Source organism: Pinus tabuliformis, chromosome 6, assembly GCF_031772625.1.
Source record: "Pinus tabuliformis cultivar Carrire ecotype Pingquan chromosome 6, CPIR1, whole genome shotgun sequence".
Classification (NCBI taxonomy): Eukaryota; Viridiplantae; Streptophyta; class Pinopsida; order Pinales; family Pinaceae; genus Pinus; species Pinus tabuliformis.
This window is the reverse complement of record NC_142292.1, coordinates 1,586,490,621-1,586,562,709: the sequence shown is the minus strand read 5'-3', so window position 1 is coordinate 1,586,562,709 and position 72,089 is coordinate 1,586,490,621. Positions and strand designations below refer to the sequence as shown.

The window sequence follows — 72,089 nt, the reverse complement described above, 5'->3', positions numbered from 1 at the left end:
TAAAAGCTAAACAATACCAACTCGTAAATGATGTCTTATTTAAAAGAAACTATGAGTCTGTGCTTCTTAGATGTCTTGAGAAAACTGAAGCCGAAAAGGTTTTGCAGGAACTCCACGATGGACCAGCAGGTGGACACTATGCTGGAGAAGCCACCGCACACAAGATCTTACGTGCAGGATACTACTGGCCCACGCTGTTCGAAGACTCGTACAATCACGTGAGAAAATGCCAAGTCTGCCAAACTGCTGCAGGAAAACAAAAGAAGTCATCCATGTCACTGCAGCCGGTTAACATCGAACAACCATTCAGCCAATGGGGCCTGGACATAATAGGTGAGATCGTTCCTCACTCCTCTAAACAGCATAGGTATATCCTCACCGCAACCGACTATTTTACTAAATGGGTAGAGGCAGTTCCGCTCAAGACAACTAATTCTGAAAACATTGTTGAATTCATAGATCAGTTTATCATTACTAGGTTTGGATTGCCGACGGCCTTAATATTTGATAATGCTTTCATATTTTTCTGGAAATACCATGACTGAGTTCGCGCTCAAAAGAGGGTTCAAACTGAAGTATTCTGCCAACTACTATCCGCAAGGCAATGGGTTGGCTGAATCAACAAACAAGAACCTAATCAGGATTATCAAAAAGACAGTTGACCAAAACCAAAAGAATTGGCACAAATCGCTGGTAAACGCCTTATGGGCAGACAAAATTACCAAGAAAGCCTCTATCGGGACTTCTCCCTTTAATTTGGTTTACGGAGAGAAGCAGTTCTTCCTACCCACTTACTCATTCCCTCTTTGTCCTTAGTACAACACATTGATGAAGTATCTACTTCTCCCTTACAACTAAGGCAAATGGAGATAATCAAGTTAGAAGAACGACGAGAACAGGCCAAGAAAACCCATGCTCACCACCAAGCGTTGATAAAATCCTCTTTTGACTCGAACATAAAACTTCCAGATGGGTGATCTAGTTTTGAAGTGGGATAAGGCTCGCGAAGAAAAGGGCAAACAACACACGAAATTCCAGAAGCTTTGGCTTGGTCCTTTTCAAATCGTAGAAGTCATAGGCCCGTCGACTTTTGTGTTGCAGGACTTGACAGGCAGAAGAGATTCTCTGCCTGTAAATGGACAAATCCTCAAAATGTATTTCCCATAGAAGGTCGTCCTTCTGTTTTTGTAGGATAGTTTTAAATTTTCATGTTAGTTTTCATTTTTCATAGATAGGGCTGGTTGTAAATGATCATAAATAGTATTCATGAAGAAACATACCATTTTTGTATCAGATTTTGATTTCACTTGTATAAATAGCAAAACTTTTCGAAAAATCTGACTTTTATTATTGACAAATAGAGTCAGCTTTAACCTGAATATGATGTTAGTTTCAAACTTCACCAAGAAACCTGGGATGAGAGTAACTTTTGGAAAAAATTGTTTTATGCCAATGCTATGAAAGGTATCGTCAATAGCAAAATAGGTATTCTCTGCAAAACTGCTGTTCTTAAAACTCTATTATTGTCGTCCAGAGCTTTCTTAAGGAAAAACAATGACTTCCTCCCTGCTAAGGAAAATCGCAGCATCCAGAGAGACAATCCAAGGAAACACTATATCTCAAAGAATAAGAGGTCTCATCACGAGCCGGCTTATCATGATCACAGATATTATAACTTGCTGACTTTGCCACTACTGTCTACCAAAACAGGGCAACGACTCAAGATTGTGCAATCGAAAGACAAGGGGTCTCATCACGAGCCAGCTTGTTCAGCAAAAAGTGTAAATCAAGTGAATGACTGTGTCATAATTTGGCCACCAAACCAAGACATTGTTCTTTAGAGAATAAAAAATCAAAAAAAAAAAAAAAAAAAAGTGTCAAAAGGATTTTTCTCTGGAATGTTGTAAATGACCTCAAGCAGGAAAAAGGATCATTGCTGGATAACATGGTAACCCTGTCGAGGCTATGGACGCCTGCGGGCAGCAGAGGCTCTACCTGCGACAAATGAGCATACTTTACAAAGCCAGTACGCAGAGAAGACCTTATTTTGTCTTTGAGGAGACTGAGTAATGACTAGGTATGAATACAAAAAAATAACCCAGGGGAAACAAACAATCAGAATCAAATAAGAAGTTGTGACGAAGCATTATTGACAGGATAAAAGGTAATACTCTATCTGTCCATAACAAAATTTAGGCATAAGAAAACTTTTCTGTTTTGGAAGTGAAAATGCAATAGAACAAGCAGAGATAACTGGTTCTTCACAGTGAATCGCCATTGTTGTGGTCACCAACAACCCCCCTTTTTTCTCACTTGACATTAGCAATAACGTCAAGTGAAGAGGGGACCCTGAACGAAAATCCCAAAAATATATTTTTTCTAAAGTTTTTGTATTTCTCTCCCTAAGGCTCAAATCGCATCACAAGGAAAATCCAAAGCATAACTCGAGCGCGAAAAACAAATGCTGCGAAATTGCGATGCGAAGTTCATCGCATCGCATACTTCACACGCGCCCCTTAAAAGAAAAACCTTCGAGCAATGCGATCGCCGATATGCGATATCGCAAATCGCAAGCATTACGCTATACGACGTAACCATTAAACGAGAACTTGCGATATTTGCGATTTGCGATCTGCGATGGCAGCGATCTGCGATCTGCGACCTGCGATCTGAAAAGACTTACCACACGATAGACCCATGCATTAAGCGCGCGCCTTGAAAGAATTTAATGACCGCATGCTTAAGTATCTAGGAATGATTGCGTTACATTTATCGAAGAGTCAAGTGATGATGGATATCAGAATTATGCATTCATTAGAGATTAATGCTTTCACGTCAAGTCTTTTCATTTCACTTCTCCTTTGCGTAGGCTGCAAGACACGCAACTGATATAAGTTTATATGCAGGAAACATCTGAAGGAAAGGGGAAAGCGCCAATCAGCAAAGAGAGAATGCTTTCGCAAAATGGATGCCGCATGCAGCAGAACCGCGGATTCCAGGCTATCAGCCAACCGGCACTGATGAAATTAGACTATCCGGGACTCAGAGTCAAAGGCGCACAAAAGCAGCATATTCAGAAAAGATCCTGAAGCTCAGACTTAGTGAAGCAGAGAAAGAAGCGCATGAGAAGGAGAACGCTTCAGGGAAACCTGGAACAAAGAACGGAAGAAATTCTCGAAACAGGGAGTTGCCCATGCAGCACGACTCTTAACCCACTCAATCCACCGCACGACCGAAAACCGAAAACGGAAACAGCAAAATCAGTTCGAGAAGAAACTGGGACACGCTAAGTATACACGCGGCGAATACACCCAGCTAGAGAAAGGTTTTCGAAAATATCTTCTGGTCTGCCGAAAGGAAGTGCCAGCTCCTGCTATTTCCACTTTTATCTCCCGAGCGAAACAAGAAGGCGGCTAGCCGACACTTCCCAGGAAAACATTACACTGTTGACAGCACTAAAGAGAATATACAGAAACGGTCAGAAATTAGATTTTAAGTTTAGAAATAAAGTTGCTTTTAGTAAAAGGGCGGTCATTTGAGGTCGATTCCCTAATTTCATGTAATTAATATTGATTAGTTAGTAGTATTTAACCCTTCTCATGGTTTTTGGAGAAGGGTCCGGAAATCTGTCAAAAAACTTATCCTCAGAACATGCACTTCTGCACCCTCAGAGGAGGTTTTTGATGAATGGATGGATCGAGATTTATTTATGTTTGCATTTTAATATCTGTTACTGATGTTGCACTTCTGTACTCTTAGCAGATGTTAGAACAAGTAGAAATAAATCATTGTTACTTGAAGTTTATTAGTGAACTTAGTCATAAATGGTACTTTTATCTCTTGGCTAGATTCTGCTAGTATTCCTAAAGTGATATGTGGCTGAGTTCTTTGTATGTTATTGCATGAATGTCTGTATTACCATTTGGCACTTCTGTACGGTGGGGTCATTTATTTATGTTTAACATATAGAAAACTGATTATGCGATATGCTGTTCACAAACTACTCTGCCTAAATTCTTATGCAGAATGGTTCATCTTTATCGATTTATATTCTGATATCAGTTGAATGATCTTTATTACCGGCTGCTGTTAGAAATCTTTCTAGATCGCATAACAAAAGAAAAACACCCCGGGTTAGCGTAGATTAGATGTATTTTTCTTCATTAGATTACATTAGCATAGAGTTAATTTAGCAGTTAGAATTAAGACTAGATTAGAAGAATCCTTCCTCCCTTCCTTAGATTAATACCATCAGACTCTACGCACACACACACACACCCATCACATTGGGAAACTGGTCCCATTACCCCCAGTCGGACCCGCTACTCCAAACGGGCAAGGAGCCGCCAACCACGTTCCGGACCGGGTGGGTATCCCCCTTGTTGTTGACCCGACCTCGGGGCCCTCAACAAGTTCACAAAAAATACAAAGAACCCTCCATCTGTTACCACTGTACGAGATTGAATATATATGTGAAGTTTATTTGCTTAGATAAAAGCTCTATCTCCTTATTTTTTTACTATGGTTTCTCTCTTTCAACTTTCATTGTAATCCTAGCGATTGGGACTGAGATAGGCAGACATATTTAGCTACTTTTCCACCAACCCCATCCCTTTTTTCTTAATAAATATCTACCCTCTTTCACCAAACATTGCTTACAATATTTCCATTCTTTTTAACTAGTCCAAAGTTAGATATTAGTTTAAATAATAACCGAGTAATATTATCTTTCTACACAACTAATAATTTTTGTTCTTAAGTATAAAATTAAAGTAGGATATGTATTTTCGATGCATAGAGTTCTCATATTTTCTATTTTCTTGTAAAATTACTTAGATAAATTCTCATATTTATACAAAAGAATATTAGTTTTCCTCTTCACCTTTTTAACACTTTGTGCATAGTGGCACTTTTCTTCCATATTGGAATCCTTGCACCTGCAACCTACATTCTTGATAGTACATATATACCTTACATGTTTTTCTCTACAAAAAAGCTATAACCTACATCACCAATCAATATGATAGATAAGGAATTTAAGTTCTAGACACTTATCTTGGAATATGTTCAAAGACATACCTAGACCTTCTAAGGCCTCCCGACCATTAGCTAGTTGGGAAACTACCTACCCTCGAGCCATGGTCTCTTTGGCCATTTTCACAGTTTCTCTCATGGACAAGAGATTTTTAGTTCTCCTCAACAGATAATTATACCTTGCTTAGGACTTTACCAGACTTATCTCTGTTAGTCTTAGGTCGTTACTACACTTTTGTTCCATAGTAACCTTTTTATCCCAAGCCCTTCGATTAACAATACTTTTTCTCCCATCGTTAACCCTCGTCTTGGCATTTTTCTCCAACTAATTTTCTTTCAGTTACATTTCCCTTTTTCTTGGGATAACTGATCTTACCCATAACTATTTTCCTTTTCTTGGCTCCAAGAGACTCCAACTCTTCTTGATTGGCCTTAGTTATTTCCCAACAATTATATTACTTATAACACAAAAATAGTATTCATTCATCATCATCAATTCTTTTATTTTAGATCTAATGATGCATACCATACACATAATTTTATAAATATTCCCTAACTGTTTTCACATATAATTTCTCTTAACATAATTTACATCTATCCAAGTCCTCGATAGTCTTTAATTTTTTAACTACCCCCTTAAAAAAATAGAGAGAATAAATAAAAACAAAATAGAGTCTTCTCTGACATTATATTATACAATATAATTTTTTTATTTTTATGAATTAATGAATTTAATAAGGTTGTATACAAATTCTTATAATAATATCTTTATTTTTATGTGTTTGATTAGTATTACACATTTAGTTTTTTTGTTTAACTGACTATTATTTGCGTTTGACCAAAAACAATTTATAAGTTGTCCATAGTTTAACATCACAAATTAAATTCAAATTATTTTAATAATAACATTATTTTCATGTGTTTGTTTAATTTTTTTGTTTGATTATCTATTATTCGTGTTTGACCAAAAAAACTACTATTTGTCTCCTAGTTCACTCCTCGATGATTGATATTCAAATTTGTTTTGGGATGATTGCCAACATCTATGCTTCAATCCTACTACTCTATTCAACTTATAGTTTCCATGCGAAATGTGCTCTATGCTATAACTTGTTGGAGTCCAGAGATTTGGCAAGAAAACCTCCTCATGTTTGCAATTGCAAAGATGTGGGTGCTTCCTGATTGGTTTGATGGGTTCAATATCTTTCAAAATTTGAAATATATTAGTGGTCAATTGACTAAGGTAAGTTTATATCCAACCTCTATGCTTCTCATACAGGTTTCTTTAACTATATAATGGATCCTTGAGTAGAGATATTTTGTGTTGCTTGCTCGATTGGTTTGAATGTCTTCCTTTTTCAAAATATTGCATAGATAGGTAATCATAAATCAAAATCATTAATATGTTTTGTAAAACCAACCGTTAATATAATTAAACTCTGGTCATCTCCATGACTAGAGGTCCCCTATTATTTACGCATGCGTTCCCATTTTCCTTGAATTTCCATCTTGTTGAAGTCGTTTTTGTTATAAATGTTCTTACAATGAATACAAATTTGAATTCATAAATTTCCATAAGATGATAGTGTTAGAAACCAAGAAAATACTGAGAAGGGTGGGTGAATAATTATTGTAGGAATTTTAAAACTTTCCTTCACTTGTACAAGGATACCAAGACACCATGAAATACTTCAACGATTAATTTGTATGAGCATGACAAGAAGTAACACAAAGGAACACACAAATTATTCAAACTTTTCTTCAATTCGTTCACAAGGCAAACTACTTGCTATTACAAATTTTTCTGGCTACAACCAATAGGAAGTTACTACTCCCTGATTTATCAGCTAAAACTAAAAAGAGCCACAACCCCTAAGTTTTATCATCTACTACTAAAAGGAGCTTCAACTCCTACCTTAAAAGATACAACTTGCTTGACCTCAATATTGGTTCATCTTTCAAACAAATTTCTTATTCTTATCAAAGGCCAAATCCTCACATAAAAATTAAAATTTTCACTTAAAACACTCACTGCAAACACCTTCAACAATATCTTATTAATGCTAAATTCACCATCCACACACAACAACATTAATCCAACTCAACTAGCACAATACAAAATTATCTTAATCTTGCTCAATTGATTCTTCTTATAAATAACTTTGATTGATAATTTTTGGGTCTTTCCTTTTTAGTTAACTTTCACTTTATTCTTTGCATGAATCTCTTATTTTTTATTTTTCTAGTCTCTTTCACGTCATCTGAATATGTTCTTCAAGTCTTCAAGAACTTCTCACATGTTTCTGCCGGAAAAATTTAGCTCAACTATCAAATTTTGTTATTCTAGAATAAATTAGGGTTTAGGTGGACTTCTAAGTCAGTTCCAAATTTGGTTGTGTTCTAAATTTGACCCAACTTCCAAATAAGCCACCAAAATTGTTCATGCCTATAATGTCACACTTTCCAACTTTAGCTCACTATTGGTTATGGAAAAATTTACCAAATATGGCACAATAGTGCCAAATTTATCCATTTTGTCGAATCACCCAGGCACCTTATATGTTGGACCCTTAGCCCATACAACCACGGGCCATGACCTCGGCCTTAATCCCTGATGCTCATTATCCTATGCCTTATCTAAATGACTTCATTTTGACATCATATGGGTCACGTGGCCACTTGAGAGTGGTCCATGAGCCACCTGGAAATGGCCCATTTGGACACCTAAAAAGTTTGAAAATGGCTACCACATGTCCTTGTGTATGAGCGCCATATCACCTTGCTAGGTCATGATTTCCTACCACTTGTCTAATTTTGTTTCATTCCATATCATCATTGGGACCCTGTCACCTATCACACAATCACTTTTCATCTCGTCATATGACTTTCATGTGTCGGAGAAAACCATCCATGGATTGCAGAAACACCCTGAATAGTTTGGTGGTGAAAGAAGGAGGAGTTCTGCTATTAATCACAATTGTCGATATCAAGATTGGTGGTATGGAATTTCCTCTAGTGGCGGACCCCCCTTTCTATTATCCCTTGGCTGCACTTGAGATTGTGAATTTTTATCAATGAGTTTGTGGGGATGCATGGCACTAGATCTGCCACAAAAAATTCCCAACATTTAACTTTAGTCCTTCTTCTAACTATCCTACCAAGTTTGGCCAAATGCAAAATCTAACTACAGCTAAGTCCATCACCATATCTTTTAGCTGCATCCTTTGACTTTAGGGCTTCTCACCTTTAACTGACAATATCTTCTAATCCAAGAGGGAATTTATAAACTTGCATATACCCTTGGAAATCTTTTTCAAAGCTATATCCATTTGAGTAGTTTCTAAGAGCACTTGAGGTGTTTTTCTATACTAGAAATGTCTTGAAAATCACTGCACCTTATCCACCCATACTTTGTCAATATTCATTATTCTTGCCATTTTCTGTTATCTTCATCACCTTTTCCATAAATGACAACATATTTCTAACATTAACCCCCTTTGGCATTGATGCTTACACCAAGATAAATAAAAAATAAAAAATAAAAAATAAAATAAAAATAAAAATTAATTAAAAATTAAAAAAAAACAAACAAACAAACAAAAAACAAAAAAAAAATAAAAACAAAACAAAACAAAACAAAACAAAAAAACAAAACAAAAGCAAAGGGAACTTCTTATTTCTTCTACTCCTCTAGGTGTTGCTCCCCTATGGTGCACTTTATTCTAATGTACAATTATATACTTCTACTGGTGGAATTTTCTCTAAGTTCTATCCATCTGAATGGGTTCCAAGAGAATTTGAGGTGTTATGCTATACTATAAATGTCTTAAAGTCACTACACCTTATCCATTCATACTTTGCTAGTCTTCATTCTTCTTTCTCTTTTCCATTATCTTCATCACATTTTCCATCAATGAAAACATATTTCTAACAATCTCCCCCTTTTGCATTAACGATAATGCCAAGATAAGAAAAATAAAAGTAAAGGGTACTTATTATTTCTTCTCCTCCTTTGGGTTCTCCTCCCCTATGATGTACTTTCTTATACTATACAACTACTCTAATATACTTCTATTGGTGGAATTTTCTCTTAGCTTCTCAACTTCTTTTCTTTGTTCACCAATACTTCTCCCCCTTTTACATATTTTTATTTGATGTTATTATCCCCCTTTGACATAATTGTAAAAGACATTAATGGGATCCCCTTGCAACCTTACTTCCCTTTCTTTTTGATCATATGGACTTGGCAACTCTATCTGATATGCTAAATGTGCTAGCTAGCTAGTTTCCTTTCTTCCTCGTTAAGGAATATCTAGTGTAGAGAATTAAGAGGAACTACTCCCAATATCTTCCTTAAACTCAAACTGATCTCTTGGGAGAGGTTTGGTGATTATATTAGCTACCTGCTCTTTTGTAGGTACATACCCTAACTTGACAATCTAATTTGCAACTTTCTCTCTCAATAAATGGTACTTTATTGAAATATGATTTATTTTTTAGTGGAAAAATAGGATTCTTTAACATGATGATGGCACTTGTATTGTTATATACCTAGGGGGGATAATATGGAGTACCAAGGGAGGTACCCAAGGTAATAATGTAATAATGGGATGGGCCATAGTAATAAATAAGGTGGTTAACCCATGTCATGTAAGGGACCACAAGTAGTTAATAATAATGTAATGGGCCCATGGTATTAGTTGATGGTATGAGGGAACCATGGTAATGACCCATGGTATTGTATGTATGAGTCCTATATAGAGGCTAGAGACTCCACAGGAAGAATAGTGAAGGATTATTGTATGAACAGGCATATGGCTTGTGGAGTGTTCTCCTTCCTTAAGGAGTGAATGTATGGTGTTGCCCTACCTTAAGGGTTTGATAATAAAGAAGAATTTATATCTATTTTTATCTTGTTATTCTTGGGTTATTTCTATTATCATAATATCTTTGGGTTAGATCTATAACAAGTGGTATCAGAGCACTTTCTTGGGCACAAAAGTGGAGAATTTTTTTTATTTTTTGCAGGATTTCGGGGGCGGCGAGTTTGCAGATCAGATCTGTATGTTTTGGTGAAAAATCTACAAAATATAATTGTAGATCTGTATTCTTTGTGAAAAAATAGCTGATTTCAAAAAAAAAATCGGTTGAATCGGAGTTCGGATGAAGGAGATATCGCTGATCTAAAAATCAGTGGGGTTGCAGACAATTTTTCAGGGCAGCGAGTTTGCAGCGCAGATATGGACGTCTTGGTGCAATATCTACAAAATATAATTGTATATCTGGATTCTTTGTGAAAAAATACCCAATTTTAAAAAAAAATCAGTCGAATCGGAGTCCGGATGAGGGAGATATCGCTGATTTAAAATCAGCTCTTTTTTGCAGAAATTTTGGTGACGGCGGGAGAGTTGCAGCACAGATCTGAAATTATAGTGTCTGGATCAAGATTTCTATCACATGGGAAGATGCAGAATGATTGTTCCATTTCTGGAAATAGGTTATAATAGGGATTCTGAGCAATATTGACGGAATTGTGACCATTTCAAATTTTCGCCAATTTTTTGTGATGGCGCGCCTAGATCTGAATTTGAGGGACTTGTATCCATTTGATGGCTCTCATCCAGCCAAATGGATAGCAAAAATGGAGAAATTTTTTAGATTGAATTACATCATGGATGATGAGACTCAGCTGAGTGTGGGAACAATGTACTTGGACATTGAAAGATTGCAATGGTGGCAAGGGCATCAACGTTGCTGTCGAAGGCCCTTGACTTGGGACAAATTCACAAAAGCTCTTATGGACCACTTTGACCATAAAGCTAATCTTGTGGATAAGCTCACACAGACAGACACACAACCTAGCAAAGATTTTATTTTTACAGGAAAGAAGGAAACCAAGGAACCTAAAGGGTTATTTTCTGCTGGTATCTCCTTATTGCAGGTTCATGGATTCATTCAAAAGGAGAAGATCGTTGTGTCTGTAAATCCTAGTTGTAAGCATAATTTTATCAATGTTAATTTGGCAAAAAAATTACAAGTTCCAACAAAACACATTGAAAACATACAGGTTGATAATGAGGATGTTCAAGTTTATAAAGATTTGAAGCTTTCTATGGATAAGTATGTGTTGCATTGTGACTTTTATACTTCAGATATGGATAACATGGATGTTGTTTTGGGATATCCTTGGATGGAATCTGTGAGTACGGTCAATATTAATGTGAAAAAGAAATTCCTAAAGCTCTGGTATAAAAAGAAGAAAATTACATTCCAAGATATTTCCATCAATAAACAGGTAGAGTCCACGGAGGTTGACGCAGAAGATGTTCCAGGGACTGACATATCAGATGATGAGCATATGATGGTCGACAATCAAACACAAACAGAGGCTGAAGCTAAAAAGGTAACAAGTGCTGACACATCTGATGAGGATTCAGTGGTTGAAGTCATATTGGAAAAGAAGACACCACAACAGGCACCACAACAGGGTGAATTAACGAAAAAGACATCGTGGGTTAAAACTTCAACATATCATCACCCACATCACCCCGCAAGACAACCATCAAGATGGAAACCAAGTAGTCACAAGGACAACAACCCCCGTATGACGGATAACGAGGAGAGAAGATCCACCTACTACACATCGACACAGAAGAGTTGCCACAGTCAACTTCCATCCCAAGCGAGTGAGGCACCAGCGAGATTGAGGGTTCACCTTTCTCTTGGATGGCTAGATGCACATGCATGGTATCAGTGGACTACTCTTTTGAGTAGATCTTATTATTTGTGTTCTTCACATGTTTCGGGGACGAAACATGCTTAGGGGGGTGGAATGTTATATACCTAGGGGAGATAATATGGGGTACCAAGGGAGGTACCCAAGGTAATAATGTAATAATGGGATGGGCCATAGTAATAAATAAAGTGGTTAACCCATGTCATGTAAGAGACCACAAGTAGTTAATAATAATGTAATGGTCTCATGGTATTAGTTGATGATATGAGGGAACCATGGTAATGACCCATGGTATTGTATGTATGAGGCCTATATAGAGGCTAGAGACTCCACAAGAAGAATAGTGAAGGATTATTGTATGAACAGGCATATGGCTTGTGGAGTGTTCTCCTTCCTTAAGGAGTGAATGTATGGTGTTGCCCTACCTTAAGGGTTTGATATCAATAAAGAAGCATTTCTATCTAATTCTATCTTGTTATTCTTGGGTTATTACTATTATCATAATATCTTTGGGTTAGATCTATAGCATGTATTGTCATAGATAATAGGCATAGATAATAGGAATAGGATGATCATAAAAAAATTGTAGATCCTGTAAATTCTACTTCATCCATAAGAGTTGAGTGAAACAAAAAGCGACTATTATATATTTTTCTTCAATAATGGAGAGAGGTTGAAGTTTTCTTCTTGCTTAACCACAAAACTAGACACTCTCTAAAAAAGAAAGCACCCCCACTAGTGCTCTTTGGATCATCTGCATTACTCGCCCAAAAAAAATATTAGTGAAAAATCTTTACCTCTGGGTAATATATTGTATAATATATATAATGTTAATATCTCATTTCAATTTAATTATTTAAAATAATTTTAATATTAATATGAATTGCGATGCGATGTTATAAAATATTCTTTTATTTGAAAAGTTATATGCAATTTTTAAATATTTAATAAAATTGTAATTATTCGATATAAATATTTAATTTATATGAATTAATGAATTCAATATAAAATCTTTTAATTTTTTAATTTCAAGTCAATACATGTATTTAAATTTTTGTTTAACCGGTTATTATTTGTGTAAGACAGGGTATTAAGCATTTAATATGATATTATACATTTAGTTTTTTGTTTGACTTATTATTATTTGTATTTGATTGTTTGACTAATTATTATTTGTATTTGACTTTAAAAAATGACAAGTTGTCTATAATTTAATGCTATAAATTAAATTTTAATTTATTTAATATTATTTTAATTTATTTATTTTAGTTTTGATTTACTACACTCTTATTTGTAATCATTATTTATGTAGTTTTCTGTATAGATAACAATATACTTATGGTAAGTTTCTATTTAAATAACAATTCACTCATTATTCTAAACAGTGAGAGAAAATGACAGAATTTGTCTTTTAATTACTTTTCAATATAGTGGCAACTTTCTATAATCTACAACTACAAATAGATCATTCACATTTAGAAACTTGAAATTTACAAAACAAAAATTATATTTTAATATTGTATTCTAAATATTTTATATAATATATAGATATTCATTTTATTTTTATAATTTTTTATTTTATAAAATTATATACCATTTTTAAACATTTATTTAAGTGGTCTTTCTTTTCGAAAAAAAAAAATTCAATAAACAATTTTTTCTAGCCAAATAAATCACTATCTTACAATATATCTCTCATTCAATATTAAAATTCATGCAAAAAACATATATACACTAATTCAGTAAATTTAAGTAGGTAAGTCATACTATAACTGCTTTCTATGTTGGAAAAGAAATAAGCAACAAAATGTTAAAAAATGCACGAGTCGAATTATTTGCCTTTGGATTCTCTTTAATAAAAATATGTTATTTCTTTAATACAGTGAGAATTTAACTATCACCATACTAGTGTTATATGTTTCCAATTGTCACTACTATAATTCGACTTGTAGCACTCTGGTTCCAACAGGGGTGTCTTATGTGACCATTCAAAAGCAGATGTCAGCAACTCGACCTATCACACTATAGTGTAGATTAATATTGGTAATGACATGATTATAGAGTGGATGCATATACTAAAGACCTTGAGAGTTCGATTGTGAATATCAATTTTCTTATAGTCCAACTATAATATAGCTTTGTAAGTTTGTTGTTTAGATTCATAAAACAGTGCCCACAACGTTAATGGGTTTTATCACACATATGGAACGACTGTTCTACCTATGATCTAAGGTATATATGTCTTAACTCCACTTCATGCTGAGAGAATTATTCAATGAAACGGAGCATTTCAGAAAATGGACCTACTTGCTCCAACGCTGAGGAGACCAGTTGTCCAACCTTACACTTGTCTCTATCTGGATCTGACGATTGAGAGACATTGGTACCATTCCAAGGTAACCAGCTCGTCTCGACTAGCTCTGCAACAATCATTCATTCGGAGGTTCAGGGTGGTGACGAGCTCTGCTCCGACGCCTCCTAGGGTTTCCCTGTAGGGTTTCATATAGTAATAGCTAGCTCAAACTTTCCCGTGCTAAGTTGGCTCTGAAACTACTAAGTTATTGATGGTAAGAAAACTTAACATTCTCTTGCAACGTTTTTTGGTTCATCTAAAATCTTCCTCACGTGCGATATCTAGCTTAGGATTGGCAAATTTAGCTATCATTAATAGGGTTACTTGATGTCTTTCTGCTGGTCACCCTCTTCCTTAGATTTTACGACTCTCAACACTGTCGAAATCACCGGTGAGGTTTTTATCCTGAGTGATTGCTTCCCATTAGGGTTCAGTTTCTAGACACAATTTATTCTGGTTTTCTTTTTCCCTAGTCCCCAGGACTCTCGTACTCACAGCGACATAGAAGAACGAAAACAGAACTCCACCCACTTATTCGAAGATTTGTCATTCTTCTCTTTTTAATTGATTTTTTGTATGCTCTTCAGGTTTTGCATCTAAGTTTTATTTTTATTTTTATTTGTTCTCTTTTTACCATGACTACTGATAGTCTCCCTTCCCGCTATGAATACTTGGTGCAGGAAGGGTCCTAACATTGTTCATCCTCCTTCTTGTTTTTTGGAAAAGTTACGCATGGCAGTCAGGTTTTTCTCTCAGACATCCCTCTTATCGTTTAATTTGCGTTCTTCTATCTCCAGGTTCATTTTTGTTCGACCCGGTCCAATCATTTGACTTTGATGGTCTTAATTTGTGGGTATTTTTGCACGATTCCAGTTGTTTAACAAGAAGTGGTCAAGAGGGTTTTCCTTTTATTTATTTTTTAATTTCCCTCAGAATAGTTGTTTTAGATTTATCGCTCAGAGTCCTTAGAGGAGGAGGTCCTACATTCATAGAATATCTACCTCAGTTTTTGTAGCTAGTTACTAAACTCATGACTTCTATATTTTTTCTCTGTACATACTATCTTCCAACTTCTCTGTGGAAAGTACTTATAGGACTATAATATTTTGGTGATGGTTTATATATATATTATGGCATAAAGCACTATACTATTTGCATAGCGACTTATATAAACATAATCGACGTGTCGAACTAAGGTTTATTGGTAATACTTCTCTGTTATAGTGGTAAGTGGTAAGCTTTACGCGACGTTTTGTTATTTTCAAACATAAATTTACTTAGCAAAAATAACTATGTTTTCTTCGATTTCTTCCTATAGTTACCAAAAAATAAAAAGAACCCTTCATCTGTTACCACTGTACTAGCATAAATCTAAATATCTCTTCTTCTTTTTTACTATGGTTTCTCTCTTCAACTTTTATTGTAATCCTAACGATTGGCATTGAGCTAGGTGGACGGGTTTAACTAGCTGTCCACCAGCCCTAACCCTTTTTTTTTAAAGAACTATCCACCTTCTACCACCAAACAATGTTTACTACTTGTATTCTTTTTAACTAGTCCACAGTAATTGTTTTCAGAAGTACGGTAAGCAGTGTATTCCCTAACTGTTTTCACATATAATTTCTCTCAACAAAATTTACATCTATTTAAGTCCTGGATAGTCTTTAACTTTTTAACTATCCCTTTCAAAAGAAAAAACAAAAGCAAAGAATAAATAAAAATAAAATAGAGTCATTCGTGACATTACATTTCTCCCCCATTAAGAGGGACATTGTCCTCAGTGATTTGGTTCTTCTTTGGGGCAGTAATGGAAAAGATTCTTTCATTTTTTCTTCTAATTCTCAAGTGGCTTCCTCAAGCCCAAAATGGTCCCATTGAACCTTTACTTGAGGAATATTTTTTTCTGAAGAGATATCTCTCTTCTATCCACAATTCACACAGGCTCAACTAGGAACTCTCCTTCAAGTTTGACCTGTATCACATCCCAATGTACCACATGATTATGATTAGGTATACAATTTTTCAATAACGAAACATGAAACACATTGTGTGCTCTAATGTGAGCAGGTAAATCTAAAAGATATGCAACTAGGCCAACTCTGGCTAAGATTTCAAAGGGCCCACAATATCATGGAGCCAATTTAGGGCAATTCCCTAGTTTTAGGGAACTTTTTTTTGTTGTAATTTTAAGTACACTCACTCTCCTACTTCAAATTCCCTCGGAGTTATTTTCCTATCAACATAACTTTTTTGTCTACCCTATGCCAACTTCAAATTTTGTCTAATCTGTTTAACCCCCTATTCCATTTCTTAGAGCATATCAAGTCCTAACACCAATCAGTCTTCCATATGATTTCTTAGGGTCCTATAATATAGGTAATCTAAGTCTGTTTTTTCAGTTATTTATTTTGGGAATCTGCTTGTAAAATTTAGCCTATAAATTCATTATGTATTATAGTCTAAATTATTTTGTACTAAGGGCTCAAAATTGCTCAATTCATTGTAAATATGTGTGTCAAAAGGGGTCCATTAGTCTTGATTTGAATTGTAAGGTCCCTAAGGGGTCGTTAGTGAGTTTTCATGGGTGCCTTGTCATGAGTGAATGTTGGCACTGATGTTAACCAGACTAGCAATAATGTGTGTTGCAGTGCATGGTTAAGAAGGATTCCTATAGTAGTTGCAGGTTCCATGTAAAATATCATCATGGTGGTGTATTTTCAGCTACCCAAATAGAAAATGAGCAAATAGGTTTGCATCCATTTTCCAAGTAGCAGAAGGATTTGAAGTCTACATCGAACCCTCTCCATGGAAAAGCGCTCTGAAGCAGCATTCCAACGATATATCCAGTTCTTCAAACTGACTTCCAGATCAAAGAGCCAGTTGAAATTTTCTCATCAAAGCCAGAGAACAAAGGAAAAATGCGCAAGTGTAAAATCTTTGATCCCGCGTATCAGAGTGTTTTGGAGAAGTAGCAGAGGAGAAAAGCATATTAGCGATCAACGATTACTGATATTGCATATTGGCAATCAGAGGTCCAATAAACAGCACAAACAGAACAACAGATCGATGAAGTGGCATATTGGCGGGATCCAATCGACGTATCGACGGGGTCCAATGTGCAGGGCCCTATGCGTGAAATCGACAGTCGGCAACCAGACCATATTGCATATCAGTGATCGACATTTTCAAAGTGTCAATCCTAATGAAATTGTGATATGCGATGAGTGACATACAAAGGGGCCGATAGTGTTAAAATGTCAGGAAAAGGGGTCAAGAGTGTTAAACCATCAGAAAAGCACAAAAATAGTTAACAAAGAAATTCATTACAAAACTAAAGCAAGACGACCCTTTTCTCTCTCCTCCAGAGAGAATGTGGAGAGCAACGATTGGTTCCGATATGCCACATGGCATATGACGTAAACAATTATGTGGCAGTATTGTGGACATGTGGCACACATATTCGGCATTTTCAGGGGTCATATGGGTGAAAAATAGGGTGACACATGTCACCATTCACTAGGTGACACGTGGCAAAGGATTAAATCAGATTGTAAATCGACAATCGGAGGTTGGGGAGTATCGTTGCATCAAACTAAATCTTTTGATTAAAAATATTCAATGTGGGGGCTGGCCCACAGTTATAAAGACTCAAAGGAACCAAGAGCTATTGGCACAAGGAAGGCGACGACAGAAATATATGTGTTTTATGGATTAAAACCAATGGTTGGGTGGAAAGGTTGATAAAGCTTTATTATAAAGTGAAGAAATATTAATAGAGGTTTTATATGTTAAAACATGGTGCGGGCCCTCCCCTATTCCCTCTCCACGTGGGCTAGGACATGTCATATATCGAAAATCACAAGTTTTGGGACTGCAACCAAATGCTACATTGTGAAATCACCGATTGTAAAGTTCTGATATTATAAAAGGCTCAGGTGCATATGTATTGTGGTCCCATGTCTTATGCAGCGGGATCATTTATAATGCAATGTTTCAAAGAATCATCCCCCATCCCAGCTAAATGGTTTTAGCCCCTAAAAAGGCTTTGGCCCTGAGTCTCCAGGCCCCAGTCATACAAATTCCACCTAAGCCTTGGGGGCTAGGCGTATTGAATGTTTTACACCCCTGTGTAATTCAAAGTGGATATACACAGAAAACTCTGATTTAGTTAAAGCTCCAATGTATTAGCTTGCAGTTTCACTTCTGGTCACCAAAATAAGAAAATCTAAAGAAACAAAACAAGCATGAATGTCATACTCACGTGAATCTGTTGAAGCTCCAAAGGAAGAACCTGAAATGGTTGATCCAATCGAGATGCCTGAAGAAGAGGAGCCACCTCATCAAGAAGAAGAAGAAATTCGAATAGCAGCAGATGAATCACCCGAGGAACCTCTAGCAGAAATTGAAAAACCCGAGGAGCCTGCTCTACGCAAACCTGAACCTCATGTTGAAGAAATAGTAGAAACCCCAACTGTTGAAGAAATTGAAAAGCTCGAGGAGTCGGTTCCAAGCACAACCGAGCCTCTTGTTAAAGAAGAAGTGGAAACCCCGATTGTTGAAGAAGTTTAAAAGCCAGAGGAGCACAGAGTAAGTTGATAACTGCCGGAAATACAAGCAGTCAATGGTGGTGGATCCAACGGTCAACATTTTTTCAATCATCTAACACTCCATCTAATGTTGCACACTAGTACAGAGTGACAACTGGGGGAGTTCTTCTCAAAGGGAAATGCCTTATGACGAAATGATTTCTATGTCATAATGCACATGTACATCAGTCATTAGGACTATATTTTTACAGTAAAATATTATTGTAAGTTATATTTCTGTTATGAAAGAATGTGTTGTTGGAGCTTTTAAATAGTTTTTTTTGTTTTTCTTTCTTTCAATTAGACATTGCAGTGATATCCATAAAATAATACTATATTTTGATTGCTTTTAAAAATTTCACTGCAATTGTTTAAATGATTTGACTAATTACCCTGTAAGAAAGAAGAACAATTTCATTGCATTTGAGGAATGGTGTTCAAAAGATGAAAAATTAAATGAATTTATTTGAACCCCTCTATATAATTCCTAGAAAAGGTAATTAAATGATCCAATTAAATTCTCTCCATATAATTCCTATAAAAATTATGGGTAAATGATCTTATTAAAATTCCCTTTATATGATTCCTATATAAATTGTAATATTGGTAAACTAATACACTCTATATATACTTTTTCAAATATATATAAACATTTTCTTTGTAGATATAAATTTTCATTTAATATCTACACAATTTGATGTGGTAAAAAATGTAATGTATAAAATATAGCTGAAATCCTTTTTTTCACTTTTATATTAAAAAATGATTTTAACTCATCAATATTGAAAATCTAAAGTAAAATTTATTTGAACTAATCCATATTAAAAAACTAAAACAAATTAAACCCTTCCTTTCCAATCTAATTTCTATGCAGAATACACCCGCAGTTAACTGAATTGAATTACATCGAGGAACATCCAAAACTCAACCACCTGATGCGGTCGAAAGAGACTATGGAGACTATGTTCATGGAAAGCGCTAAGGAGTTGGGAACTTTTTGGTAAAATGGACAGCATTCTTGGAACAAATCATATATAACTATAAACACTGATACCGACTGACTGGGTAGCTTTCTTTGCTTTGCTAGGCGTTAGATGAGTAATTTCATATCAACTTTATATGTTTGTGGTTAGCCTTACGTGATGCTCATCAAATAATCAACAGTATATGTCTCTCATTAGTCTCATATGTGAATTAATTATTATTAATATTTTTGTTTATTTGTGGGATAATAGATCTAGTTATTTTATTTGATATTCATCAAATATGAGGTATAATTAATTAAATTTATTATTATTTAATTTTAAGATTAAACCCACTTAAACTATAATTAATTATGTGACTTTTCTCTTTATCTATTAAATTTCTAAAATATTTTTATATTTCCTTTTCCTATAGCTTCTCCATTTGTGTTTATTGATTGTTAACTGTTTACCAGATATATTCCTACAACATTAATAATAACAACAACCAATATATCATTTCAACAAAATATTCATTTAAAAAAATTATAAAATTTTATAATTTTTAATTATAACAAACAAATAACAAAAGTTCAAGATGCTCAGAGATGACACAAAAGTGGCCACTTGATATTTGGAATATTTTTTTAAAATATGTTTAATTATATATATATATATATATATATATATATATATATATATATATAGATAGATATATATATATATATATATATATATATATATATATATATATATATATATATATATTTAATTGTATTCATTTTATTATTATTATTATAATATATATATAGATATATTATTGAATAAGTAATTTTTATTTTTATTTTAAATATTAAAATTTATTTATATTTAAAAAAAAATATAAAATCAAAATTTTATTGTTGCTTTAATAATTTGCAATTAAATTAGTGTTTCAAATTCCTTTTTCATAGTCATTCATATCCATGATATATTTTGTATATGGGAAGGAAAATTCAGTCATGATTCTGAATTCTTAAAAATATATATGGCCTACACAAATACATAAAGCTAAAAAAAAAAATTATATAAGATGTGTAGATAATTGAATTTTAATGTGATTATTGCCAAAAACTTATTTCAAAAATTAGATATAGATGAAAAAAATATATATCTATATTAAATTTAATAATAATCTAGGTTATTCAGCCACACATAGAATAAATACATTTTTCCAATGGTACCTTCTCATCCCACTATGCATCATAATAGCAGGCAACAAAATGATAATTTCAAAGGACCAGTTACGTTAAACATGACAACCAAACAATCCAGTTTAGGCTTGCAATTTTCATTATTGCAGAATAGCAGGCAACAAAATGATAATTTCAAAGGACCAGTTACGTTAAACATGACAACCAAACAATCCAGTTTAGGCTTGCAATTTTCATTATTGCAGCGAATACATTTTGGATCGACCGGATCTGCATATTGCATGAGTACAAAGGAATTATTAAATCATGATCACTCTAACTATTTACTTACATGAGCTGATCTTAATTACATCATTATATATTCTATGATATTCGAATGGAGTGTCAGCCATAGAAAAGCTTGATCACTAATCCCAACAAGCACATCTTCATTAAGCACTGCCCAGACTGCCCAAATTCCTCCGTTTAGAAACATGAAAAAGGGCATGAATTCCACCCTCTTAATTGATATGACTGCTCTCTGTTACCATACACATGCAGGAAAACTCAAAACTGCACGACTTTTGTCTAGTTTATCCTAAATGTAATTAGGAAAGATTAATCTGAAGGAAGAGTCCACCATGTGTGCAATGAGGAAGGGAAACGCAGAGGATCAGCTAGTGCAAAATAGGAAGAAACTCTGTGTGCAATGAGGAAGGGAAACTCTCCCTTCTGGTGTGCAATGAGGAAGTGAAACTCTCCCTTCTGGTGTGCAATGAGGAAGCGAAACTCTCTCTTCTGCAGAGGATCAGCTAGTGCAAAATAGGAAGAAACTCTCCCCTCTACAAAGGATCAGCTAGTGCAAAATAGGAAGAAAAATTTTCCCCTCAGCAGAAGATTAACAGTGTAAAATCTAACTAAAAATGTAAGGATTACATAATAAAAAATATAACCCATTAAAAATAAAATAAATTAAAAAATAATAAAATATATTCTAAATATAATAATTACGTAATAAGAAATCAATTAAAATTAAAATAAATTAATTAAAAAAAAAACATTTATAATGTTAAACTATAGGGTCAAATAAAAAAAAGGGCGGAACCTGGATGGAAGGAAGTATTTCGATGGTTCAATCCTCTCCGGCACAGTATGTCCACCGATGGATGGCAACCTAACCCTTATATACATAATATGAATATAGTGGCATTGGAGATTCGCTCCTTGACTTTTTATCCGCCCCTGGTTTTTGTTGAAGTGAGAACATTGTATCCATTATTTGGTTTAGGTTTAAAAAGAGTTTAAAATGATTATTATTTATTATATTTTATTTAAGATTATTAAAACTTATTAAAAATTAATATAAATTTATTTTAATTATAAATTTAATGAGTATAGAGATCATATATATATGATTAAATAAATGTTTAAACCGTAAAAAAATTAATTTTTTATAAACTTAAACATTTTACTCACACATTTTTTATCTTTATTTTAATTATTTTACAACATATTCAATTTTTTTAATAGCAGAACATAGTTTTTATCTTTTATTTTTATTTTAAAAGTGAACTGATGGACAAACAAACTTACACATCCTTTCATAATTGACCATACAGAGAAATTTACACATCCCTTCATACTAGGCTATAAACTAAACCTACACATCCCTTCATACTAGGCTATAAACTAAACCTATCAACTCAATAAAAATTATTTAAAATATTTATTAATTATCAGATGTTTCCTAGATATATTCTTATAACAATAATAATAATAACAACCAATAGATACAGTGATGTGTAGTGTGGCTGCTGAGTTCGTTGGGTGAAACCACAAAGTTAGGGATCAAATCACATTGAGTATATTTTCCTGCTATAGTGTCTGGCTCAAGGAGTAGACTCCCCTTATCAATGAGTCTCGTCTCTTGCCAAAATCATAAGAAATTAGTATATCTGCTTGCAAGTTGTTAGATGTACTCTTGGTGTTATAGTGGCAGCTACGAGAATTGATCCTTCTTCCTTAGATTAGATCTGGCAGTTACGGATTCACACTATGCCTAAAAAAAAGCCAACCATATTTCGACAAAATATCCATTTAAAAAAGAAAAATTATACGATTTTTATACGATTTTATTATTTTCAATATATAAGAAACAAATAACGATGGAAAGAGGAGCGTATTATGGGCCATGGATGTGAAGTATTATTTCTTATTTGCAGATAAGAGATCATGGTTGGTGTTGGCCTTGAATTAAATTAATGTGAAGTTTACGGGATAGACAGGGAGTTTAGTGTCGGGGTAAAACAGTCCGAAATGTTGCTCTGTAATGGGTCCAGGCTTCTGATCTTCATTAAACATAGCGAAAACGAATGACTCAATGCTCTGGCCTGGCCTCTTCGGCGTTCCCGCCGTAGAGAGCACATGCTGGATCAAATTGTTATTGTAAGTCTCTGCATTGCTTACTATCGCATCATCGGTACCGTTGGAAGGCCAACCGCTTTCAGTAACAACGATAGTGACGTTAGGATAGCCGAACGCTCCCATGGCGGAAAAAACGGCGTCCACCATGGCATCAAATAGATTGTGATAAGTCAGATTTCCATCCACAATAGGGCTTGTGGGTAAGAACAAAGCGTAGTCAATAAGAATGTCGTTAGGGTCTGACGAGTAACTGAAATAAGGGTACACATTGATCATGAAAGGAGAACCTGTAACGGAAAGGAAGCCTACAATTGATTTTATAGTGTCTGCAACTTGAGCACTGAAGGCGCCGGCAGAGGGAGGGTAAGAAGAGCAGAGGATACCCATACGGCAAGAGCTAACCAGCCTGCCATAGGGCATTAAATGCCCGTATGTCAGGCTGGTCAGAGTATGGATGCCGAATGGGTCCATCTTCCATGCATCCTCATTCCGGCGAACGCATACCAGCCTTTCCGGGAACGCTGGCCCACGATCGACATGCTGGCACGACGCGTTGGCACTGGGACCCGGCCTCAAACAACCACCTCGTCTCCCGCCCAAAATTCAACTTTCATTTTCGAGGGCCGATTCCCGGTTCGCACCTGCTCTGCTAATCCTCTGCTCCCGTGTGCGCCTGCTCTGTGCACCCTCTGCAACAGCGATCGCGTTCCCAAACATCCCCTGCGACCGTGGGACCCTCTGCACAACCTCTACACAAAAATATTGTGCTGTCCACCTTTTCGTGTAAGATTTCATTCCGTCGTTGAAGAGAATCCTCTTTTACTATGTACTCATCAATTAAATCTAAGCGTTGTCTGGCTCGTCTATAACAGTTGTAAAAGTTTCGAACTGTAAAAGTTCTTGTTGCAGTTATGGCAATTGTTTAGATTGGATAAACTTGTTTTACTGATAGCAGAAATGCAAAATGCAATGAAAACTCTTTTAAGAGCCTAACTCCACAACCTTATCTACTTCTACTGATGTATATCCAAACTAACTCACGGGAATTTATTGAAAACAAGGATCATTAACATGGAACTGGATGTGTAAAAATCTCCACAAAAGCAAAAGACACAAGGTCGGTCATCAAGCTTAAAAGGAAGCAATTCATTAGGTGGATGAACACCGGCATAGTACATATGTTTTCCCCCTAAATAAAAACCAGTCAAATCCATAACTAATTCAGTTCAGATACAGAGAACCAGGATAACCCATATGTACATACGTTTTTTCCCTAAAAACAAAAACCAGTTAAATCCATAAGTAACTAATTCATTCAATCACAGAGCACTAAAACCACCCATATGTAATCTTGCTGCCTTGTCGCAATCATTCCAATGAGGAATGCATCGTTTAAGCAGTAACTAAATTTTGAAACGTAAAATGATGCCCAAGAACAATGAAAGAAATATTGCTCATCGGATAGGATGAGCCATGTGGACCAGGGGATATAAAAAACCCTCTTTGTTTTCATCTTCTCATCACAGAGGAGATGTTGCTTGCTTGCGGATGCTACTAGATCTTCTTACCGGGGTGACCACCTTGTGCTCCTCATCTCGACCACCCTGCTCATCCAACGAGATTACATCAAGAAGTTGTAGAATCACATTTAAAATATATATACATAGAAAGAGATATATTCAGCAGAAATTCTCTGTTCATTTCCTTGATCTGCAAAAAATATAGCATTGAGGATAAGGGAAACTAAAAAATTTGATGTTTTTTAGTTTACGCTGAGTCAACCAGTCTCGGGGTTCAGAAACATAGCCTGCCCTTTAAGGGAAAAGATCTTAGTGTCAGGGCATGATTCTGAATCATGAGACTTAGGGTAGACTTAGGGTATGGTTCTGAATGCTGAGACTAATTGACTATTGCATTCTTTTGAAAGAATGCCAATTAAACAAAGTATAACAATTTGACCTGGAAGAATAACTACTCTAGATATGAAAATTTGCATAACAAGACTGCCAGCACTAGTACTTGTAGAGCAGCATTAGTCCATTAGTTCCTCACAGTAGTAACATATTATTTAAGCATGGCATGGGTAGGAAATATTGTTTTGTGCATTAGTCCATTAGTTCCTCACAGTTCCTGAAAGTCTATAATATTGTTTTGTGCATGGGTAGGAAATATTGAAGGGGAGATAGGGAATTATGCTCTAAATGTGTTTATATCTGGTGGGGACTTGAGTGTAAATTGTACACACAACAAAAAATTGCATTTCAAGTGGTGTTCAATATTTATAGTATGAACTGTTGCTCATATGTTTAGTCAATAATCATGTTCCCTCATTTGTATAGGGATTTGAAGAATGAAGAAGTGGGACTTGATCAATGAGTTGGAGGTTGAGGACCCAGAAGGAATGATAGAGTTTTCAGCAGAAGATTTGACATGGACAGAAGTAGCAGGAGACCAAGTCACAATTATTCCATATTGTCGACTTGAGGATTTTATAAGTGGAGAGCAAATGAGGGAAATTGCACCTACTCAATTTGTTGCTAAAACTCGACGAATTAAAGAGGTGAAGGATATCAAGAGGACAAATTCTTCAACATATCTAGAATATGTTGTGTGAGTCTCTCTCTTTCTCTCTCTCTATCTATATTAAGTTCACTATGTCAAACATGCATAAATATTTTATTTAATTTTTGGTAAATTCTTGATAACAGATATTGGTGTGCCTATGGTCCAAATCATGTACAATCCAGCAATGTAGCTGAACCTGGATCCACAACTATAAGACGTCTTCCACGTCACAACATCAAATTTGGTTGTCAGTGTCACTTTATTATGCGACGACTTGCTCTTAGACCAAATGATGCCGTTCTAATATATACAGCATGCAGACATATTGATGAAAAAAATGTGGTTTGTCATGGAAATGAGGCAAATGACATGCCCAAGAAATTCAATTTTGCGCCGCATTTAACAGAGCATATATGAACTATTGTTGAAGATTTGGTTCGTGATGGTTTTAATGCTACGATGATCTGGGAAAAATTTATTTATGATTTAAGGTATGGATCTGGTGAGTTGTTCACAGGGGAACCTCGAGATTCTTTCATGACAAGAAAGGATGTGTCAAACATGTACAATAGTATCAAGAGGCTAGAGTATGTGAAGCATGAAAGTGATCCAATGAGTGTGGATTGTTGGGTTAGTGAGTGCCCAGAGAGCTTTTTCTTCTACCAACAACAAGATGTTGTTAAAAACATCCCTTTCATTATAGGCATACAAACTAAGTGGATGCTTTCAATGATGGTGAGATACTCACACAACAACATGTTATCAATGGACTCCACTTTTAGCACTAACAAATATGGGGTAAACATATTTACCAAAACTTCATTTATTCTACTTTATTTCAATGTCGTCCTCTTATATGCTTATAATATTGTTTTCTTATTGTAATGCAGTATCAACTGTACACCATAATGGCTTTTGATGATCATCACAATGGGATTCCAGTGGCATGGGTAATATCATCACGGAATGGTACTCCTGATATTTGTAAATGGATGTCACAATTATTTGCAAATGGGAAAAAGGAAAACCCAGATTGGCATGTCCGAGCTGTCATCACAGATGATGCAGCAGTGGAAATCGAAGCATTAAGGTGAACCAGTTTTTTATTTTTAGAAGAGATAAAAAGCAATAATGTTCAAGGATATTCTCTTATAATGTTATAATGTTTCAGGACTTGCACAAACTGTACACTATTGTTGTGTGTATGGCATGTCCGTAGAGCGTGGCTGAAAAATGTTGGAACGAAAGTCAGGGGAAAGGAAAATAAAGTCTGTATCTTCCGTGCTCTGGGATTAATCATGCATTCGTGTGAAGATGATGCATCTGTGCAACATGAAATTCAAAGTTTCTTTGATGAATTCAAAGAAGAAACAATGCTTTTGGATTATTTTGCAACCAACTGGTTAAACAACAACAAGTTATGTAAGTATCCTAAGGTTGCATTTTATCAGTTTATTTTGTAATTGACCATTTTCTATTGTTTTTTCGCATCTAATATATGTTTTTTTTCCAGATATGTGGGCAAAAACATATAGGGACTTCCCACATTCCAATTAGGACACTAATAATGCTATCGAATCTTATCACCAGTATCTAAAGCAAAGGTACCTCTGTGAGAAGAATAATGCGTCCCATAGAAGGGTGGATTGGTTGTTGCACCTATTATTAAACAAGGTTGAGTTGTATTACATTCACATGCAACGTCTAAAAAATGCTGGTTTTGTCCGAGCTTCAAAAATTGAGCAACAAATAAATTTAAGTAAGTGCAAAGCAAAGAATATCCCAGATGAAGATTGTATGGCTGATGGAAACAAGGAAAGTGAGTACTTGGTTCGTAGCCAAACTACAACAACTCGTGATACATGGTATCATGTCGTCTATAAAGGGTTGAACCTAAACTTTTGTAATTGCAAATGGGCCCTAAATGGCAATATTTGTAAGCATATTATAAAAGTTGAGATGGTAGTGAATAGCAATGTTTCAAGGGGCAATGAATTGCCTAATGTCTGTAGGTCTATTACAGAAAGACCTGGATATTTACTTGATTTAAATGAATCATTTGTAATGAGCCCAGAAATTGAAATGAACCTTCCAGCTTCGCCTTCCACTGATTCAACCATTGTAAGGCAAGATAGCGCCCTAACAATCGATGAGGAAATTAAACTTGTGATGTCATCAACTCATAAGATATTGAGGGGTTTATTACAAATAACACCCACAAATTTGGAGGAGGCATATGCACTAAATCAATTGGTAAAAAATGTAAGTCAAGAGTATAATAATAAGAAATTTGATGTTGTAACTCCATCCAAGGTCACTACCAAGAGGCGACATAGTTTCTTGAGCCCAACAAAAAAAGGGGGACAAAGTGTTCCTGCGTTGAAATCAAGAAAATATGGACCACAGTTTCTAAAGGTTGGACGGTGTCGTGGAAGGAAAAGAAGCATGAATGAACAATTGGAGATTTCTTCTACAAAAGAAATCAATCTGGACCACACATGTTGGGTCCCTATAATACTAGTAATTACCCCATTATTATTGTAGTTATACCCCTTATTTATATTTTTTTGCCCCTATTACCCCCATATTGTTATTTCTGTGCCCCATAGAATCCCTCTGTTGTTATTTTTGTGGCTTTATATTATTATTGTTAGGTCGGCTGGATTATATTGTGACTCCTTAGACTCCTATATATAGAAAGGAGGTTTTGTCATTTGTATCATCCAAGAATTGTTCATTTATGTAATGTAAAGGAGGTTTCCCCCTCGAAGAGGCTGAATTCTAAGGCGTTGATCTCTCTTTTCTATCTTTTCTTGAGCTGGTTTCATAACATTTGGTATCGGAGCTTTGGATTCTAGGGTTTTGCTGATCCAAACAGGTCATTGTGGCATTTTCGCTATAACTTTTTTTTTGTGATGTTTCAGAAGTCGCAAAAAAAACCCATTTGAGAAGAAATCGCGCTGAACCTTGGGTCCGAATTTCATAGCTTTTCGCGTGATATTTTCGGAGATATGATCTGAGGAAGTTGGTCTTTTTGCAGACTCCTGAATTACACTCAAACCAGGTGACCTGGGGAAAATCGTCATAACTTGCTTTCTGAGCATCGGATTGAAATTTCGTAAGAAGTTACAGAAATAGGACGGACTTTAGTTTTCGTTTATATATTTTTCAGAGTCAAAGGTTGAAACAGTGACACGTGGCACTTCATACAAGTTCGCTCTACTGAACTAGTCTATAATCAGGTCACTGCGGGAGATTGTGCATAACTCTTTCTTGGAGAATCCAATTTGGATCAGACTAGTAGCATTGGAAAGAGGACATAGAAGGCTACTACAGGTCACAATTTTAGAACTAGATGATTCAAAATTACAGAGATACATCAGATTCAATATCAGGCTTCTACAAAGTAAAAAAAAGGTGTGTAGTTTTTTTTTAATTTTTGCATAAGCTTGGTTTGAAGGAATTCAAAGGGCATAGTAAAACATTATTATCGGTAACTGATGCCCCGAGGAAAGAAAATGCAAACACCTAGTAAGGAACCTAAAAGCTCTAGCATGACTCATGAAGAAGAGGAAGAAATGCTACATGATATATCAAAATTACAAGAACAAGTGCAACAAATGTCACGCTCACAAAAGCTAACAGATGCTAAGATAAATGGCATGGAATCTAAGATAAAGGGCATGGAAGCTCAGGTGAATGGCATGGACGCTAAAATTGATGGCATGGATGATAAGATGGAAGAATTGAAGATAAATATGAATAAGTTGCTACAAGAAATGGTCACTGAGGGTGAAAGAGTACTAAAGGAAACTCATGATGAGAACAAAAGAAATGTTAATCATGATTCCATAGACTCTAATGTTGGATCGAAGACTCACCATGTTCCAAAAATCGATATGAGGAAGTTTGATGGCAAGGATCCCGCCACATGGATATTACAGATGGAGCAATTCTTCGATCTCAATAATGTGCAAAACACACAAAAGGTACGTATGGCAACTTTATATTTGGAACCAAATCAGTTTGTATGGTATCAATGGCTTTGTTCTCGTAAACAATTTATCACTTGGGCGATTTTTACAGAAGAATTGATAGTACATTATGAGGATACAAAAAACAACACTTTTTTTAGCCAATTGATAAGTCTCAAACAAAAGGGTTCAATAATGGAGCACATTGAGGAGTTCCAAAAATTGAACATAAGGGTAAAAGATATTCCAGAGGAGCATAGGATTGATGTGTTCATAGGGTCTTTAAAGGATAATATCCAACATGATGTGCGCCTTTGGGAACCTGATTCATTAGAGAAGGCATTCAGGTTAGCAAGAAAAATGGAAAGCAAAATTATGGCAACTAGGAAGCATACCATTCACAACTATAAAGACGGAAGTGTTGTTGCCCATAGTCTTCCACAACCTACAAGGTTGACACCACAACAATTGGAAGAAAAAAGAGCAAAAGGGCTTTGTTACAATTGTGATAGCAAATACACAAAGGGTCATAAGTGTGGTGAGAAGAAATTATTCTACATAGATTGTGAAGAGGAAGAAGAAAAGGAGCAAGAAAGGTCAAAAGAAGAGGATATATTCCAGGAAAAAGCCTAGATGAAGAACAAATAAATCCGACCATATCTTGTAATGCATTGGCGGGAATTACCACTCCTCAAACCATCAAGATAGAAGGACAAATCAAGAAGAAAAAGGTAATAGTGTTGATTGATTCAGGAAGCACCCACAATTTTATTCATTGTAGGGTAGCAAAAGAATTGAATTGCTTCCTATATCCAGCACCAGAGTGTCAAGTGATGATTGCAAATGGAGGAACAATAAATTGTTCTGGAAAGTGCCATAATATCAAGCTATCCATGGGAGAATATGTATTGACTAGCCCAATGCTTTCCATTCCAATGGGAGGTGCTATGTTGTACTAGGAGTCCAATGGCTACAATCCTTGGGTACAATAGCTTTTAATTTTCAAGAACTTTTCATGAAATTTTCTGTGGAAGGAAAGGAAGTTGAATTAAGGGGTATTGCAGGGAAACCAAGAAAGATAATCAGCTCTAATGGCATGAAAAAGCTTCTAAAAAAGGAGAAAAGAGGTGTAATTGCACAATTATGTTCGCTAGATGTTTCCACATTGGAATCATCTATTTCTCCAGATCTCCAAAAAGTCCTGGACAATCATTCCAAGGTATTTGAGACTCCCAAAGGTCTCCCACCTATGCGTGATCATGATCATGCTATTCATCTGATTCCAGGAAGTGTTCCTCCAAACATCAGGCCGTACAGATATCCATATGTCCAAAAAAGTGAAATTGAACGTATGGTTGCAGAAATGCTAGAGGCTGGTATAATTCAACCGAGTCAAAGTTCTTTCTCAGCTCCAGTAGTATTGGTGCACAAGAAGGATGGATCATGGCGCATGTGTCCATATTATAGGGAGCTCAACAAGCTCACTATTAAAGATAAGTTCCCCATTCCTGTCATTGATGAATTAATGGATGAATTGCATGGATCAATTTACTTCACCAAGTTGGATCTTCATTCGGGATATCATCAAATCAGAATGAAGATTGAAGACATTCCGAAAATGGAATTTAGAACTCATGAGGGTCATTATGAATTTTTGGTCATGCCTTTTGGCCTTACCAATGCACCTTCAACATTTCAAGGTTTGATGAATTCAATTTTCAAACCATTCCTTAGAAAATTTGTGTTGGTATTTTTTGATGATATACTAATCTACAGCAAGTCTTGGAAGGATCATGTTGAACATGTTGACAAGGTGTTACAACTATTGGAGGAGAAACAATTATATGCAAAAAGATCCAAATGTTTCTTTGGAGTCCAGGAGGTGGAATATTTGGGTCATATTGTATCTCATGAAGGAGTTAAGGTAGACCCTAGCAAAATTAAAGCCATTAAGGAATGGAAAATCCCCACATCCATAAAGCATCTGTGAGGATTTCTTGGGTTGACAGGGTATTATCGCAAGTTCGTTAAGAATTATGGGAGAATAGCAGCACCTCTAACAACATTATTGAAGAAAGATTCATTTTCATGGACTCCGGAAGCAACAAAGGCCTTTAAACATCTTAAAGAGGCAATGTGCCAAGCATCGGTCTTAGCTACACCGGACTTCACAAAAACCTTTATTGTGGAATGTGATGCTTCAGGAAATGGAATTGGTGTTGTTCTAATGCAAGATGAAAGACCCATTGCTTTTGAAAGTCGTCCAATCAAGGGAAAGTTTTTAAGCAAAGCTATTTATGAGAAGGAAATGTTGGCAATACTCCATGCACTTAAGAAATGGCGACCCTACCTAATGGGAAGACACTTCAAGGTAAAAACGGATCATGATAGCCTTAAATACTTTTTAGAACAAAGATTATCCTCTGAAGAGCAACAAAAGTGGGTCACAAAGATGTTGGGTTATGAATTTGAAATCATCTACAAAAAAGGGAAGCAAAATGTGGTGGCAGATGCACTCTCAAGAAAGGATGAGGATATGGAAGCATTGTTGTGTGCCATTTCCATTATCCAACCAGATTGGATAAACGAAGCAAAGGAGGAATGGAAGAATGACGAAGAAGTGTGGGCACTTATTCGAAAGCTACAACAAGATTCCAGTACTTCTGATACATTTAGCTGGAAAAATGATTTGTTATGGTACAAAGATCGCTTATACCTCTGTAAGAATTCCCAACTAAAACAAAAGATTCTTATGGAATTGCACACTTCTCCCTTAGGAGGGCACTCAGGATTTTTAAAAACTTACCACAGGGTTAAGAAGGAATTTTTTTGGGATGGCCTTAAATCAGATATTCAAAAGTTTGTGGCAGAATGTTTGGTTTTCCAACAAAATAAAGTTGAAACAATTAAGACACCGGGTCTATTACAACCTTTATCCATTCCAAGCCAACGTTGGGAGGAGGTTTCAATGGATTTTATCACAGGTTTACCCAAGTCTAAGGGAAAAAGTGTCATCATGGTTGTAGTTGACAGACTTACCAAGTATGCACACTTTTGTGCATTATCACATCCATTTAAAGCCAGTACAGTTTCTACTGCATTTATGGAAACAGTTCAAAAGCTACATGGAAACCCAAAGATTATTGTAAGTGACAGAGATCCCATTTTCACTGGAAATTTTTGGACAGAATTATTTTCATGTCTTGGTACTCAGTTAGCTCATAGCTCATCTTATCATCCTCAATCTGATGGGAAAACTGAGATAGTAAACAAATGTTTGGAAGGATATCTTCGTTGCTTTGTATCTGATAAACAGACACAATGGGTCAAATGGTTGCCTCTGGATGAATGGTGGTATAACACTTCATTCCATACAGCAACAAAAATGACCCCATTTATGGCACTTTACGGTTACCAACCACCATCAATCACATCATATTTAAGAGAAAATTCTAAGGTTTAGGCAGTGGAACATCACATCGAACATCAACAACAAGTCCTCCAACTCTTAAAGGATAACCTCGTGTTGGCACAAAATAGAATGAAACAACAGGCAGATCAACATCGCAGTGAAAGAAGTTTTGATGTAGGTGATTGGGTATTCCTACGGCTACAACCATATAAGCAAATGTCCCTAAAGCAAGCTAAGAAGGATAATAAATTATCACCAAAGTATTATGGTCCGTACAAGGTGTTGGAAAAGATTGGTACTATGGCATACAAATTGGAGCTTCCTGCAGCTTCTCAATTACACCCAGTTTTCCATGTTTCATGTTTAAAGAAGGTCATAGGCAACAAGCTCCCAGTTCAAACAATATTGCCAGAACTTGACGAGGAAGGAAAAATTATATTGGAACCGGAAGCAGTCACAGAAACAAGAACTCGACAGCTACGAAATCGATCAATTTCAAAGTATCTTATCAAGTGGAAGAACTTATCCGCTGAAGATTCCACATGGGAGGATGAGAATTTTATGCAGAAGTACCCAGAACTGCTCAAGCGTTGAGGACAACACTTTTTTGAAGGAGAGGGGCATGTTGGGTCCCTATAATACTAGTAATTACCCCATTACTATTGTAGTTATACCCCTTATTTATATTGTTGTTCCCCTATTACCCCCATATTGTTATTCATGTGCCCCATAGAATCCCTCTATTGTTATTTTTGTGGCTTTATATTATTATTGTTAGGTCGGCTGGAATATATTGTGACTCCTTAGACTCCTATATATAGAAAGGAGGTTTTGTCATTTGTATCATCCAAGAATTTTTCATTTATGTAATGTAAAGGAGGTTTCCCCCTGTTATAGCTCCAAATCTCACTCTTATGGTTTGTGATGCTGCACTCATGGCCTAGGGCAACCCCTCCTTCCAGACCTGGTCCAAAAATTTAAAAAACAGTGTTTTATTCCCTATACGCGACATTGCCCTGAGTTAAACGCGTGTACACGCGGGTCTGTCATACCCAACCCGCGTGTATCTATTAAAACACTTAAAAAAATATAATTTCCTCTTTTTCGGGCGGTGATCGCGGGTTTACCTGCTGGATCACCTGTTAGTGCCCGTGGCCCAACTGTTCCCAACCAACTCCTAACTAAAAAACTACTTTGGAGAGGGTATAAAAAGACATCAATGGGAGGGCCAAGGGGAGAGAGAAAGGAGAGCAAGATTATTATTCTGAGATTTTCCCCTTAGACCAGGTCTGAAGTCCTTGGTGCTTTCTGCACTTCCCCCATCTTGCATAGGAAACCCTTGTTTCCATGTGTATTGGTGATAATTCATCCTTGATACCATCATTGGAGTAGGACTTGGAAGGAGCTCTTGTCGGAGGCTTGAGGCTGGAACGAATCCGGGAGGAAGCTTGCTTGGAGCCTGCTGAAGGTGTTTAGGTGATATCTTTCCGATATGTGTAATTTATTTGCCTTTATTTATAAAGAAACACGTCTTTGTTCCCGAATAATCTTTCTTTATGCTTATGAAATTCTTGTGTTGAATTCTTATGAAAGTGGTTACTTAAAGATCTTTTATAACTAACTTTATAGCATGAAGATGATTTATACATAAGTATTTGTACAGGTACTGTTGTGTTCTTTGATTTGTTTGTCTTGCAGGTCAAAGAAAGAAGAAGGGAACTCCAAGAAGGGTTTGCACCCTAACGGTCTTCTCGAACGTAGGACCTTAGGTATGTGCCCTAAACATTAGAATTTGCTTAAAAGTAAAAATGATGGCTGTGTGTGTGTGTTTCTTTGAATAAGCAATTTTCAGTCTGGTGGAGTCTTAGCCCAAAGGACCCTAGGGGTACTTTCCCTTCAACCACCCCCTCGAAGAGGCTGAATTCTAAGGTGTTGATCTCTCTTTTCTATCTTTTCTTGAGTTGGTTTCATAACAACACATCTAGAAGGGTACAAGGTTCTATTTTGCAAAATACTGGTATGGAAAATATCAATTGATGTATCATTTTATGTGAAATTCAAAATATCATTATCTTCAATGCAATTGCATAACAATGTGTTTTTTTTTGTTACAGCTGAAGAATCCACATCTCATCATACTTCAAGTTGCCAAGTTCGTTTATTTCATGAGAATAATGTGGATCCAAATATGGGGGGTTCATTGATTCATTTTCCATTTGATTCACCACATCCACCTCTCCCGTTTGATCATCGAACCCCCTGGTTGTTTCCACCAATTGCACCAAATTCATTCATTGGGCAGCCTACTTCAACCCATAACATTTTGGTTCCACACCCTAGGGTGATGCCCCCTATTGTACAACCAGTCGGATTGTATCGCCGCTTGCACTCTATACAGGAAATAGCGGGTGAAGAGAACAATCAAAGTGCCAGCAATCAATGGCGAGATGACAAATATTCGAGCTGATGAGTATTCATGGATATAATATGGGCATAACCCTATAAAGGGATCTCCTAATCCAAGAACATGTTGTGTGCATGATGGGTTGAAAATGTTTTTGGATATGTACAACATTATCTAATTTCAATTTTGTATGGTTATTGTATTGAGCTATTGAAATCTTTTTGTTGAACTCAAAGCATATAAAATCTCAGTGTAAATGTTGGCTGAACTCTAACAAACTCAAGGAAAATGTTTTTTGCCTTTTTGCTACTATAAGCTTGATACATCCTTTTTGGACAACAGTATAGTGTATTGTACATAAAGGCGGAATTGGAACTCTTATATATCAGGCTAGCTCATTATTGTAGATGTTATTTTGGCATGTTGCTTCAATTCAAAATGAATTTCAATGTAAATTGGTGAAAATTGGTGAACTAGCATCCTAATACAGCCATTGAGATCTTATTTATGAACGTCTAAAATAGACAGAACTGCTGACCCTATCCACATCAATGAACTAGCGAGAATAAAGATGCACTGCACCTTGTAGTCCCTGTTCTCAGAGCTCCTCTGTGGTAGATCGTTGTGAAACGCCAGCTTTTTCAGAAGCTTGGCTATTTGCATGCCATCCAAGAAGGACATATGTGCTAGCTTAGTTCCTGTATTATCATTGCTTTTAATTAGCTGATGACAAACTTGACCATTCACCTGTCATTAATCTTCTTGCCTCTTCACATGTTAGAACTAGCCAATTGATATTCATCCTTTTCCCTCATTTATTTGTAACTATATGAACTTAGTCACTTCTTACAAGTAACCGCTTCACATGTTCCAAGTAGCTCTTTGATATTTATCTTATTTTCTGATTGAATCACGAGGATTTTAACTTCAAATTTCGTGGTTGTTTATATAATACTGCATATCATGGCGATCACCATTTGAGCTGCTGCACACGGTAGGCTTTATTTCCTGATCTATTTATAATTATAATTATATGTATATAAAAAAATTTGAATTCATATTGATTACAGATTCCATGCCTACAATAAAAATGGAACGACACTGTTTATGTGGTGTTTATTGATGAAATTCAAAGTATTAACTTGAGAGAAATTGCAGAAGAGGGATTGGGAGGGGCCTGGAAAATGTGTTTTGCAGATTCTATGCATCCATTGAAAATGGAGAAAAGCTGTTTATGTGGGGTTTATTCATGAAAAAAGTATTAACTTGGGATAAATTGCAGAATAGGGATTGAGAAGGCATATAAAATGAGTTTTTCACAAATTCATTGAGAAGACAAATGGTCATTTGATTGTGGATTTTGATTATTCAAAACAGGTGTGGCTAGAAGTGGAGGTCCTAAGAGAATTGAAAAATGTCTAGTTAGAAGATTCCACTAAAGTAGCTTTGAGGAATTGGACACGGAATCCATAAAGAAAAGCGTTTAAAACTCTTCCATTCATAGTGACATGAGCATATGGTTGGCTAGGGAGATTTCAAATCTTGAATAAAAACACATTCCTCCATAAGTCTGCAGTCAATGGGACATATTGAGTTATTTTCCATAAGACAAGGAAGAAAACTCAGTGAGGGTGGTGAACATAGAAGAAATTGATAGGAGCTTTCCTTGGGCTTTATTTGATGGGATGTCAAAAGGGAATCTTGATCTCTGTGAGGCAGAGAGATCCTAATTTCTAAATATAATCATTCCAATAACTTTAGGGCAGAATTGAGGGAGGAGTCACAAAATTATGTAGAATTAATGGCACTAAAACTAGTATTAGTGTTTGCAAATGATAAAGAAATTAATAATTTATAGGCGTTTGGTGATTTTCAAGTTGTTATTAGATGGATAAAAGATGAAAAAATATGTCACAATGTGTTTCAAATTGTGTCTTAGAAGAGGTCAAATGTTTGAGACTGTTTTTTAACCATCTTGCTCTTCAGCATGTATACACAGACAGAAATATAAACACTAATAGTTTATACAAAACTGAAATTCTGATATAACATGGTATTGGGATGATAACAGAAAATAGAAATGAAGAGATTTAAGAATATTATTACCTTCATTTTTATTAAATAATACCACAGCAAAAAATGCTCTTTCAAAAGTTTTTTAATCTCTAATCAAAGTTCAGTCTTTAACAAATTTAATCATAATATTCAATTCTATTTATAGATATTAAAGTCATATCTCTAGCGTGGAAAGGATATCCATTCTTAGTGAATAAGTAAAGTTTTTTCCTTGATCTAGTATATCAATGTTGCCCTGGTTAGTTTTTTCCTTGATATAATTGAGTAGGTGCATGTTGCTTCAATTCAAAATGAATTTCAATGTAAATTGGTGAAAATTGGTGAACTAGCATCCTAATACAGCCATTGAGATCTTATTTATGCATGCAGAATTGCATCCTGAACAAATCTCGATATAATTTGCATCCAGACACTCTGAGCTTATTAATTTGATTCACACAGCAAGCTTCAGCAGTCAACCCTGCACATCAATTGCTGCAATATATAGCACCAACTATCAAAAAAATCTGATCTCAACTCTAAATAAGCAACCCAAAGCTGATCGTGGAAGCACATTCTCAAGTTCATCTTCTCTTACACAAAACAAGCCTTTAAAGTTTACAATCAGGATATTAAGCATATGTTACATACAGAACATTGTATCACCAAATCCCAATCTACAAATTCCATAGGAAAATATAGAAAGGATAAGCATCACTTCCCTTCGACATTGGGTCAATAAATTCTATTTATTGATGATACAAATCTGAAAAAGAGATGTCAGGTTTGCAATAGACTGAAGTTTTTTCCCGCTTCCTCGCACAGACAGAAAACACCATGAATTTTTTTTTAATTTGAAACTAATCATTTCAATCAGTCTCCTCCAATGGCTCTATTCACGCTGGTAAACAGCATCCAAAACAACCCAAAATTTTATATCCAATCCTTAAAATCCACATTCATAAAATTTAACTAATCTATCTATTTGACACTAATCATTTAAATTGGTCTCCTCCAATAGCTCTATTCACATGACACGCTGGTATACAAATATCAAACAACATTTCCATCCAGAAATTAACTCAAAATAGGATCAAAATTGATTTTGTATCCTGGACTGCAGGTACACAGAAAGTGGATCTCATTTTGTCTGATTATTTCATAGACATAAAATAACAACAATAATCTTTTCATATTGCATTCTTTTGGAAGAATGCCAATTAGACAAAGGATAACAATTTGACCTGGAAGAATAACTACTCTAGATATGAAGATTTGCATAACAAGACTGCCAGCATTAGTACTTGCAGAGCAACATTAGTCCATTAGTTCCTCACAGTAGTAACATATTATTTAAGCATGGCAACCACTTGAGGAGAAACTTCAGTAATAGGGTTGGGTCTTCAGAATATAAACCCATGTCATGATGCATATTTATCACACAACAAGCTTCAGCAGTCAACCCTGCACATCAATTGCTGCAATATATAGCACCAACTATCAAAAAAATAGGCGTTTTTGGCCTAAGCAGCCCAGACATTTCAATGTGCTGGATCCATTGGTTAAGGAGGTGATACTGATATTTCCTTCACCTATGTGACCTATTTTACGTTTTGATCCATGTGGCATTCACCCCTTTAGGATTTGGTAGAATAGCACTTATAAGACAAACCAATACCTATCACCCAAACCACTTAGCAGACATTTTTCCATTTCAGAGATGTGTCACTTTTAGGGTAATGTTCCACGTGCATAATTCCATCCAAACATCTGGTTCATGAAAATATGAAAAAGCCATGTTTGTGTGTCCATGGTCTGTGTGTATTGAAATGCTAGGAACCTTGGTCCTTGGACTAACCCTCTTGTCACTAACTTATAAACTCTCTCCAGTGGCGCAAGTTTATTCCAGGATGACCTGAGACAGGAAAGAGCCTTGGTCTGTTGTTTCAATGGATTCTAGCCAAGCTGTTCAGCACTTGTGGTCTAAATTGTTGCAAACTGATCTATAGACATTGTGGTAAACTTATGTGCCAAAGGTTTTCTTCATATACTATTTTCAGAACCCAAAAGGCAGAAAGCTAATCTTGGAAGAACCATGGGTCAAAAGTACACCTGGTCGTTTTATGAAACCAGCATTTCCAGACTTTGATCCAATTTCCATGTCATATACACAACCCCTGTGTGGGTAAGACTTCCCTTACATCTTTGGCATGGTAGTTGGTAATACTTGGATAATTGCATTCTTCCTGACAAATGTAAGCTCAAGATGGTTTGAGGCTCTGCGGATTGCTGGATAGTGTAATCCTTAAGTGTGATGGGGCTTGCTGTAGGCAGCGTGTAGGTTATAAAAATATGCCTTTTAGATGCAAGATATCACAAAAAAAAAGAACAGACAATCAGATGGCTAAGTGTCCAAAAAGGTTGCAACAAACAGAAGGAAAATTTTGCATTACCACATACCTGAGTGGTTTCACAAAGTGAGGAAGAAGAGTCTGGTGGGAAAAATCAAAATACCTAGGAAATGAGCTAGTTAGCTCTTCTGCAACAGCATCGATTGAAATCCAGAGGGAAGAATCACCATGGAAGCAAAAGATCTAGGAAAACAAGAGACTACCGAAAAAAGCAATCCAGATGTAATCAGACCATAAATACCTTTGTCAAATTCTCAGATACAATATGAGGAAAAGCTTCAGGCCTTGCAAATTTGGAAAACATTGTTAATAAAAGAGCCAATCAAAGAACATGAACAATTTAATCAATGAAGTTTCCACCCACAAGCTAAAGCCAAAATCCAGGATTGTCTTCATCATTTTTTATAAGCTTTTTCAAATTTTCTAAGTAATGAACAACCTCTGGTGGGGATCATGACCTAGGAGGGTTTGTTCGTAGTCCTGTCGAATTTATTCCTGATTTCATTGTTATTGTGTTTTGCATGCTTTATATCTACTGGTCTTACTGTGCATTTAGTTCAAGTGTCAGTAGGTATGCCTTTCCAATCAGCTTCCCAGCCCTTGAGATGACCTTGGAGAAGATGGGCACCCAAGAAGGCCTGCAACTTTGTCCCCAAGGTTACTGCAAGGCCATATTTTGGTTTGCATTGTTCATCCTCAAGTTAAAATTTCTTCTGATGAATATAAGGATACTTTATGAAGCAGGCAGCCATAACCTTGTTGGAGAGTTTGTTAGTTGTAACCCCTCTAAGAACATGATATGGGCTTGGATTATAGAAGCCCAGGATCCATTTGGCTGGCATTTCCCAAGCATGAGAAAACCAACAGGGGGGTTTTTATGTTTAGGTTTCTAATTATTTAACAAAAGTTGTGAGTATCATGTAGTGCAAGGCTGCAAGACCTGGATCTGTAGGAATAACCGAGTTATCAATTTGACCAACCTGTTTCTATTGTCAAATCCTGAATACCATATTAAAGACTGCATCCTTACGGTTAAGTTGCAGACTATAGTTCCTGAACCTCAAGCTCTTTAGTAGGCCCCTCTGAAATGGGTTAATTTAGCATTCTGTGAAATTAATCAATTAACAGATTTTAATCCATTTTTTCAATAATAATAACTTTTCAACTGGCCTAAGCTACCTAATTTATTTGTCTTTCTCAAAACTGAATTAGATCCAATAATATTGGAGCTAATTTTGCAAGTATACTTGCAATATAGTTTGAGAATAGTTATTTGTTTTTGTTTTTTTTCTTATATTTAGGCGATGGAATTTGGGCAAAAAAGATTTCAAGAAATCTTTGTGTAGCAGTGTTTAAATCATGTTTTTGATAATGGAAATGAATTCAGTATCTTTTTTAAGATGGAAATGAATTCAGCGTTATCAAAAACCTCTGAAACACAATTTGATAACCTGAATTTATAAAAATCCGTAACAAATTTTATCAAAATATTGAAATTTTCAGGACCAAAGCAATCTGACTACTATTTCCAGTGGTTTCCAGTGGTGGAGATGTAGAATGTAGAATGTAAAAATATCTTATTAAAAATTTTCATACTTATATGCTTCGACATAAGAAATTCCAATTCTCCTTTTTCAGGTTTAAAATGGTATTTTGTATACTCATTTGTGTTCAGTAATTTTATCAGTTACAATATTTTATTGACATTTTCTTACTATTTTTGGAAATGCATTGACATGTGACCAACTGACATTGACAAAATGCAGATCATCCGGTTTTTCCAAATATGAATAGCTTTATGGGTATAACAGGAAACTTTATTTAAAATTTCAGTTTATTTTATTTAAAAGTTTAGTTTTCATGTTCTTCAAAAGGTGGATATTTTATCTTGATGTTAGGGTTAGGTTTATTATATTATATATATATATATATATCTATATATATATATATATATATATATGACCTTTTCAATTTTATAAAGTATATATCTTTTATGCTTAATTTTGCTCCATTTAAATACTAGGTATTATGGATTATATGTGTTTTTGTTAATTTTATTTAGTGGTTAATGTATGGTATAATATTTCAGTGATAGTACATTTAGGTTTTGAAAGGAAAGTATTTTCTTGATTTTTAAATAATAGATTCCTCTCCAACAGACCCTTCAAAAAAACCCTTTTTATTCAACTAATTGAAATAGGTAAGTGTCTTTTGTCTAGTACTTTCTGAGATATTGAACTTAAGGGCACAAGTAAAGAGACTCTTGGAAAAAAAAAGAACAAAGTGACTGCATGTAAAATGGCAATCAAATTGAGGAATCTCTTCATATTTTCTCATGTGGGCCTTCTTCAACTGATGAGCTAGTAGGAACTTTCTCGGCTCCAACTTCTTCAGAATAAGGGGTGGAGAATTATGTTTAGTGAACTAGTAGACCTCAAGTCAAAATATCCATCTTGGTGATTTTTATGGAACAAATTCTTTGTTATTGTTTGCATGTAAGTCATGCATTTTCATAATGGATGAGACAGTTGGGCCAAAGTACTCAAGACCTCTATATGAGGAAATATGCATGCTTATTTCTTGCTACATGAGGGATGCACTTGGTTTTTATGACTAGGTTGGGCGGACTTCACCCTTCCAGGAAATGACTTCCTTCTATCACATTCCCAATGTTGAATTCCTCTGATACTACTCATGGAACTCTGGCTCCACCTTACAGTTGGAATTGTTTTTCTTCCCATAACTCTCTCTCAGGCTATAAATTCCAGTTTTCTCTTGTTTATGTCAAATACATTGTCTCTATATCATTGTTGTCTATCTCTTTTTGAGTGCTTGCTTGAATCAATGAGCTAATGTGGCTCATCTAGATTCCAAAATCATCCACTGACCTATTGTCTAAAGGGTCCTCTTTATTTTTCTTTTTTTCTCTGCTACTTGATCCTCTTTAGCCTTTTCGACATCGTCTGCTTCTAAAGAATCAACTCTTCTTCATAAGTCCTGCTTAGCATGTTTTTCTTCTTCTATATGCTTCAAATATAAATGAATGGCACTTGAGATAGGCTTATTGACATTTTCCAAATTCCATGATTTTTCACTACACTTCTCATATTTATCAAGGAAACTGGATTCCGCACATTCAACATTTTGCCTTTTCAAGGCTTGTTGTAAGGTTGGCATCTTTTCTCCACCATGTCTCCTTTCTTATGTATGCTTGAATTTGATACAAACAATTTGCATTGGATCCTTTAATTGTGAACAATTAATCAATTTTCCCCTATTTATCTCATGTTGACTAGAAAAAATAGATTCTGCATATTCAGTGGTAGGTCTCCACCACACCTATTCCATATCTGATGGGTTCCATTTGATATGTTTCTTTTCATCTAGACAACTAAGCATATGAATTCTTGATAAGGGATCCTTTAATGCTAGAAAATTCAGAGATCCCTCCCCTCTTCTCTCATGTTCATTAGAAACAAAAGCTTCTTTAAATCCATATTGAGTTGCACTCTGGCCATCTTGCATGCTCGATGTATAATGTTCAACATGTTTCTTTCCCTTTGTATTATCAAGCTTTGCTTGAACATTTGACATATGATCCTTGAGATATGAAAGAGTTATTTTCTCCTTCCATTTATCATCTTTAGGAGGAAACCTTACGTCCAAGAGCTGGTACTTTTCCTTCTAGACCCCAGTGGAACATGTAGGGATGATTTCCTCATGTTTCACTTTAGGAAAACTTATTTCCATATGCTCCTGCCTTTTCTTGTGAACAACAATTGGATGTGAAGGGCTAGTTTCTTAACATACCACTTTTGGAATAATGAAATTCAAATGTTGCACCTTTTCATTCAGAGGTTTCACTTCTGATCTAGAATGGCTTACCTTGTGAATTACATTTTATGAACATGAATACTTTCTTTATGCACCTTTTTCGATGTGTGCAAATTTTGTTTCCCCTTAAAATCAACACTATTAAAGAGGTAGCATCTGAAACTTGAAATTAAAATTAAATTCATACGGAGCTACAATAATATTCGTTGAACCACTAGTAGGTTAAGAATAATTAGTTCACCTCAAATATAATGTACATAATTGGACACATGAATTCAGTTATAACATGATTGGACATCTAAGGTGAATGTTATTACAAAACCAAAAAAAAAGTACATTAACGAGTTCTTTACTGAAAGAACCACGATATGAGAATCCCAAGAAAAATGACAACGAAGGTGTATACACATAGTCGAGACCTATATTGATGCTGATCAATGTTTGCCAGTGGAATGAACGATGATCTTGAATCATCTCTGGCACCTGCATCTACACTTGAGATTGCTCCAACCATTAGATCAGTAGAGATTTTATGGATCTCCGCAAGGTGCTTTATCGAAAAAGAATTAAATCGAGCACTCCAGACTTTTGCCTCTCTGTAGAGGGGCTTCAAATTGTCTGCGCGAACATTGTAGATGCCTTCCATGTGATTACAGATTAAATCTGAGTTTGTCAACTGATCCAGGTGGATATTGGTGGCCACCTGCCAAGTCCACCTGGACCCCCACCATTGTCTTTCTCAGCATTTTCACTTTCCTTAATTGTAGCACAACTTACTATTTTTAGCAGTTTTTCGGGTCCTGAACTTCCGGAGCCATTTTGAGACCCTAAACGACGTTTTTTGGGGAATCCGGGGGCAACATGGGTCCCATTCCAACAATGATAGTGCTCGGATAGATCTTTCTAATGAGCTATTGTACGCGTCAAACGGAGATCATATGCCAAAGTTACGACCCCGGGAAGTTAATGTACCAATTTACCCCAAACGGGGCCCACAGTTTGGCGTTTAATCTCCTAGGGTTAGGTTTTGGAATGTTAAGGGTTTTTCCATTGTTTCTCAACAATAAATAGGCCTTCGAGCCTCATTGTAACACAGTTCAGAGGCATGTAGCCATCACATCTCTTCTCAGAGATAAGCTACCATCGCCCTAGCTGGTTTATTTCCATTTCTGGTTGTAAGCATATTTCAGTATTTTCCATTAATGAAATGAAGTATTATTTCCGCTGCATCTTTGTATATATGGTTATCTCTGTAATTTTTTGCGTTCCTGTTTAAATCCGGATTAGTGGTATCAGAGCAGTCTGCTTTTTCTCTGTTTTTCTTTGCATGTCCCCAACAAGGTCGGGATATAAGGAGTTAGGGCTTGAACTGGTTGAACCTTTGCAAGACCAGCCTCGCAAATCCCGACGGCCTCCCATGGCGGACGAGAAGAAAGACGAGGGGGCAGGAGATCCCATCAAAATCTTGCTCGAAGAAGCCCTCGAGTGACAACGGAACGCGATGATGGACAACTTTGCTCAGATCCTTCAGCGGCTACCCAGAAGCGGCGTATCGGCTTCCAGCAGCTCCTCTGGAAACGCCACACCCTTTAAGGTACAAGTTAATTTTTAAATCCCCATATTCGAGGGTCAGATAGACGCCGATGCCGTAGATAAACGGTTAAATCTGCTAGAGGGTTATTTTTCTGTTCATGAATTTTCGAGTCGGGAAAAGATTTTTTTTACTCTCCTCAAAGCAGCCCCCCACGTCAAGGACTGGTGGGAAACCTACTGCGAGCAGAAGGATGAAAGTACTGGCTCACTATTTTCAGCCGCACCCACCTGGGATTCGTTCTGGGATGCCATCAAGGAGCAGTACTACCCTATCAGAAGCTATGAGGATGAATACATAAAGTGGACCACGCTGCGGCAGGGAAGGGACCAAGACGTGCCGAAGTTCACCAATCTTTTCCATACCCTTCGCACAAAGTTTGGTATCAAGGATTCAGAGCAACATTTGATACTTAAATACCGTGGCTACCTGCACAAGTACATCCAGGAAGAAATACAATTCCTAAACATCCCCTCGCTCGGCGCAGCATACCGATATGTCGTCAAGGTCGAGCAGAAGTTTAAACAAAAGAAGCGAGACTTTGGATCTGCGAATCCAAAGCAGGGGAAAGGTGCCCCTAAACCACAGAACAAAGGATAGAGCCAAGGCGGGACAGCGCAAGACAACCAGCCGAAGCTGCAAGCAAAGAACAACGCCGCGAAGCCGAGAAAAGACACTGGAAAATGGTGCGAGTTCCATAAGAGCTCCACTCACAACACAAGTGAGTGTCGGGCCAAGCAGTCACTGGTGGCTGAGCTAAAGGTTTCAGAATCAGATGCATGTTCCGACTCTGAGTCAGAACCCGATAAGGGGTATGAAAAAGGGAAGCAGATCATTGATGCGGATCCCAGCACCACTGTTGCTACCGCAAAGATCCAGAAAAATGAACCCGAAGATCCAGAGGAGGAGGAGCGTCTCTTCCACTCCCAGATGTGGGTAAAGGGCTCCCCGATACAGTTCATTGTTGATAGCGGGAGTCAAAAGAACCTCATTTCGGTAGAGGTCGTAAAGTGGTTGGGCTTACCAACCACAGCACATCCACAACCATACACCATTGGGTGGCTTCACCAAGGGCGAGATCTTCGCATGAGCCAGCAGTGTCGCCTTCCATACAACATCAAGCCCTTCACGGATGAGGTATTGTGTGACATTGCTCCCCTTGAAGTTTGTGATGTATTACTAGGACAACCATACTTGTGGAAGCGAAATGCTGTGTATGAATCAAGGCCCCGTGCTGTTATTATTACATTGGGAAATAAGTTGTTCAGGATACCAGAGGTAGCACCACCTGCCGCCATCTCTTTGATTACTGCAAAACAATGCAGTAAGATCATTTCCAAAACTAGAAAATTTGTTTTCCTGATGATACGCCCTCAAGGGAAGAAGAAGACAGTGGTCGCGGCCTCCAAACGGGGTCCCTCTGCACGACAGCTACAGATGGACAAGATTGTGGAGGAGTACGAAGACATCTTCACCTCCCCGACAAGGGTTCCTCTGCACTGTCAAGTCAAGCACTCCATCGATCTGACCCCAGGTGCGCCGCTACCCAATGGACCAATTTATCGGCGCTCCGTTCTGGAGAACAATGAAATCAAGAGGCAGATTCAGGAGCTCCTGCAGAAAGGTCACATCCGTCCGAGTTCATCGCCCTGTGGGAGCCCGATCGTGTTGGTACAGAAGAAGGATGGGACGTGGAGACTCTGTATTGACTATCGGGCGTTGAACAAGATCACTGTCCGTAATAGGTACCCGATCCCGCGGATTGATGACCTCCTAGACCAACTAAAGGGGGCGAAATATTTCAGCAAGATCGATCTGAAGTCAGGATATCACCAGGTACCAATCGAACCCTCAGATGTGTGGAAGACTGCCTTCAAATCCAAGGAGGGCCTCTTCGAATGGTTGGTCACGTCTTTCGGATTGACGAATGCTCCTGCAACCTTTATGAGGCTAATGGATGACATCTTGCGGCCATTCACCAACTCCTTTGTAGTAGTATACTTGGATGACATTATGATCTTTAGCCAGAGTTGGGAAGAGCACCTCCACCACATCCGACAGGTTCTCCAAACACTGCGGCAACACAAGCTATGTGCCAATTCGGAGAAATGCACTTTTGGCATGACCGAGGTTCAGTATCTGGGATACATCATTGATGAACAGGGGGTGCATGTCGATCCAGCCAAGGTCCAAGTCATTCGGGACTGGCCCTCTCCAACCACTCTAATAGAGCTCCGTAGCTTTCTAGGTCTTGCCAACTTCTACCGCAGGTTTGTGCTGGGCTTTTCTCATATTTCTTGGCCCTTGAGTCAAGTCACCAAGGGAGGGGCGAAAGCAAAATTCTTTTGGTCTGAATCTCAACAGAAGGCATTCAGGGAGTTGAAGGATCGCCTCTGCACGGCACCAGTGCTCGCATTACCAGATTTACAACAACCATTTGAGGTCGAGACAGATGCCTCTGACTATGCTATTGGGGCAGTCCTTACTCAACATGGACATCCAGTGGCATATCACAGTGAGACGCTTTCAGACACAGTCCGGAAGTACCCCACTTATGATAAAGAGATGTATTCCATTGTACAGGCCTGCCGACAATGGAAGCATTACATTTTGGGGAAGGAAACGGTCATCCACACAGACCACCGACCCCTGCAGTTCATACAGACCCAAGGGAAATTGCAGAATGATCGCCATCAGAAGTGGTCTACATACCTGCAACAGTTTCACTTGAATATCAAGTATAAAAAGGGCAGCACCAATAATGTTGCAGATTTCCTCAGTCGACCACCGATCATGGCGCTGACCACCATGCTCAACTCTTGTGGGCACGAGACTTCTGATTGGCCACTTCTCTACAAAAGCGACCCAGAATTCGGCCACACATACCAGACACTCTTGGAGGGTTGACATGTTTCAGATTTTCACCTCCAGGATGCCCTATTATGCCACCTCGGTCACCTTTGTGTTCCTTCAAGCGAGCGTGCCAAGATGATTTGGGAAGCACACTACAGTCGGGCTGCTGGGCATTTCGGGGTCGAGAAAACAGTGGCAGTACTGCAAAATTATTTCTATTGGCCGAATCTTCGACAGGATGTTGGGAAGTACATTCGATCATGTACTGCCAGTGCCATTGCCAAACCGACCATTAAGAAGCAAGGCCTCTATACCCCGTTGCCTACCCCTAGTCGACCTTGGGAATCCATCTCCATGGATTACATGTCAGGCCTTCCTTCCACTAAGCATGGAAATCACTGTGTTTTTGTGGTCGTCGACAGGTTCTCGAAGATGGCCATTATGGTGGCCTGCAAGAAGAATATCACAGCAGAAGCCACTGCTAAACTCTTCTTTGAACGAGTGTGGGTGCACTTTGGGATCCCACAGTCTATCATCTCAGATCGGGACAGTCGGTTTCTCAGCACATTTTGGTCCAGTCTCTGGTCAATGCTGGACACCAAACTCACGAAGTCCACAGCCTTCCATCCTCAAACTGATGGCCAGACAGAGGTTGTCAATAGGATGATTGTGCACATTCTGCGCATGTATAACTCAAAGCATCCACGCACATGGGACGAGAGCCTCCCCTATGTTCAGCACAGCTACAACTGAGCTCTTCACAGCTCCACTGGCCATATCCCTTTTCAGGTGGGTTTGGGATTCCAGCCACTATGCCCCATTGATGTGGCCATGCCACTTGCAGCTACTCACATGAATTCAGCTCATGTCCGGTCCGAAACAGATAAGGCCACCAGCTTCATTGAGCGCATCCAACATATTCGCCAGCAGGTCCATGACATTATTGAGAAATCAAATGCCAAGTACAAGCAGCGACATGATCAACATCGGGTGCCACACAAGTTTCAGGTGGGCGACAAAGTCTGGTTGCATTTGCAAAAGGAACGCCTTACTGGAGCCTATCGGAAATTGAGACCACTCCGATATGGTCCTTACACCATTACTAAGGCTATGGGAGACAATGCATTTGAGCTCAGCATTCCCCCATTCCTTGGCCTGCACCCAGTGTTCAATGTGGACCGCCTTCGGCCATACTTTCCACCATTGCTAGACACATCCGACATTGCAGAACAGCTCAAACCCACAGAATTAAATCCAGATTGCATGGAACAAGCTGCAACTGATCGAATCATGGACACACAGATCAAGAACACTCGCCAACAGAATATCCAACTGTATCGAGTTGTCAAAGCAGGCCAACTCCTTCAGTAGGGCAAGTGGCTCACCAGGGAACAAGTTCAGCAGAAGTTTCCTCATCTCATGGAGGAGCTCAACGCAATGGGGACCATTGCTTCCTAAGGGGGGAGGAATGATCCAGGTGGATATTGGTGGCCACCTGCCAAGTCCACCTGGACCCCCACCATTGTCTTTCTCAGCTTTTTCAGTTTCCTTAATTGTAGCACAACTTACTATTTTTAGCAGTTTTTCGGGTCCTGAACTTCCGGAGCCGTTTTGAGGCCCTAAATGACGTTTTTTGGGGAATCCGAGGGCAACATCGGTCCATTCCATGGACCGATGTTGCCCGTTCCAACAATGATAGTGCTCGGATAGATCTTTCTAATGAGCTATTGTACGCGTCAAATGGAGATCATATGCCAAAGTTACGACCCCGGGAAGTTGATGTACCAATTTACCCCAAACGGGGCCCACAGTTTGGTGTTTCATCTCCTAGGGTTAGGTTTTGGAATGTTAAGGGTTTTTCCATTGTTTCTCAACAATAAATACGCCTTCGAGCCTCATTGTAACACAGTTCAGAGGCATGTGGCCATTACATCTCTTCTCAGAGATAAGCTACCATCGCCCTAGCTGGTTTATTTCCATTTCTGGTTGTAAGCATATTTCAATATTTTCCATTAATGAAATGAAGTATTATTTCCACTGCATCTTTGTGTATATGGTTATCTCTGTAATTTGTTGCGTTCCTGTTTAAATCCGGATCATCAGCACTGTTATGTTATTCACCCCATTGTGTTTTGCCTCTTTTAACCCTGCAACAAGTGTAATGTAGTATGCTTCGTTATTGGTTGTCTTTCCCTGGACTTCCCATATTCTATAAATCACATGATTTTTTGCCCCATTGTGAAGGACAAATTTTAAAGATGCTCGACCCGGATTGGGGCGGCATGATACTTCAATGCACAGTGTCCACTTTTCCACCATTCCGTGAGCTTAGAAGCACTGCATAGTGACAACAACAAAATAGATTCATGTTAGAATACTTTAACATGACAAAATATCCTGATTGAAATTGATTATTTTTATGCTACCTCAAGTCTGAATGCACATCCTTGAAAAATAACAGAAAATCAAATATCAATGATAAGACTTTGGGCATAAAGAGTTAATAATGCATGCATGTTCACGAAAATGAGGATGTTGCATGACAAGAAGAAATAGCAAAACCAATCCATGGTATGAAAAAGATTGTAAAAGTCTTAACTGTAAGGATGCAGTTATCTATATAATGCTATTTTGAGTTTTATAATGATTGGAAAATACTGCATCCTGGTGCAATTGGTTGTTTCGAACGACTCTTTTTATGTAATTCTGATAGTTGTACTCTCACACAGGAGAAGAGAATTACCTGAAATTTGTTTGGTTCCTTAACGTGCTAGTGATATTTGAGCATATTTCATTTAATGAAATAAATATGGATCAATGCCATGTTTTCATGTTGTAATATACCATTGATTGTGAGAGTTAATTTTTGTAGAGGTAAATTTTCAGGATTAGGAGAGAACCAATGTCCGGAGTTGGTGGATTGGAAGAAAGCAGGGCTCAAGGCTATTGTTCATCAATCTACAGAGCTTGTATGACGTGTGATGCAGAATGTACATACAAGGGTGCAGTCAAAACTGTAGAGGGAGTGATGAACATTGATCCAAATGAGTATGAAACAGTTTATATCGGGACTGGATGAAAGGGCTGCTTAGGCCAAAAACGCCTTCTTTTTTATAGTTGGTTCTATATATTGCAGCAATTGGTGTGCAGGGTTGACTGCTGAAGCTTGTTGTGTGATAAATATGCATCATGACATGGGTTTATATTCTGAAGACCCAACCCTATTACTGAAGTTTCTCCTCAAGTGGTTGCCATGCTTAAATAATATGTTACTACTGTGAGGAACTAATGGACTAATGTTGCTCTGCAAGTACTAGTGCTGGCTTTCTTGTTATGCAAATTTTCATATCTAGAGTAGTTATTCTTCCAGGTCAAATTGTTATCCTTTGTCTAATTGGCATTCTTTCAAAAGAATGCAATAGTCAATTAGTCTCAGCATTCGGAACCATACCCTAAGTCTACCCTAAGTCTCATGATTCAGAATCATGCCCTGACACTAAGATCTTTTCCCTTAAAGGGCAGGCTATGTTTCTGAACCCCGAGACTGGTTGACTCAGCGTAAACTAAAAAACATCAAATTTTTTAGTTTCCCTGATCCTCAATGCTATATTTTTTGCAGATCAAGGAAATGAACAGAGAATTTCTGCTGAATATATCTCTTTCTATGTATATATTTTTTAAATGTGATTCTACAACTTCTTGATGTAATCTCGTTGGATGAGCAGGGTGGTCGAGATGAGGAGCACAAGGTGGTCACCCCGGTAAGAAGATCCAGTAGAATCCGCAAGCAAGCAACATCTCCTCTGTGATGAGAAGATGAAAACAAAGAGGGTTTTTTATATCCCCTGGTCCACATGGCTCATCCTATCCGATGAGCAATATTTCTTTCATTGTTCTTGGGCATCATTTTACGTTTCAAAATTTAGTTACTGCTTAAACGATGCATTCCTCATTGGAATGATTGCGACAAGGCAGCAAGATTACATATGGGTGGTTTTAGTGCTCTGTGATTGAATGAATTAGTTACTTATGGATTTAACTGGTTTTTGTTTTTAGGGAAAAAACGTATGCACATATGGGTTATCCTGGTTCTCTGTATCTGAACTGAATTAGTTATGGATTTGACTGGTTTTTATTTAGGGGGAAAAAGTATGTACTATGCCGGTGTTCATCCACCTAATGAATTGCTTCCTTTTAAGCTTGATGACCGACCTTGTGTCTTTTTCTTTTGTGGAGATTTTTACACATCCAGTTCCATGTTAATGATCCTTGTTTTCAATAAATTCCCGTGAGTTAGTTTGGATATACATCAGTAGAAGTAGATAAGGTTGTGGAGTTAGGCTCTTAAAAGAGTTTTCATTGCATTTTGCATTTCTGCTATCAGAAAAACAAGTTTATCCAATCTAAACAATTGCCATAACTGCAACAAGAACTTTTACAGTTCGAAACTTTTACAACTGTTATAGACGAGCCAGACAACGCTTAGATTTAATTGATGAGTACATAGTAAAAGAGGATTCTCTTCAACGACGGAATGAAATCTTACACGAAAAGGTGGACAGCACGAGATGTTTGTGCAGAGGTTGCGCAGATCGTTTTAGAGGATGCGCAGAGGGTCCCACGGTCGTAGGGGATGTTTGGGAACACGATCGCTGTTGCAGAGGGTGCGCAGAGCAGGCGCAGACGGGAGCAGAGGATTAGTAGAGCAGGTGCGAACCAGGAATCGGCCCTCGAAAATGAAAGTTGAATTTTGGGTGGGCGATGAGGTGGTTGTTTGAGGCTGAGTCCCAGTGCCAGCGCGTCGTGCCAGCGTGTCGATCGTGGGCCAGCGTTCCCGGAAAGGCTGGTATGCGTTTGCCGGAATGAGGATGCATGGAAGATGGACCCATTCGACATCCATACTCTGACCAGCCTGACATACGGGCATTTAATGCCCTATGGCAGGCTGGTTAGCTCTTGCCATACCCATACTATGTGATGTAGACACCTTGATGTCGTTTTCCAAACCGGCTGTTTGAATGGCGGCGTAAATATTCTGCATGGCGGGTAAGAGTAACGGGGCGTTGACCTGATCAGCGGGCAGAATCTCGTTACCCACAGAAATGTATGCGATATTCGCTGCAGGAAGGTGTGGCTTGATGTTGGTGGTGAACCATTGGGTTGCAGCGTCTTCACTGCCGGCAAGCGTCTGGATATCTTGGTTGGTGACTCCCGCCATTATTTCCACACCCGAGTTCTCAAATGCACTTAGGACAGTGGGATCAGCATCATACATTCTCATTTTTCCAATGTCATTTTGTGTATACATGCTTGCCACTGCTAGTGGCGGAGGCAGGTTATCAGCAACTCTGCCGTAGCAAACTCCAATGGACTGGGCATCTGCAAAAGAAAAATACAATTGCTCAGGAGTTTAAAAACTAGAAATTATGTTTTGATCAACAGACACAACTTAGCAGAACATAAACTATGTCAGTAATGGATTTATTTGGTATTTATGATCACCTAGCAAAGTTGATTGCAATAAAGTTACAATGCATGCAATGGTATAAATAACATAATTCATAGTTTGAAAGCAGGAGAAAGCCATCAGAATTGTTTCTGATCAACGTAAACATTACTTTGTTAACTTTGAGAAAATGTATGGACAGGTGAAAAAAATATGATCTCAGTAGTCGCACAAGAATGGATTTTATATTGCAGACGTTCACATTTAGAAACTTTGAAATTTACGAAATGAAAAAAATGTTGTAATATTATTTTATTGAAATTATTTGTAATATATATATATATATATATATATATATATACATATACATATATATAATGTTAATATCTCATTTCAATTTAATTATTTAAAATAATTTTAATATTAATATGAATTGCGATGTTATAAAATATTTTTTTTATTTGAAAAGTTATATGCAACTTTTAAATATTTAATAAAATTGTAATTATTCATTTTAAATATTTAATTTATATGAATTAATGAATTCAATATAAAATATTTTAATTTTTAATTTCAAGTCAACACATGTATTTAAATTTTTGTTTAACCTGTTATTATTTGTGTAAGACAGGGTATTAAGCATTTAATATGATATTATACATTTAGTTTTTTGTTTGACTAATTATTATTTGTATTTGACTGTTTGACTAATTATTATTTGTATTTGAGTTAAAAATGACCAGTTCTCTATAATTTAACGCTATAAATTAAATTTTAATTAATTTAATATTAATTTAATTTATTTATTTTAGTTTTGATTTACTACACTCTTATTTGTAATCATTATTTATGTATTTTTCTATATAGATAACAATATACTTATGGTAAGTTTCTATTTAAATAACAATTCACTCATTATTCTGAACAGTGTGAGAGAAAATGACACAATTTGTCTTTTAATTACTTTTCAATACAGTGGCAACTTTCTATAATCTACAACTACAAATAGATCATTCACATTTAGAAACTTAAAATTTACAAAACAAAAATTATATTTTAATATTATATTCTAAATATTTTATATAATATATAGATATTCATTTTATTTTTTTATTTTATAAAATTATATACCATTTTTAAACATTTATTTAAGTTGTCTTTCATTTCCGTAAAAAAAAAAAATTCTTTTCAATAAATAATTTTTTCTAGCCAAATAAATCACTATCTTACCATATATCTCTCATTCAATATTAAAATTCAATGCAAAGTATATATACACTAATTCAGACAATTTAAGCAGGTAAGTCAGACTATAACTGCTTTCTGCGTTGGAAAAGAAATAAGCAACAAAATGTTAAAAAATGCACGAGTCGAATTGTTTGCCTTTGGATTCTCTTTAATAAAAATATGTTATTTCTTTAATACAGTGAGAATTTAACTATCACCATACTAGTGTTATATGTTTCAAATTGTCACTGCTATAATTCGACTTGTAGCACTCCGGTTCCAACAGGGGTGTCTTATGTGACCATTCAAAAGCAGATGTCAACAACTCGAGCTATCACACTATAGTGTAGATTAATATTGGTAATGACATGATTATAAAGTGGATGCATACACTACAGACCTTGAGAGTTCGATTGTGAATATCAATTTTCTTATAGTCCAACTATAATATAGCTTTGTAAGTTTGTTGTTTAGATTCATAAAACAGTGCCCACAACGTTAATGGGTTTTATCACACATATGGAACGATTGTTCTACCTATGATCTAAGGTATATATGTCTTTAACTCCACTTCATGTTGAGAGAATTATTAAATGAACCACCTTGGAGCATCTCAGAAAATGGACCCACTTGCTCCAACGGTAAGGAGACCAGTTGTCCAGCCTTACACAGCTTGTCTCTATCTGGATCTGCCGATTGAGAGACGTCGGTACCATTCCAAGGTAACCACCTCGTCTCGACCAGCTCTGCAACAATCATTCATTCGGAGGTTCAGGGCGGTGACGAGCTCTGCTCTGACGCCTCCTAGGGTTTCCCTATAGGGTTTCATATCGTAATAGCTAGCTCAAACTTTCCCGTGCTAAGTTGGTTCTGAAACTACTAAGTTATTGATGGTAAGAAAATTTACATTCTCTTGCATGGTTTTTTGGTTCATCTAAAAACTTCCTGGCGTGTGATGTATAGCTTAGGATTGGCAAATTTAGTTATCATTAATAGGGTTCCTTGATGTCTTTGCGCTGGTCACCCTCTTCCTTGGATTTTACGACTCTCAACACTGTCAAAATCACTAGTTAGGGTTTTATCCTGGGTGACTGCTTCCCATTAGGGTTTGGTTTCTAGACACAATTTATTCTGATAGTTTTCTTTTTCCCTAGTCCCGAGGACTCTCGTACTCACAGCGACATAGAAGAACGAAAACAGAACTCCATCCAACTGTAAGACCCACCTATTCGAAGATTTGTCATTCTTCTCTTTCTAATTGTTTTTGCGTATGCTCTTCAGGTTTTGCATCTAAGTTTTTTAATTTTTATCTGTTCTCTTTTTACCATGACTATGATAATCTCCCTTCCCGCTCTGCATCAGGTTTTTCTCACAGACATCCCTCTTACAGTTTAATTTGCGTTCGTCTCTCTCCAGGTTCCTTTTTGTTCGACCCAGTCCAATCATTTGACTTTGATGGTCTTAATTTGTGGGTATTTTTGCATGATTCCAGTTCTTTAACAAGAAGAAGTCAAGAGGGTTTTCCTTTTCTTTTCTTTTTAATTTCCCTAGGAACAGTTGTTTTAGCTTTTTTGCTCAGTGTCCTTAGAGGAGGAGGTCCTACATTAATAGAATATTTACCTAAGTTTTTGTAGCTCGTTACTAAATTCATGACTTGTATATTTTTTCTCTGTATATACTATCTTCCACCTTCTCCGTGGAAAGGACTTAACAGGACTATAATCTTTTGATGATGTTTTATTATTTTTATTATTATTATTATTATATGTTTTAGGGCATAAAGCACTGTACTATTTGCATACCGACTTATATAAACATAATCGATGTGTGGAAGTAAGGTTTCTTGGTAATACTTCTCTGTTACAGTGGTAAGCTTTATGCGACGTTTTCTTATTTTCAAACATAAATTTACTTAGCAAATGTTTTCTTCGATTTCTTCATATAGTTCCCAGAAAATAAAAAGAACCCTTCATTTGTTACCACTGTACGAGCATAAATCTAAATATTTTTTTTTTTTTTTTTAACTATGGTTTCTCTCTTCAACTTTTATTGTAATCCTAACAATTGAGACTGAGCTAGGTGGACGGGTTTAACTACTTGTCCACAAGCCCTAAACCTTTTTTTTAAAGAACTATCCACCTTCTGCCACCGAACAATGTTTACTACTTGTATTATTTTTAACTAGTCCATAGCTATTTTCACATATAATTTCTCTCAAAAAAATTTACATCTATTCAAGTCCTCGATAGTCTTTAACTTTTTAACTGTTCCTTTCAAAAGAGAAAAAAAAAACAAAGAATAAATAAAAATAAAATAGAATTATTCCTTTCAAAAGAAAAAACGAAAAACAAAGAATAAATAAAAATAAAATAGAGTCATCCGTGACATTACATTTTTCCCCCATTAAGAGGGACACTGTTCTCAGTGATTTCGTTCTTCTTTGGGGTAGTAATGGAAAAGATTCTTTCATTTTTTCTTCTAATTCTCAAGTGGCTTTCTCAGGCCCAAAATGGTCCCATTTAACCTTTACTTGAGGAATACTTTTTTCTTAAGAGATATCTCTCTTCTATCCACAATTCACACAGGCTCAACTAGGAACTCTCCTTCGGGTTTGACCTGTATCACATTCCAATGTACCACATGATTATGATTAGGTATACATTTTTCAATAACGAAACATGAAACACATTGTGTGCTCTAATGTGAGCGGGTAAATCTAACTGATATGCAACTGGGCCAACTCTGGCTAGGATCTCAAAGGCCCCACAATATCATGGAGCCAATTTAGGGCAATTCCCTAGTTTTAGGGAACTTCTTTTTTGTTGTAATTTTAAGTATACTCACTCTCCTACTTCAAACTCCTAGAGAGTTATTTTCCTGTCAGCGTAGCTTTTTTGTCTACCCTATGCCAACCTCAAATTTTGTCTAATCTGTTTAACCCTCTATTCCATTTCTTGGAGTATATCAAGTCCTAACACCAATCAGTGTTCCATTTGATTTGTTAGGGTCCTATAATATAGGTAATCCAAGTCTGTTTGTCTAGTTATTTATTTTGGGAATCTGCTTGTAAAGTTTAGCCTATAAATTCATTATGCAATATAGTCTAAATTATTTTTGTACAAAGGGCTCAAAATTGCTCAATTCATTGTAAATATGTGTGTCAAAAGGGGTCCATTAGTCTTGATTTGAATTGTAAGGTCCCTAAGGGGTCGTTAGTGAGTTGTCATGGGTGCCTTGTCATGTGAATATTGGCACTAATGTTAACCAGACTAGCAAGAATGTGTGTTGCAGTGCATGGTTAAGAAGGATTCCTATACAAAGGGGCCGATAGTGTTAAAATGTCAGGAAAAGGGGTCGAGAGTGTTAAACCATCAGAAAAGCACAAAAATAGTTAACAAAGAAATTCATTGCAAAACCAAAGCAAGACGACCCTTTTCTCTCTCCTCCAGAGAGAACATGGAGAGCAACGATTAGTTCCGATATGCCACATGGCATATGACGTAAACAATGATGTGGCAGTATGGTGGACACGTGGCACACATATTCGGCATTTTTAGGGGTCATATGGGTGAAAAATAGGGTGACACATGTCACCACTCACCAGGTGACACGTGGCAAAGGATTACATCAGATTGTAAATCAACGATCAGAGATTGGGGAGTATCGTTGCATCAAACTAAATCTTCTGATTAAAAATATTCAATGTGGGCATTGGCCCACAGTTATAAAGACTCAAAAGAACCAAGAGCTATTGGCACAAGGAAGGCAACGACAAAAATATATGTGTTTTATGGATTAAAACCAATGGTTGGGCGGAAAGGTTGATAAAGCTTTATTATAAAGTGAAGAAATATTAATAGAGGTTTATATGTTAAAATCTGGTGCGGGCCCTCCCCTTTTCCCTCTCCACGTGGGCTAGGCCATGTCATATATCGAAAATTGCAAGTTTTGGGACTGCAACCAAATGCTACATTGTGAAATCACCAATTGTAAAGTTTCGATATTATAAAAGGCTCAGGTGCATATGTATTGTGGTCCCATGTCTTATGCAGTGGGATCATTTATAATGCAATGTTTCAAAGAATCATCCCCCATCCCAGCTAAAGGGTTTTAGCCCCTAAAAAGGCTTTGGCCCTAAGTCTCCAGGCCCCAATCATACAAATTCCACCTAAGCCTCGAGGGCTAGGCGTATTGGATATTGTACACCCCTATGCAATTCAAAGTGGATATACACATAAAACTCTGATTTAGTTAAAGCTCCAATGTATTAGCTTGCAGTTTCACTTCTGGTCACCAAAATAAGAAAATCTAAAGAAACAAAACACAAAGGATTACGAAGTATCAGGGCAGTGGTGATGTGGGACTTCTCTGATAAATAAGTGGAAGTGTTAGAGAATGAATGGGTCAGAAACTATTTAACCAGAGAAAAGAAAGGAATAATGGTTTGAAATGCACAATCAACAAGTCTCTACAAAAATAACTACAACCACTCCAATTTTAAAGGTAGAGGATGGGAAATATTGAACCGATTTCCAGATTTAGAGGTTAAGGATTTTCTAGCAGAATTCAGAAGAGAGAAGGAGAAGTTTTGATGAATTATTGCAGAGGGACCTGTTATGATAGAAAAAATGTTAAAACATCAGTTAGGGACCTGTTCTACTTTCAAGGGAAGCAATTAACCATATACTTCTTTTTCCTAAATGCAATCATATTTTCCTATATTTGTTCTAAGACATACAAAATATATTTTAAATTTTATTTTTGCATACATGAACTTGAGAGATACTAAAAATATCTTTGTTTCTGTAATTATGTAATGACTATTATTTTGTGAAATTGTTATGTAAAGCACTATATAAACAATTTATGAAGATGTAAATTAGGTTGGAACTTGTAGGAAGAAAATAGTTGTACACTAATGTAAGTTGTGGATTGGGCTCAAAGTGATTAATTTGCGGAAATACAGAAAGCTTTGTTCTAGGATTCCCATGTCAGACAATTGGTGATGTTCTTTCTTATGTTAAATTTATTCTCTCTTCAGTTTCCATATGGTTTTCCCTCTTTATTGTTGCAAGAAGATTAAGGGTTGAATTTTCTTAAGTTTACTCTACTCTAGCTTGTTAGAAATATCCATGTTTTCTTTCTGATGTTAAATATAGAATTCATCCCAGTATGCTCTATATTTAATTGAACTCAAATCATATTCATCCTATTCACCCCAAAGACACTCTAAAAGATACAAAAGTTTGTTTATCCTGCCCTGTTACAACTCCTCTATCATTTTTTGATTGATTACCTAAAGGTTCATGACTCCATGCCCAGTGGACTTTCTCTTCATCTTTCAACCAAACCTTTGAATAACCCATCTCGAACTCAAATAGCTAGAATATGAAGCAGAAATCTAAATCATATAGAGAGATACCTCTCTAAAGTTGGAAGGGCTAGATCCCAGATTTAAAAGTGATTTTGTGGTTACCTTTGTAGTTTTCTTACTCAGCCTAGGAAAATTACGGAGTGTTAACATCTTGGAAACCATACTGGGGATTGACCTAAAAAAATATTTCCCTAGTAAATATTGATTTCAGAGATCCAAAGCTATTTCTTGTGGGTGAAAATTAAGTAGAAGATATTTAGCTGATTTTTCCACCCAAAATTTGTACACATACCAATTTGTAAATAATTTATTTGAAGATCTTGATCTTCTGAAAATCTACACCAAATCCCACCCAAATCCTAACCCACCTGAAATTTTGAATAATCTTGATAATTTGATTAGGAAGAAGATTTTTACAGAGATCCAATCAAGCAATAGTCCTTTTCCAAGCGATAATTCCCTTCCAAAAAGTTTTATAACTTTAAAGATATTGAATTTGACTTACCCTTTGAGCATATCTTTTTCATGTACAAATCATAAAGATTTGTCCCTGAGACAGTCTTTGATAAAAATATTTTGAAACCTTATATCTCAGCACATCAGCCTATCATTTCACATTCTGATAGTGTTATAAAAAAATTTGAAAAACTTGAATATTTGATGACTAAATTGAATCAGGTCACTCATAAACCATTTATAGATCAATCAACTACTTTTTCTTCTTCTACCACATCATCAACCCCTATTATGGTTTCTCTTTCCACCATTGTTCCTATTTCATCTACCATATAGATCCTATTATACTAACTTAGCAAGTTATAATTCTAACTTCTTCATCACCCTTAACATCAAGCACAACCAGAGTTTCATCCTCCTCACATTTCCTAGTGATGGGAGCACGTTATGCCCCTTTGGCTTTACCAACACAGATGAATGTCATGCCCTAGACTTATGGGCAATGTATACCCCAATTTGATAGCATTGGTCCAATCACAGCACAACAACACCTAGACAAGATGAATGACTTCTCAAATTTGGAAGAATTTGATGATGATGATGTGAAAATGAGGCTCTTTGCACAAAGTTTGGCAGGGGAAGTTAGAAAATGGTTCAGGGGATTGCCAACATGTAGTATTGCAAATCTAGAACAATTTCACCAAAGTTTCCTTGCAAGATGGGAAGTAAAAAATAACCCTCTTTAGATCCTGGCAGAATATGAGAGTCTAAGGAGAGCTCCTGGAGAAACAGTTCAGGATTATTGCACTAGATTTAACAATGTTTACAATTCTATTCTAGCAACAATACAACCTCCACTAGGGCTAGCTTTAATCCAATTTCCAGATGGATTTGATGCCAATATGGATTATCAATTAAGAGAGAGAAATCCTGCCACCTTAGAAGAAATTCAAAGAAATGTTGTGAGTGTAGAAGCAAATTTGTTCGCCAAAAGAGCGAAGTTAAAAGCTGAAAGAAGGGTGACTATCAAAGAAGAACCTTCTTCTTCATCATCTGATGAAAATCTAGACACCCTAGTTAGAACTATGGAAATGATGATGGAACGAATGAGTTTGACTGATAGAGCTCCACGAAGAGAAACTTAAGGGGGTTCACAGATCAGAATCCTAACTTTATGAGGAACCTGCCCCAAATTAAACAAAGAGATCAAAGAGCCCCAACATATCAAAAAAAATTAGACCACCATTACAGGAGAATGATGCAGATGAAGAAACTGAGATAGCAAATGACCCGAAAGAGAATCAAATTAATCTTTTTGGGGAAGGAGAAATAGAAAACATTTTATTATCTAAGGAGGAACAAGATCTGTTTTTGTTATCACAGTCAGAATTCATCCCTGTAGAGTCAGATGACTATAAACATGGATATCAAAATGCTATAATGAAAATACACAAACAGTACAATTTGAGAAGTAAGAAGGTTGTAGCAAACCCTCCCAAGAAGATTCTAATTGATACACATTCCACTAGCCAGAAAAAGGATGACTCCTTAAAGGAGGTTTCTCATAAACAAGATGTAAGTATTAAATAAGTAGATAAACCTCAAGCTTCTTTCAATATTGAAAATGAATTAGCCAAGGTTAAAATTTGTGTTCCTCTGATTGAATTGATGAAGAAGAATTTTTGTAGATCTCAAGTCATAAATACATTAAAGATAGAGGAGGAAATAGATATGGTTAACCTAAGTGATGACCAACCCAAATTATTATTAGGACCTGAAGTTGAAGGGAAGTCATAGGATAGTAATGTGCCACCATTCTATGTCAGTATGAACATTCATGACTACATTTTGTACAATGCCATGCTTGATTCTGGTGCTTCACACAATCTCATGCCTAGAGTCATTATGGAAAAGTTGGGATTATATATAACAAGACCCTATAAAGACGTTTACTCCTTTGAATCTAACAAAGTAAAACGCTTAGGTCTTATCAAGGATTTATGTGTGACTCTAGCCCAAATCCCAACAAAGAGTGTGGTTATGGATATAGTAGTGGTTGATATACCTCCCAAGTATGGAATTTTATTATCAAGATCTTGGGGGGGGATTTACAGGGTACCATGCAGATCGACATGACTTATGCAACTATTCTTGTCTTTGGTCAATAGAGGAGGTCATATAGGGAAGCATTAATGAAATATATGGTAAGAAGTCAAGATAAAACTAATAACTAACCACTTATTTAGTGCATTACAACATGGATTCTTTCATCTTATACAATGATATATGTGTAGAAGAAGAAGTGAACAATGTAAACTTTGAAACGGGAACTCTGGCCAAAAAAACATAAAAAACAGTGCTAAAAACGAACAGTGTGTATACTAGAACAATGGTTTTTTTTAGGGACAATTTTGAACATGTTTTAAAAATGGCAGTGAAAACAAAATTTTCGTGCAAAATATAGCTTGAAAATGAAAAAGTGATTATACTGGAACGATGATTTTTTTTTAGGGTCAATCTTCAAAATTTAAAAAAAAATGCTAGTAAAATGATCTAACAACATAAAAGTGACTCATAACTTCTCATTTAACACCATATGGAGATCAAAAATTTTATTTCAAGAGATGATGCATACATCAGTTAGATAAACTGTCTTAAAAAATTATTCAAAATCACTCATATTTTCTTGCACGCCATCAGAATTCACATCTTCAGATGAGTCACTGGATGCTGATGAAAATGTTCCATATTCTTCTGTTTCATCAACTAGTGCCCCATCTGAGTCCACATGCATGCCCATCATTTCAGGTTTCAAAATTCTTCTAGATCTATGACTGGTTTCAGCAGACTCCCATCTCAATATTGTTCCTTCTGGTAACAACCTTTTCAGAATCTCTATCGTCTTGAAGCGAAGAGTTCCCCTCTTTGTTAAATTGAAGTCATAAACAAGTATGTCAACATCCTCCAATTTCAATATGTCTGTGCGGCGACGATTTATATTCGTACCCTTTCTTTTTCTCTTTCCGCCATTTTTTTGTCAACTACCATCTCTGGCTTATACACACCATTGAATGGGTGTGTATTTGTGGCATACCAATGTACTTCAACACTTGTAACATCCTCATTTTCTGTAAAGACCTTTATAACTTTAGCAACCCAAAATGGATAGCCATTGAGATCTCCATCTGCTAGCACTGCGATCATGCAACCCTCCTTAATATCCTATACTGAACCCTTGTAAAGGTCTTCCATGGCTTCACGTTGTGCACGAGATCTTCCAACCAATATACATCTCTCTTTCCTCTTCCTGTGAAGAATTAATGATACCTTGAGATTGTTGTTGTTCAACAATGTTTATTTCCTCATGTGCATTCGACACATTTTGTGGCCAAATAAATGGATTTTTCAAAGGTATATCTTCATTTGTTCTTGTTGAAATGATATCACTTTGATTATTGAAAAATGACTCCCACCAAACTGAATCAGCAATGTCAAAGTACTCATATGTATATCTAATACATTTTTTAATTTATTCGAGGAAATCAGAATAATTTATATCTCTGTTTTGTTTGCGTGCATTATGAACTTCACCAACTGATTGTAATAACAATATTTTCGATGCAAATATTGGATGATCTGGAATGAAATTCAAAAATTGCAAACCTAATGACAGTGCCCATTCTCTAGTAGTTGAATACTTCTTGCCCCATATTAGTGTTTTCCCATCAATTTTTTTGATATGAAATTGATGTTGGAAGCTAATTTCATTAAGTTGTTCAATGCATTTCCCCTCGCCATATGATCCTATAATAAACCTTTGCATGTCAACAGTTTCTTCCAACACATCAAAAGTAGGCTCTAGCATGTATGATTTCTTAATACATTCAATTAATGATGGCAAGCTCCCAGCTTCCTTCCTCCTCAATGTGACTGAAAAACGACTGAACATCTAATCAATATGGTCATGAGTGTGCCCAACAAGAAGGAAACAAACCTTTACCTTCTGAAAAATTCTCAATTCAACAAGCATGTTTAGATATCCAAAAACAACCTGATTTTTGTTTTCACGGCAAGTGTTGTCCAATTGTAGATACAAAACTTTAGGAAGATTACCAAACCAATGAGAAAGCACATCATGAATTATGGTTATTGTCATATTTTCATCATTATGAATATTTGGAGCTATGAAGTACACCTTTCGCAACATTTTCCCATTGAATACCATACAGCCGACCAAGTGATATTGAATAAAATGTCCTCCTGTAAATTTTTGGGTGTGCGAACAAAATGTGGTAAAAGTGTTTTCTTCTGGTCCATACCATCAATTATCAAACCCAAATATTTATTCGGATTATCATAACACTTCTTTCGATGCTTTTACAACTTTTTCCATTCATTTGTTTGTTGTTCGCGATGCTCTTGAAGTTCTTTGACAATTGAATCTACACAACATAAAAGAAAGCCATTAAGAAATACATGTTTTCATACTTGATGAATATACAATCTTAAAAGTTAAAGTTATGAATGCCTACCTCTTTCTGACCCTTCACATTTGTCCCTTTTTTATTTAAGAGAAGCACATGTACTGCAAATCCCCATCCTTGTCTTCTTAGGAATACGGACATTATTGAATTCTTTCTTCCATATCTTCACAAAATATTGATATGTAATAAACCATCCATGTCCCTCAGCACCTTCTACATATTCTTTGTATAAGTTGTAGATTTCACGTCTCGAAAAATTATCTGGAATATGTATTGTCTCTCTATTTGGCATACACTCTCCATGCTTTGAAAAGAAATCTTTCATCCATGACATTGCATTGTTTGATAATGGCCCAAACTGTCTTTTATGATGTATTTCAGAATAAAATGTCGGATCCTTTTCCAAATTTTCTTGAATTCTCGAGAGACGAAAATTCCCAATCGAATGAAACATTTTGAAAGCTTTTCTACAGATAAATAAAGTCTTAATATGATAATCATAACCTGACAATGTAGATTGCATGCACCCAACTAAATATGAATTTTGCATGCTTTTATTCATTGACAAATATCTCTTCCTGCTCTCAAATGCAAATTTGAAATCCATATGTTTCAAGCAATCTTTTTGGCAACATTCACTTGAAATGAGTGAATTGATAGAACTTCTTCTCATCAGATATTCTGCTCTACCCCTTGTATAACTAGAACATCTTGCATTGATACGAAAAGGTCTGGTCCTTCTCCTCGATACAATATTTCTTGGCAACATCTCCATCATTAGATCATCATTTGTATAAGGATTTGTATCATCATTAAGAGGAACGTTATCCACACTATAATCAACTGTGCTTTTCAAATACTGACTTGGACGATATTCTTCATCTTCCCCTTCTTCAGTGCTACTGTCATAGTCCATAGAATTCAGACTCAATGGAAATTTTGACTCGATGTTTATTGGATATTCTTCCTCATGTGCATTTTCAGTGTTGCTCTCACGGTCCATAGAATTAGGACTAAGTGTATCATCTTGTCCTTCATCACTGCTACCTTTATACTCATTAGAATTAGGACTAAGTGCATCATCATGTCCTTCATCACTGTTGCTCTCATAGTCCTTAGAATCAGGACTAAGAGGATATTGTGACACTCCATTCTTTTGGAATTCATCATCGCGCTCTTCATCACTGTTGCTCTCATATTCCTTAGAATTAGGACTAAGTGGACACCGTGACACTCCATTATTTTGAATTTCATCATCCCTCTCTTCATCACTGCTGTTGTCATAGTCCTTAGAATTAGGACTAACTGGACACCGTCGCACTCCATACTTTTGAAATTCATCATCCCGCTCTTCATCAAAGCTGCTTTCATAGTCCTTAGAATTAGGACTAACTGGACACCATGGCATTCCATACTTTTGAAATTCACAATCCCGCTCTTCATCAAAGCTGCTCTCATAGTCCTTAGAATTAGGACTAACTAGACATCGTGACACTCCATACTTTTGAAATTCATCATCATGCACTTCATCATTGTTTCTCTCATAGTCCTTAGAATTAGGACTAAGTGGACACTTTGACACTCCATTCTTTTCAAATTTGTTATCACGCTCTTCATCACTGCTACTCTCATAGTCCTTAGAATTAGGACTGAGTGGACACTGTGACACTCCATTATTTTGAAATTCACCATCTTGCTCTCCATCACTGCTGCTTTCATAGTCCATAGAATTAGGACTAAGTGGACACTGTGACACTCCATTCTTTTGAACTTCACCATCTTGCTCTTCATCACTGCTGCTTTCATAGTCCATAGAATTAGGACTAAGTGGACACCGTGACACTCCATTCTTTTGAACTTCACCATCTTGCTCTTCATCATTGCTGCTTTCATAGTCCATAGAATTAGGACGGAGTGGACACTGTGAGACTCCATTCTTTTGAAATTTGTCAACAAGCGCATCATCACTACTGCTTTCATAGTCCTTCGAATTCGGACTAAGTGGAATCTGTGACTCTTTATTTATTTAAATTCTCCATCCCCTCTTTCATTATTGCTGCTCTCATAGTCCTTAGGATCAGAACTAAGTGGAAGAATTGACTTTCTATTCATAGTGGAAGAATTCCCACTATATTCATACATATGAATAGAGTTGTTACGCGATGAAGATGTTGATGTTGTATAAATTGAAACTTCACTATCAGGACAATCCATCCCTTTCAAATAGAAGATGTTGAATGATACAAATGGAGAGTCTCCTAAAGATATTATATAGCTTAGAGAATGAAATTTTCCCTCCAAAAATTTCCCTCCAAAAAAATTTCGCGAAAATATTTCCCTCCTAAAAGTTTGTGAGATATATTTCACTTCATTACTTTATTATGCAATTTAATGAAAAATGTAAACTTAATTTTTTTTATGAAATAAATCATTAAAGTTAAAATTGTAAACTACAACCTCTACCTAAATTATTTTAATAGTCAAAGTATATAATTTTTACTAAACAATTGAATGTTTTTTAAAAAATTTATAATACATTTAGAAACAAGGTAATCCCACATTCACCCCGCTATAAAACAATTCCAAATTGTTCTCTTTATCATATTTTCATTCATCGCCATAAAAAAATTAACATGTTAAAATTTATTAAAACTAATTAATCCCGCATTCACCGTACGATAAAACATCTTCATAGTTTCACCTATATATTCCATTATCACTATTACTCACGTTACATCAAGGTTTGTTGAGGTTCGTTAAAAGACTTGGAGCGAATTTGTGGAGCAGCTACATTGGGATCAACAACATATTCAACAAAGAATTTCCGCAATTGAAAGGTCAGTTAAATTTTTTTATTTGAAATTTCTCATATTAAATTAGTTTAACGAAGTAGATTTATTTTCTAAACTTAAAATTTTTTGTCAACCAAATTAAGAAATATTTCTTTCATGAGCATGGTCGACTGAGGGCAACCCCATCCTGCAATCGACCGGCCACTAGATTCTTTTTTTATAAACTTAAAATTTTGTGTCAACCAAATTAACAAATATTTTCGATGTGAGCATGGTGGGCCTAGGGCAATCCCATCCTGCAATCGGTCAGCCACCCACTCCCTCCGCACACCCTTCCAGGCCCCTCCCCAAACTCAACAACCCCTCTCCCCCTCACCCCTCAACCCCCCTTCCGCTCGACCTCCCTACCCCACATGACCCCTACCCCTACCCGACCCCCTACCTCACTCCCCTGGAGCCACCCACCTGCCCCCTACCCAACTCCCCTTTCCTTCCCCCTCACCTCACCCCTCGTTTCTCCCCACTCTACCCCTACAACCCCCTTACCCCCCCACCACAACCCCCAACTCCCCCCCGTCACCCCTCATCCCTGTTCCACCCCCCCGCCACAACCCCACTCCCTTCACCTCACCCTTACCCTTCACCCCCCGGCCCGCCTCCATAACCCCCCCAACCCCCCTCCATAACGCCCCCCCATCCCCTCGACCCTCCCCCTCTACCCTTGGGACCCTACCCTCACCCTCACCCTACTTCCCCCCAAGGCGCCCCCCACTAAACCGACCCGTACCCCCGGCGGGCCCCCCTTAATCCTACCCCATCCGTTGCCCCCCCAAACCCATACACACTCCTCCCCCACCCCATCCCCCCTGTCGCCCCCTCACACTCACCCCCCTTAACCCCCCTCCCCCCCATACCCCTCCACCCCAATTAAACCCCCCCACCTTAACCCCCCCATACCCGCCCCCCTCCATCCCCCTTAACCCCCCTCCCATTCCCAACCCCCCCCCCCCCCCCCCCGCCATATGCCCCCACCCCCCTTAACCCCCCACATACCTTCCCCCCTCCACCCCGCTTAACCCGCCCCTCCATACCCCCAACCCCCTTAACCCCCCCCCCCCTACCCACCCCCCTTAACCCGACCCCCCCCATACCCCCCCCCCCTTCCACCCCCCTTAACTCGCCCCCCCCTTAACCCTTCCCCCCCCACCCAAACCATACCCACCACCCGTAACCCTGCCCCCCGCCCGACCCCCTCCCATCCCCGCCTCACCCTCCCTCCTCCGCCTCCTGACCTCCACCCACTCGGACGACCACCCGGGCGCACCTGCGGGCCGCCGGGGTGGTGCTAGGCGGGGCACTGCCGCCTACCCCACACCACCCAAGCGGCCCACCCGGGGTGGCCATCCAATTCCGGGAATCGGACGGCCACCCTGGGCGGGCAGCCAGGGTGGCGCGGGACAGGTCGTTGTCGCCTGCCCCACGCCACCCCGGTGGCCCAGCGGCCCGCCCGGGTGGCCATCCAAGCGGGAGGAGTTCGGGAGGCGGAGGTGAAGGGGGGAGGGCGAGGGGGAGGGGCGGGGCGGGGATGGGAGGGGGCCGGGTGGGGGGCGGGGTTGGGTGGGGGCAGGGCAGGGATGGGAGGGGGTTGGGCGGGGTTCGGTTGGGCGAGCGGGAGGCGTGGTTGGGTTGGGCGGGTGGCGCGAGGTTTGGTGTGGGGGTTTGGGGGGCGGTTATGGGTTCGGTGGGCGAGGGGCGAGTATGGGTTGGGCGGGCGGGGGCAGGTATGGGTTGGGTGGGTATGGTTTGGGTGGGCGGGTATGTGTTGGGTGGGTGGTGGGGGATGTGGGGGGTGGGTGGGGCGAGGGGCTTAAGTGGGTAGAGGGTATGGGGGGAAGGATGGGGTAAGGGGGGGGGCGGGCAAGGATGGGGTAAGGTTAAGGGGGGGCAGGGGGTGGTTTGGGTATGGGTTGGGTGGGGGGGTTAAGTGGGTGGGGGGAGAGGGTTAAGTGGGTGGGGGGATGGGGGGTGGTTTGGGTATGAGTTGGGTGGGGGGTTAAGTGGGTGCGGGGACGGGGGTATGTGGGGGGGGTTAAGTGGGTGGGGCGAGGGGGGGGTTGGGTACGGTTAATGAGGGGCAGGGGGTGGTTTTGGGAAGGGGGTTAACGGGGGGCGGGGGGTATGGGTGGCTGGTTAAGGGGTAGGCCGGGGGGGGATGGGGTAGGGTTAAGGGGTTTGGGAGGGGGGTTAAGGGGGTGGGGCCGGGGTAGGGTTAAGGGGGGACCGCCGGGGGTATAGGTAGGTAGATTTAGTGGGGGCGCCCAGATGGGGAGTAGGGTGAGGGTGAGGTTAGGGTCCCAGGGGTAGAGGGGGAGGGCCGAGGGGATGGGTGGGTTATGGAGGTGGGTTGGGGGGGTTATGGAGGGGGCCTGGTGGGTGAGGGGTAAGGGTGAGGTGGAGGGAGTGGGGTTGAGGGTGTTAAGGGAGGTAGAGGTAGGGTGGGTGGGGTGAGTTAAGGGTTCGGGGGAGGGGGGCGGCCGGGTAGAGGGAGTGGGGGGAATGAGTGGGGTGGATGAAGGGGAACGAGGGGGCCAGGTAGAGGGGTGAGGTGAGGGGGAGGGATGAGGGGTTAGAAGGAGCTAGAGTGAGGGGGGAACGAGGGCTGAGGGGGATGAGGTGGAGGGTGGGCGACCTGGGTAGAGGGGTGAGGTGAGGGGGAGGGATGAGGGGTAGAAGGAGGTAAAGTGAGGGGGGGAACGAGGGGTGAGGTGAGGGGGAGGGATGAGGGGTAGAAGGAGGTAAAGTGAGGGGGGTAACGAGGGGTGAGGTGAGGGGGGAGTGCTAGGTAGAGGGGGGAGAAGGGGAGTGAGGGGAGAGATGAAAGGTGAGGCGGGGATGGGTAGGTAGAGTGAGGTGAGGTGGGGGGTGAGAGGGGTAGGAGGGAATGAGGGGTGAGAGGGAAGGTTGGGAAGGAGGAGGTGGTGAGGGGTGAGGGGGTCCGAGTAGAGTGAGGGGGAACAACGGGAGTGAGGGGGATGAGGGGTGAGGGGGGGTAGAGTGAGGGGGAACAAGGGGTAGGGGTGGCCGCAAGTAGTTGGGGGGGAGGGGGTTGGGGAATGAGGGGTGAGGTGAGAGGTGAGAGGAAGGGAGGAGGGGTGAGGTAGGGGGGGGTTAAAGGGTAGAGGGAAGGAGGGGTAAACATGGGCTGGGGTAGTCATTTGATTGCAGGGAGGGGTGGTTCAGTTGGGGGCAAGGCGAGTAGGCGGAATAGGTAGAAGGTGGGTAAGGGTGGGCTAGGCTGGCAGACATTGGAGGGAAGGGGGTAGGTTGTTGGGGGTTGGGGAGAGCGGAAAGGGGGTGGAGTGGCATTAGGGTTGTGGGCCGGTAGTGGGGCTAGGGGGCGGAGGGAGGCGTGGAGGGGAAGTGGTTGGGGGGTATGGGGGAGGTGTGGAAGGGGGGTTGGATGGCCGTCCAATTGCAGGGTGGGGTGGGGTGGGTCAGTTGAGGGGGAAGAGGGGTAGGGGGCATGCAGGGTAAGTGGTGGGGAAATCGCCCCCCACTCCATGGATGGACAAGGTGGTGTTAGTGGGCTTCTGCCATTTCTTAGTGTTAATATTTTTTATTTCAATTATATGATTATACAAATTAAAAATTTACGATACATTTTCGTTATGGATTTAAGTTAATATTTTTTCGTTGTTTACTAATTTGTGTTTCTATTTTTTAGGAAAATGGCAACAAAGAAGAATTCTGTGAATATGTCTGGACCAAAGACACTTAAAGGTGCATCTTCAAAAAACATTGGTGAACGAACTCCACATGAGCTCATGGCTACAAATCTTTCAAGTGACTCAAATGATAAGAAGATGATATCAGACTGAAAGAATTCAAAAGAGGTGAAATTCCCATCAAGAATATGGTATGTGAAAGAAAAAGAAATTCAAAGT

General features: G+C 37.8%; 1 protein-coding gene across 1 annotated transcript; it reads right to left on the bottom strand.

Moving 5' to 3' along the window:
* Positions 1 to 23,096: 23,096 nt before the first annotated feature.
* On the bottom strand, positions 23,097 to 69,664 carry LOC149264871 (glucan endo-1,3-beta-glucosidase-like). The gene is made up of 4 exons (XM_089401071.1): positions 69,514 to 69,664; positions 55,642 to 55,785; positions 53,352 to 53,745; positions 23,097 to 23,664 (listed from the first exon to the last, which is right to left on the bottom strand). Exons 1-4 carry the CDS (start codon positions 69,662 to 69,664, stop codon positions 23,097 to 23,099), a joined length of 1,257 nt encoding a protein of 418 aa, XP_089257197.1.
* Positions 69,665 to 72,089: the final 2,425 nt, after the last annotated feature.

Coding starts and splice junctions, on each gene's coding strand:
- LOC149264871 (XM_089401071.1), bottom strand. CDS start 69,664: ATGGCCACCCGGGCGGGCCGCTGGGCCACCGGGGTGGCGTGGGGCAGG. Junction 55,786..69,513: donor GGCCGCTTGGGTGGTGTGGG/GTAGGCGGCAGT, acceptor TGATTGTTGCAG/AGCTGGTCGAGACGAGGTGG. Junction 53,746..55,641: donor ATTTTCTGAGATGCTCCAAG/GTGGTTCATTTA, acceptor TTTCTTTTGCAG/ATGCCCAGTCCATTGGAGTT.